The 72,089-nt window shown below is 37.5% G+C and overlaps 1 long non-coding RNA gene across 1 annotated transcript; it reads left to right on the top strand.

Moving 5' to 3' along the window:
* The first annotated feature begins 39,473 nt into the window (after nt 1-39,473).
* LOC140679936 (uncharacterized) lies at nt 39,474-41,119 on the top strand. Its single transcript, XR_012051210.1, has 2 exons — nt 39,474-39,603; nt 40,911-41,119. It is a non-coding gene; the product is annotated as an uncharacterized lncRNA (long non-coding RNA).
* Nucleotides 41,120-72,089: the final 30,970 nt, after the last annotated feature.

Raw genomic sequence — 72,089 nt, 5'->3', positions numbered from 1 at the left:
TTGTATCCATGTGAGTTTTACTAGAATCAGTTGTTTTTGTAAGGTTTGCAAATACAAAATATGGGTTTTACTCACAGTATACTGTCACACTCAATCTGGCAGTTATATAAACATAACTCCTAAACCACACATGCCAAATGGCTAATAATGCCTGGAGAAATGTCTCTTTGTGAGTTTTGCAGGAAAACAAATATTTTGTAAGGTTTGTAAAGACACAAGTTAGTTTTTATTACTCAATATTACTGTAATACTAAATATGAAAGATATATAAACACAACTCCAAAATCAAACATGCATCATGTCTAAAAATGCCTGCAATATTGCATCCATGTGAGTTTTACTAGAATCAGTTGTTTTTGTAAGGTTTTTGCAAATACAAAAATTAGGTTTTACTCACTATGACAGTTATTTAAACATAACTCCTAAACAACAAATGCAAAATGACTAATAATGCTTGGAGAAATGTATCTTTGTTAGATTAACTAAAACAATGATCTTTTGTATGGTTTGCAAAGACACAAGTTTGTTTTTTGTACTCAATATGATAGTATAACTGTTATACTAAATATGAAAGTTGTATAAACGTAACCCCAAAACCAAACATGTAATCCGTCTAAAAATGCCTGTAATATTGAATCTTTGTGAGTTTTACCAGAATCAGGTATTTTGGTAAGGTTTACAATTACAAAAATTAGGTCATGATGACAGTATTACTGCCACATTCAATATGACAGTTATTTAAACATAACTCCTAAACCACACATGCAAAATGGCTAATAATGCCTGTAGATATGTATCTTTGTGAGTTTTACTAGAAAAAATATATTTTGTAAGTTAGTTTTTTTTACTTAATATGACAGTATAACTGTCATACTAAATCCATCCATTTTCTTCCGCTTATCCGAGGTCCGGTTGCAGGGGCAGCAGCCTAAGCAGAGAAGCCCGGACTTCCCTATCCCCAACCACTTCGTCCGGCTCTTCTCGGGGGATCCCGAGGCGTTCGACAGCCCAGCCGGGAGACATAGTCTTCCCAATGTGTCCTGGGTCTTCCCCGCGGCCTCCTGCCCGTCGGACTTGCCCTAATGAAAAAAGGAATACAAATGTATTCAAACACAACTCTAAACCAAACATGTAAAATGTCTAAAAATGCCTGTAATATTGAATCTTTGTGAGTTTTACCAGAATCAGGTATTGTGGTAAGGTTAACATTTACAAAAATTAGGTTTTACTCATAATAACAGTATAACTGCCACATTCAATTTGACATTTATTTAAACATAACTCCTAAACCACATGTGCACAATGGCTAATAATGCCTGGAGAAATGTCTCTTTGTGAGTTTTACTGGAAAAAAAATATTTTTTAAGGTTTGTACAGATACAAGTTAGTTTTTTTTATTCAATATGACAGTATTACTGTCATACAAAATATGAAAGTTATATAAACATTACTCCAAAACCAAACATGCATTATGTCTAAAAATTCCTGTAATATTGTATCCATGTGAGTTTTAGTAGAATCATTTGTTTTCATAAGGTTTGCAATTACAAAATATGGGTTTTACTCACTATGACAGTATACTGTCACACTCAATCTGATGATTATTTAAACATAAGTCCTAAACCACACATGCAAAATGGCTAATAATGCCTTGAGTTATGTATCTTTGTGAGTTTTACTAGAAAAAAAATATTTTTCTAATGTTTGCAAAGACACAAGTTAGTTTTTTACTTAATATGACAGTATAACTGTCATACTAAATCCATCCATTTTCTTCCTGCTTATCCGAGGTCAGGTTGCGGGGGCAGCAGCCTAAGCAGAGAAGCCCAGACTTTCCTCTCCCCAGCCACTTTGTCCAGCTCTTCTCGGGGGATCCTGAGGCATTTACAGGCCAGCCAGGAGACATAAATAGATAGATAGATAGATAGTACTTTATTGATTCCTTCAGGAGAGTTCCCTCAGGAAAATTTAAATTCCAGCAGTAGTGTACAAAATTGTAAAAAGTGAAAAGTAAATAATGGGGGTACAAATTGAAACAAAATAGAAACATATTACAATAGAATAAAAATAAAAAGCAACAATGAGAATAAAAATATAACAGTAAAATAAGAATATAACAAGAGAAACTAGGCAGTAGTGACCATGTTTTGAAAAAATATTGCACTCTTATTGATTTGCATCCCCTGTCATCCTAGTAGCCCCCCTCCCCCCAGAGAGAGTTTGGCCTTACGCGCCAAACGGCAGCTCAGAGTACCCACCCTTTTTTGGATTCACTCGAGGGAGTACTGGAAAGTGCTCCACCGGGTGATTCCCTCATTCTACTGGGGGCCTTCAACGCTCATCTTGATGTAGTCTTGTGATTTTTTCCCCCACACATACATATATATATATATATATATATATATATATATATATATATATATATATATATATATATATATATATATATATATATATATATATATATATATATATATATATATATATATATATATATATATATATATATATATATATATATATATATATATATATATATATATATATATATAATATATATATATATATATATATATATATATATATATTTATATATACACACATATATAAAAAAAACTTGACTTTCAGTGAATTCTAGCTATATATATATATATATATATATATATATATATATATGTATGTGTGGGGGAAAAAATAACAAGACTACTTCAAGATGAGCGTTGAAGGCCCCCAGTAGAATGAGGGAATCACCCGGTGGAGCACTTTCCAGTACTCCCTCGAGTGAATCCAAAAAAGTGTGGGTACTCTGAGCTGCCGTTTGGCGCATAAGGCCAAACAACAGTCAGGACCCGTCCCCCCACCCGAAGGCGGAAGAAAGCTACCCACTGGTCCACTGGGTTGAACTCCAACGTGCAGGCTTTGAGCCGGGGGGGCAACAAGAATTGCCACCCGAGCCCGTCGCCCCTCAACGCAAGCATTATAACTCCAAAACAAAAAAATGCTAATAATGCTTGGAAAAGTGTATCTTTGTTAGTTTTACTAGAATAATAATCTTTTGTAAGGTTTGCAGACACAAGTTTTTTTTTTTTTTTACTCAATATGACAGTATAACTGTCATACTAAATATGAAAGTTGTATAAACATATCTCCAAAACAAAACATGCAATCCATCTAAAGATGCCTGTAATATTGAATCTATGAAAAATAGTTTTTTACTCAATATGACAGTATAACTGTCATACTAAATCCAACCATTTTCTTCCGCTTATCCGAGGTCGGGTTGCGGGGGCAGCAGCCTAAGCAGAGAAGCCCAGACTTCCCTCTCCCCAGCCACTTTGTCCAGCTCTTCTCGGGGGATCCCGAGGCGTTCCCAGGCCAGCCTGAGACATAGTCTTCCCAATGTGTCCTGGGTCTTCCCCGTGGCCTCCTGCCGATCGGACTTGCCCTAACGAAAAAAAGCAATAAAAATTATATTCAAACATGTGAAATGTCTAAAAATGCCTGTAATATTGAATCTATGTGAGTTTTACTAGAATCAGTTGTTTTTGTAAGGTTTGCAAATACAAAAATTTGGTTTTACACATAATAACAGTATAACTGCCACATTCAATATGACAGTTATTTAAACATATTTCCTAAACCACACATGAAAAATGTCTAATAATGCCTGGAAAAAATTATTTTTGTGAGTTTTACTGGAAAAACATAGTTTGTAATGTTTGTAAAGACACAAGTTAGTTTTACTCAAGATGACAGTATAACTGTCATAATACAAAATGAAAGTTATATAAACATAATTCCAAAACCAAACATGCATTATGTCTAAAAATACCTGTAAAATTGTATCCATGTGAGTTTTACTAGAATCATTTTTTGCGACTTGTCCGGGGAGTACCCCGCCTTCCGCCCGATTGTAGCTGAGATAGGCTCCAGCGCTCCCTGCCACCCCAAAAGGGAATAAGCGGTAGAAAATGGATGGATGGGCATTGTTTGTTGTCGTTACTAAATCCATCCATTTTCTTCCGCTTAACCGAGGTCGGGTTTTGGGGGCAGCAGCCTAAACAGAGAAGCCCAGACTTCCCTCTCCCCAGCCACTTCTTCCAGCTCTTCTCGGGGGATCCTGTGGCGTTCCCAGGCCAGCCGGGAGACATAATCTTCCCAATGTGTCCTGGGTCTTCCCCGTGGCCTCCTGCCGGTCGGACTTGCCCGAAACACCTCCCTCGGGAGGCGTCCGGGTGGCATCCTGAGCAGATGCCCGAACCACCTCATCTGGCTCCTCTCAATGTGGAGGAGCAGCGCTTTACTCTGAGTTCCTCCCGGATGACAGAGCTTCTTATCCTATCTCTAAGGGAGAGACCCGCCACCCGGCGGAGGAAACTCAATTTGGCCGCTTGTACCCGGGATCTTGTCTTTTCGGTCATAACCATGACCATGGGTGCAGGATGGGAATGTAGATCGACCGGTAAATTTAGAGCTTTTAGTTCTGGCTCAGCTCCTTCTTCACCACAATGGATCGATATAGCGTCCTCATTACTGAAGACGCCGCACCGATCCGCCTGTGGATCTCATGATCCACTCTTCCCTCACTCGTGAACAAGACTCCTAGGTACTTGAACTCCTCCACTTGGGGCCATCTAGTATGTGCCATCGCCTCCTCAACCTGGAAATGGCACCCCACCCTTTACCGGGCGAGAACCATGGACTCGGACTTGGAGGTGCTGATTCTCATCCCAGTCGCTTCATACTCGGCCATCCAATGAGAGCTGGAGATCCTGGCCAGTTGAAGCCATCAGGACCACATCAACTGCAAAAAGCAGAGACCTAATCCTGCAACCACCAAACCGGATCCCCTCAACGCCATGACTGCAATTCTGTCCATAAAAGTTAACAACAGAATCGGTGACAAAGGGCAGCCTTGGAGGACCAAGGCTGCCCTACACTGATCATACAGGGAGCGAGACGCCACAATCAGACAGTCCGATACCCCATACTCTTGTCTTTGAGCCGGGGGGACAACAAGAATTGCCACCCCAGCCTCTCATTGCTTGCAACGCCATAGTGGAAGAGAGTCCAGCCCCTCTCGAGAGAACAGGTTCCTGTGCGTCGAAGTGAGTCCAACTATATCTAGCCGTTACTTCTCCACCTCGCACACCAGCTCAGGCTCCTTCCCTCCCAACGAGGTGACATTTCACGTCAGAAGAGCTAGCTTATGTAGCCGATGATCGGACTGCCAAGTGCCCTGCCTTCGGCTGCCGCTCAGCTCACACTGCACCCGACCTCTATACCCAGCCCATGAGTGGTGAGCCCATTGGAGGAGGGAACCACGTTGCTTCATTGAGCTGAGCCAGCCAACAGGCGCTCGCCATCGTGCCCCACCTCTGGGCCTGGCTCCACAGGGGAGCCACGGTGACCCGCGTCCGGGCGAGGAAAAATCTAGGACCTCGATTTGTACTTTTCATAAAGGTCTTTGAGCTGCTCTTTGTCTGATCCCTCACCTAGGACCTATTTGTCTTGGGAGAGCCTACGAGGGGGCATAGAAGCCCACAGACAGCGTAGCTCCTAGGATCAGTGGGACACGCAAACTCATCTACCACGATAAGGTGGCGGCTCAGAAAGGAGGTTATATAAACATAACTCCAAAACCAAACATGCATTATGTCTAAAAATGCCTAAAATATTGTATCTGTGTGACTTTTACTAGAATGGGTTGTTTTTGTAAGGTTTGTAAATACAAACATTTGGTTTTACTCACTATGGTAAATGGGCTATACTTGTATAGCGCTTTTCTACCTTCAAGGTACACAAAGTGCTTTGACACTATTTTTACATTCATCCATTCACACACACATTCACACACTGATGGCGGAAGCTGGCATGCAAGGCCCTAACCACAACCCATCAGGAGCGTCCGTTGTGTCCCTCAAGGACACAACGGACGTTACGAGGTTGGTAGAAGGTGGGGATCGAACCAAGTTCTAGTTTTACTGGAAAAAAATATTTTGTAAGGTTTGCAAAGACACAAGTCTTTTTTTTTTTTTTTTACTTAATATGGCAGTATAACTGTCATATGAAAAGTTATAAACCTAACTCCAAAACCAAACCTGCATTATGTCTAAAAATGCCTGTAATATTGTATATTTGTGAATTTTACTAGAATCAGGAGGTTTATAAGGTTTAAAAATACAAAAATTAGGTTTTACTCATAATGACAGTATAACTGCCACACGCAATATGACAGTTATTTAAAAACTCCTATTCCACACAAGCAAAATGGCTATTGATGCCTGAAATAATGCATCCTTAGGAGTTTTCCTCGAAACATATGCTTTTTTAAATCTTGCAAAAACAAAAAGTAGTTTTTTACTCAATATGACAGTAATGTTCTTAAAATCCTGAGATAATACGAAAAAAGCAAAAACAAATGTATTCCATTATAATTCCTAAACCAAACATGCAAAATGTGTAAAAATGCCTGTAATATTGAATCAATGTATGTTTTACTAGAATCAGTTGTGTTTGAAAGGTTTGCAATTAGAAAAATTAGGTTTTTTTCAACATGACAAAGTACACTCAATATGACAGTAAATTAAACATAACTCCTAAACTACACATAAAAATGAGCTAATATTGCCTGAAATAATGCATTCTTGTAAGTTTTACTAGAAACATATGCTTTTTTAAGGCTTGCAAACACAAAAAGTAGTTTTTTACTCAATATGACAGTAATGTTCTTAAAATTCTGAGATAATGCGAAAAAAGCAATAAAAATGTATTCCAACACATTTCCTTAACCAACAATGCAAAATGTCTAAAAAAGCCTGTAATACTATATCCATGTGAGTTTTAATAGAATCAGTTGTTTTAGTAAGTTTTGCAAAAACAAAAATTAGGTTTTACTCTTTATGAAAGTAAACTGTCACAATCAATATGACAGTTTTTTAATCATAACTCCTAAACTACTAATGCAAAATGGCTAATAATGTTTGAAATAATGGATCCTTGGGAGTTTTCCTCGAAACATGTGCTTTTTTTCTGGCTTGCAAACACAAAAAGTATATTTTTACTCAATATGACAGTAATGTTCTTAAAATCCTGAGATAATGCGAAAAAAGCAATGAAAATATAATTAATCATATTTCTTAAATCAAACATGCAAAATGTGTAAAAATGCCTGTAATATTAAATCCATGTGAGATTTACTAGATTATGTTGTGTTTGAAATTTTTGCAAATACAGAATTTAGGTTTTTTTCACCATGACAATGTACACTCAATATGACAGTAAATTAAACATAACTCCTAAACTACACTTAACAATGAGCTAATATTGCCTGAAATAATGCATTCTTGTGAGTTTTACTCGAAACATATGCTTTTTTAAGGCTTGCAAACACAAAAAGTAGTTTTTACTCAATATGACAGTAATGTTCTTAAAATTCTGAGATAATGCGAAAAAAGCAATAAAAATGTATTCCAACATAATTCCTAAACCAACAATGCAAAATGTCTAAAAATGCCAGTAATATTAAATCCATGTGAGTTTTACTAGAATCAGTTGTTTTAGTAAGGTTTGCAAAAGCAAAAATTAGGTTTTACTCTTTATGAAAGTAAACTGTCACACTCAATATGACATTTATTTAATCATAACTCCTAAACTACACATGCAAAATGTCTAATGATGCCTCAAATAATGCATTCTACGGAGTTTTACTCGAAACATATGCTTTTTCAAATCTTGCATACGCAAAAAGTAGTTTTTTACTCAATATGACAGTAATATTCCTAAACTACTGAGATGATGCGAAAAAAGCAATAAAAATGTATTCAATCATAATTTCTAAACTAAACATGCAAAATGTGAAAAAATGCCTGTATTATTGAATCCATGTGAGTTTTACTAGAATCAGTTGTTTTAGTAAAGTTTGCAAAAACAAAAATTAGGTTTTTCTCTTTATGAAAGTAAACTGTCACACTCAATATGACAGTTTTTTAATCATAACTCCTAAACTACTCATGCAAAATGGCTAATAATGTTTGAAATAATGGATCCTTCGGTTTTCCTCGAAACATATGCTTTCTTAAGGCTTGCAAACACAAAAAGTATTTTTTTTACTCAATATGACAGTAATGTTCTTAAAATCCTGAGATAATGCGAAAAAAGCAATAAAAATGTATTCAATCATAATTTCTAAACTAAACATGCAAAATGTGTAAAAATGCCTGTATTATTGAATCCATGTGAGTTAAACTAGAATCAGTTGTTTTAGTAAGGTTTGCAAAAGCAAAAATTAGGTTTTACTCTTTATGAAAGTAAACTGTCACACTCAATATGACATTTATTTAATCATAACTCCTAAACTACACATGCAAAATGTCTAATGATGCCTCAAATAATGCATTCTACTGAGTTGTACTCGAAACATATGCTTTTTCAAATCTTGCAAACACAAAAAGTAGTTTTTTACTCAATATGACAGTAATATTCCTAAAATACTGAGATAATGCGAAAAAAGCAATGAAAATATATTCAATCATATTTCCTAAATCAAACATGCAAAATGTGTAAAAATGCCTGTAATATTGAATCCATGTGAGTTTTACTAGATTAGGTTGTGTTTGAAATTTTTGCAAATACAAAAATTAGGTTTTTTTCACCATGACAATGTACACTCAATATGACAGTAAATTAAACATAACTCCTAAACTACACTTAAAAATGAGCTAATATTGCCTGAACTAATGCATTCTTGTGAGTTTTACTCGAAACATATGCTTTTTTAAGGCTTCCAAATACAAAAAGTAGTTTTTATTCAATATGACAGTAATTTTCTTAAAATTCTGAGATAATGCGAAAAAAGCAATAAAAATGTATTCCAACATAATTCCTAAACCAACAATGAAAAATGTCTAAAAATGCCTGTAATATTAAATCCATGTGAATTTTACTAGAATCAGTTGTTTTAATAAGGTTTGCAAAAACAAAAATTAGGTTTTACTCTTTATGAAAGTAAACTGTCACAATCAATATGACAGTTTTGTAATCATAAATCCTAACTACACATGCAAAATGGCTAATGATGCCTCAAATAATGCATTCTACGGAGTTTTACTCTGAACATATGCTTTTTTAAATCTTGCAAACACAAAAAGTAGTTTTTTACTCAATATGACAGTTATATCCCTAAAATCCTGAGATAATGCGAAAAAAGCAAGAAAAATGTATTCAATCATAATTTCTAAACTAAACATGCAAAATTTGTAAAAATGCCTGTAATATTGAATCCATGTGAGTTTTCCTAGAATCGGTTGTGTTTGAAATTTTCGCAAATAAAAAAATTAGTTTTTTTTTACCATGACAAGTACACTCAATATGACAGTAAATAAACATAACTCCTAAACTACACATAAAAATGAGCTATTATTGCCTGAACTAATGCATTATTGTGAGTTTTACTCGAAACATATCCTTTTTTAAGGCTTGCAAACACAAAAATTAGTTTTTTACTCAATATGACAGTAATGTTCTTAAAATCCTGAGATAATGCGAAAAAAGCAATAAAAATGTATTCCAACATAATTCCTAAACCAAAAATGCAAAATGTCTAAAAATGCCTGTAATATTAAATCTATGTGAGTTTTACTAGAATCAGTTGTTTTTATAAGGTTTTCAAATACAAAAATTAAGTTTTACTCACTATGACAGTATACTGTCACACTCAATATGACAGTTATTTAAAAATAACTCCTAACTACACATGCAAAATGGCTAATGATGCCTCAAATAATGCATTCTACGGAGTTTTACTCGAAACATATGCTGTTTCAAATCTTGCAAACACAAAAAGTAGTTTTTACTCAATATGACAGTAATATTCCTAAAATCCTGAGATAATGCGAAAAAAGCAATGAAAATGTATTCAATCATATTTCCTAAATCAAACATGCAAAATGTGTAAAAATGCCTGTAATATTGAATCCATGTGAGTTTTACTAGAATCGGTTGTGTTTGAAATTTTTGCAAATAAAAAAATTAGTTTTTTTTCACCATGACAATGTACACTCAATATGACAGTAAATAAACATAACTCCTAAACTATACATAAAATGAGCTAATATTGCCTGAAATAATGCATTATTGTGAGTTTTACTCGAAACATATGCTTTTTTAAGGCTTGCAAACACAAAAAGTAGTTTTTTACTCAATATGACAGTAATATTCCTAAAATCCTGAGATAATGCGAAAAAAGCAATAAAAATGTATTCCATCATAATTTCTAAACCAAACAGGCAAAATGTCTAAAAATAACTGTAATATTGAATTCATGTGAGTTTTACTAGAATCAGTTGTTTTTGTAAGGTTTGCAAATACAAAAATTAGGTTTTACTCTATATGAGAGTATACTGTTACATTTAATATGACAGTTATTTAAACATAACTTCTAAACTACAAATGCTAAATGGCTAATGATGCCTGAAATAATGCATCCTTAGGAGTTTTACTCGAAAAATATGCTTTTTTTAATCCTTGCAAACACAGAAAGTAGTTTTTACTCAATGTGACAGTAATATTCTTAAAATCCTGAGATAATGCGAAAAAAGCAATAAAAAATGTGTTCCATCATAATTTCTAAACCAAACATGCAAAATGTGTAAAAATGCCTGTAATATTGAATCCATGTGAGTTTTACTAGAATCAGTTGTTTTTGTAAGGTTTTCAAATACAAAAAATAGGTTTTACTTACTATAACAGTTATTTAAACTCTATGTATCTTTGTGAGTTTTACTAGAAAAAATATCTTTTGAATGTTTACAAAAACAAAAGTTAGGTTTTTTTTACTCAATATGATAGTATAACTGTCATACTAAATCCGTCCATTTTCTTCCGCTTATCTGAGGTCGTGTTGCAGGGGCTGCAGCCTAAGCAGAGAAGCCCAGACTTCCCTATCCCCAGCTACTTCGTCCAGCTCTTCTCGGGGGATCCCGAGGCGTTCCCAGGCTAGCCAGCTGATATAATCTTCCCAATGTGTCCTGTGTCTTCCCCGTGGCCTCCTGCCGTTTGGACTTGCCTTAACGAAAAAAGCAATACTAATGCATTCAAACACAACTCCTAAACAAAACATGTAAAATGTCTAAAATGCCTTTAATATTGAATCTATGTGAGTTTTACAAGAATCAGTTGTTTTTGTAAGGTTTGCAAATACAAAAATTAGGTTTTGCACTTAACTTTATAACTCAATATGTGTGGCAGTTATACTACCACACTCAAAATGACTGTTATTTAAACATAACTCCTAAACTACACATGACCATTTTCTAATAATGCATGAAGAAATGTATCTTTGTGAGTTTTACTAGTAACATTTTCTTCTGTAAGGTTTGCAAAGACACGAGTTAGTTTTTTTTTACTCACTTTGACAGTATACTGTCACACTCAATTTCAGTTATTTAAACATAACTCCTAAACCACACATAAAATGGCTAATAATGCCTGTAGAAATGTATCTTTGTGAGTTTTACTGGGAAACAATATTTTGTAAGGTTTGTAAAGACACAAGTTAGTTTTTTTTTACTCAATATAACAGTATAACTGTCATACTATATATGAAAGTTATATCAACATAACTTCAAAACTACACATGAACATTTTCTAATAATGCATGAAGAAATGTATCTTTGTGAAATTTACTAAAATGTTCTTTTGTAAGGTTTGCAAAGACAAAAGTTAGTTTTTTTTACTCAATATGATAGTATCACACTGAAAAAAATATAAGATTTACTTAAAAAAATTATTGTAAGTATTTGCACGCAAATGATTTAAGTAAAATGTAATGCTGCAATATCAAGTAACACTCACTTGCCAGTATCAAGTAAATTTTACCTACCATATAACATAACATTTGTGAAGATATTAAGTAACAGTTACTTAATTACATCCAAGTTTTAAGTTATATTTATTTAAACAAATTAAGTAAAGTCTACTTGTTTTTCATCAGCAGGAACATCATTTTACTCAAAATTTTAAGTAAATTTTATATATCTGTAGTATTTGCTGTTATGAAGTAATTCAGTAGATTTTAATTATTTTCTTGTGCTTGACATTTTAATTTACTTGGTTGCATTACTTTACATTACTCACTAAAATTAGGTAATCATTGCCAGTTTTCTTTTGATAAATGTTACCAAATAAATTTAACCAATACTCTATGCATTTAATATATATGTATCACATATCACACAACTAAATTACAATGCAATTCAACAGTTTCTTTTTAGTTCAATCTTACAACCCTCTGAAACAGAGTTTCTACATTCATTGCAGAAATATAATACTCAACAACAACTTCTGGGAGAGGGTCAGGACAGAAACCGCCTCTTAAACTTTGAGCAGTGGTGTATGGATTATGTATACCCCTATTTAAATGTGGGGAAAAACAGAATGTACACTGAAAAAAATAACTCATAAGATTTACTTTAAAAAATTATTGTAAGTATTTGCACGCAAATGATTTAAGTAAAATGTAATGCTGCAATATCAAGTCACACTCACTTGCCAGTATCAAGTAAATTCTACTTACCATATAACATAACATTTGTGAAGATATTAAGTAACAGTTACTTAATTACATCCAAGTTTTAAGTTATATTTATTTAAACAAATTAAGTAAAGTCTACTTGTTTTTCATCAGCAGGAACATAATTTTACTCAAAATTTTAAGTAAATTTTATATATCTGTAGTATTTGCTGTTATGAAGTAATTCAGTAGATTTTAATTATTTTCTTGTGCTTGACATTTTAATTTACTTGGTTGCATTACTTTACATTACTCACTAAAATTAGGTAATCATTGCCAGTTTTCTTTTGATAAATGTTACCAAATAAATTTAACCAATACTCTATGCATTTAATATATATGTATCACATATCACACAACTAAATTACAATGCAATTAAACAGTTTCTTTTTAGTACAATCTTACAACCCTCTGAAACAGAGTTTCTACATTCATTGCAGAAATATAATACTCAACAACAACTTCTGGGAGAGGGTCAGGACAGAAACCGCCTCTTAAACTTTGAGCAGTGGTGTATGGATTATGTATACCCCTATTTAAATGGGGGGAAAAACAGAATGTACTGTACAAGTACTGCGTTAATAGTAAAAGTGCATTATATTGTACTGCATTAGAATTTGTACTAACAGTAAATTAAAGATGTATCTCCAGCAAAAGGTATTCAAAGTAAATAGTAGTAATAGTATATTTTTTAAAGAAAATATCCAAAGGTTGGTATGACTGGTAAACAACAAATACACAGTATTACACATTATACACCAAATCCAACATAGATCTGGTAACATAGTCACTTCTCAAATATGCAATTAAAATCTTACAAACTACACTGAAAAAGTGCAATTTCAACATTTAAACCAGTCCTCTGACTAGTGCACTTTTAAGTATGCAATTAAAACATTAATGAAATAAAATCAACAATACCAACTAAAAATAAACAGCTTAAGGTGTCTAACCATTCTTGTTGAAGAATACAATCTTTACTGTCATTAACAGATACCTTATTTGACAAAAAATGAAAAACATTTATGACAGGCAACCCACTAGTACACCAAGATGAACTGGAACTCAGTGCTAATTCTTGGCATTTCTTCACAAGAGTCCATGCATGATGCTACGTCCTCAACAAGGGTCCATAAATGATGTCATTTTCCTCCTCTAGGATGACAAAGTCATGACATGCATTTAGGAAAGCAACTTCAACTTCAAGGTGTTTACTTTTGGGGACAGTTTCAATCCATCCAGCTCCAGCATGAGTTTTTGGAAGACTTCAAAAGTGTAGCGCAAAGTGGGAGGGTATGCCAAGTTCAGGGCATAAATCAGTCCCATGAGCAGTGAGCAAGCTTTCGCAGTACTGTTGCACCCTGGCAAAATCTCATGGCCTTCCACAAGGATGGAGACATCAACTGGATCCTCATCAGCACCGTGGACGACGAGTATTTTGAGGATGTGGTTACTGACATCACTCAGGCTGTCCTCCTGCATACAAAATATAACAAAAAAGAAGAATGTTATTGAGAAACAAATAATAGAACTGCATGAATCATTCAAAGTGACTTCATTATCAGGGAAGAATGAACACAAGAATATATGTTCCTTTGTCTGCTTTCCTCTTAACTTTAACATTAAATTAACCTGTGTCATTAAAACATATTTTTAAATGATTAAAATAATGCTATACCAAGCAGTCTTCAAAAAGTTCCTCTTCCTTCTCGCCAAGGTACAGTATAAGGCTGCGGATAATGGTTTCACGCCTCATCTCAATGCTCTGTTTCTGTGAACAGATTAAGAACATGAACATAACCATTATATATACACAATCAACTGTCAAGTGAAAACACAAGTGCATATATTTGCTCGTGTTTTAAGTGCATGGACCCAGAGCGTGCAAGGGCATGGAATCTACCAAGTGTGAGGCTTGTCCTGTATGTGTATACTGTATGTGTCTGTGAGTGAGAAAAAAAAGTAGGTCCAGCTCCCTGTAAAACATACTGTATGAACAAGCAAAACAAGCACACCTGACTCAGTCTGTCCAGGAGCGGCCTCATCTTGATCCCCACGGCACCTCCCTTGCACAAAGTCCACTGGCTCCTCCAAAGGGCACCCTGAAAATGAAGAGACACAATTTGTGGTATTAAAACAATGGTCTAAAATATTCAGCCACAATTTTAATATTACATTATGATGGATGAATAAGGGAAAATAACAAAGCAATATAATGCATACATTATTTTCTACTTGCCTGAATTATGAGAATAATGTTCTGTTCTGATTTGCTTCCTGTTGATGGAAAACTATTTCAATAAGAAATAAACTACATCATAAACATTAATGAACATTTTGTTTTGTCTAGCTGAATAAAACAATTAACACATGACAGATTTATTTGCGAGTAGAAGTTGTAATGAACAATCCATTCTTTCATTGAATTACAAAAACATGTTGCTGTGGGCTTCACACCGATAGCTAGCTTCTTGTCAAAAAAAAAAAGGAAAGAAAACTGCCAGCGAAGTCTCTTTGTAATCGCAAGCTGATGCTCTCAAAGACCTCTGGCGCTTCTGTCGGTAAATGTGTGTTTTAAAAACCTATTCTTGGGCATTTCTCCCAAACATTCAGCAGTATCGCCCCCTCATTCCCAAAGCACATTAATTAACATTAATTCACTAACGTTAACTCCTAAACCACACATGCACAATGGCTAATAATACCTGGGGAAATGTCTCTTTGTGAGTTTTACTAGAAAAAATATATTGTGTAAGGTTTGTAAAGACACAAGTTAGTTTTTTTTACTCAATATAACAGTATCTTACTATATATAAATAAATAAATAAATGGGTTGTACTTGTATAGCGCTTTTCTACCTTCAAGGTACTCAAAGCGCTTTGACACTACTTCCACATTTACCCATTCACACACTGATGGAGGGAGCTGCCATGCAAGGCGCTAACCAGCACCCATCAGGAGCAAGGGTGAAGTGTCTTGCTCAGGACAAAACGGACATGACGAGGTTGGCACTAGGTGGGGATTGAAACAGGGACCCTCGGGTCGCGCACGGCCATTCTTCCACTGCGCCAAACATTACTCCAAAACCAAACATGTATTATGTCTAAAAATGCCTGTAATATTGTATCTGTGTGAGTTTTACTAGAATCAGTTGTTTTTGTAAGGTTTTCAAATACCAAAATTAGGTTTTATTTACTTTGACAGTTATTTAAACATAACTCCTAACCAACAAATGCAAAATGGCTAATAATGCTTGGAGAAATGTATCTTTGTTTGTTTTACTAGAATGATTATATTTTGTAAAGTTTGCAAAGACACAAGTTAGTTTGTTTTACTCACTATGACTTTACGGTCACACTCCATATGACAGTTATTTAAACATAACTTCTAAACCACACATGCAAAATGGCTAATAATGCCTGTTGAAATGTATCTTTGTGAGTTTTACTGGGAAAACAATATTTTGTAAGGTTTGTAAAGACACAAGTTAGTGTTTTTTTATTAAATATAACAGTATAGCTGTCATACATATGAAAGTTATAGAAACATAACTCCAAAACCAAACATGCATTATGTCTAAAAATGCCTGCAATATTGTATCTGTGCGAGTTTTACTAGAATCAGTTGTTTTTGAAAGGTTTGCAAATACAAAATTTAGGTTTTACTCACTATGACAGTTATTTGAACATAACTCCTAAACAACAAATGCAAAATAGCTAATAATGCTTGGAGAGATGTATCTTTGTTATAGCGAGCCTGCTGACCAACAGCATCTCTGTCTGGACTGGAGCCTGCAGTGCCTCAGACTGGAAGTATCTCCAGAGAGTGGTGAGGACGGCGGAAAAGATCATCAGGACTCCTCTTCCTCCTATCCAGGAGATCGCAAAAAGTGCTGCCTGACCAGGGCTCAGAAAATTTGCAAAGACTCCTCCCACCCCCACCAAGGACAGTTTTCACTGCTGGACTCTAGAAAGAGGTTCCGCAGCCTCCGAAGCAGAACCTCCAGCTTCTGTAACAGCTTCTTCCCTCAGGCCGTAAGACTCTTGAACGCATCATAATTAAATTATCTCCTCAACTCCCCTCAAAATGAATTAACTCGCCGGAATGAAAAAAACAATATAACATACACCCATAAACGTGGGCGCATGTGGAAAAAGTGCAATATATTTATCTGCACAGTAATCTATTTATCTATTTATATATATTTATTATATATATATATATATATATATATATATATATATATATATATATATATATATATATATATATATATATATATATATATATATATATATAGTATTTATATATTTATTTATCGAAATATGCACCTTGTTGCTTTTTTATCCTGCACTACGACATTTCGTTCTTATCTGTGCTGTAAAGTTCAAATTTGAATGACAATAAAAAGAAAGTCTAAGTCTAAGTCTAAGTCTTTACTAGAATAACGATCTTTTGTAAGGTTTGCAAAGACACAAGTTAGGTTTTTTTTTACTCAATGGTAATATACAGTATAACTGTCATACTAAATATGAAAGGTGTATAATGATAACTCCAAAACCAAACATGCAATCCGTCTAAAAATGCATGTAATATTGAATCTATGTGAGTTTTACCAGAATCAGGTATTTTGGTAAGGTTTACAATTACAAAAATTAGGTTTCACTCACAATGTGTCCTGGGTCTTCCCCGCGGCCGCCTGCCCGTCGGACTTGCCCTAATGAAAAAAGCAATACAAATGTATTCAAACACAACTCTAAACCAAACATGTAAAATGTCTAAAAATGCCTGTAATATTGAATCTATGTGAGTTTTAACAGAATCAGGTATTGTGGTATGGTTAACATTTACAAAAATTAGGTTTTACTCATAATAACAGTATAACTGCCACATTCAATTGGACATTTATTTAAACATAACTCCTGAACCACATGTGCACAATGGCTAATAATGCCTGGAGAAATGTCTCTTTGTGAGTTTTACTGGGGAAAAAAATATTTTTTAAGGTTTGTACAGATACAAGTTAGTTTTTTTTATTCAATATGACAGTATTATTGTCATACTAAATATGAAAGTTATATAAACATTACTCCAAAACCAAACATGCATTATGTCTAAAAATGCCTGTAATATTGTATCCATGTGAGTATTAGTAGAATCATTTGTTTTCATAAGGTTTGCAATTACAAAATATGGGTTTTACTCACTATGACAGTATACTGTCACACTCAATCTGACGGTTATTTAAACATAAGTCCTAAACCACACATGCAAAATGGCTAATAATGCCTTGAGTTATGTATCTTTGTGAGTTTTACTAGAAAAAATATATTTTGTAATGTTTGCAAAGACACAAGTTAGTTTTTTACTTAATATGACAGTATAACTGTCGTACTAAATCCATCCATTTTCTTCCTGCTTATCCGAGGTCAGGTTGCGGGGGCAGCAGGCTAAGCAGAGAAGCCCAGACTTTCCTCTCCCCAGCCACTTCGTCCAGCTCTTCTCGGGGGATCCCGAGGCATTTTCAGGCCAGCCAGGAGACATAAATAGATAGATAGATACATAGTACTTTATTGATTCCTTTAGGAGAGTCCCCTCAGGAAAATTTAAATTCCAGCAGTAGTGTACAAAATTGTAAAAAGTGAAAAGTAAATAATGGGGGTATAAATTGAAACAAAATAGAAACATATTACAATAGAATAAAAATAAAAAGCAACAATGAGAATAAAAATATAACAGTAAAATAAGAATATAACAAGAGAAACTAGGCAGTAGTGACCATGTTTTGAAAAAATATTGCACTCTTATTGATTTGCATCCCCTGTCATCCTAGTAGCCCCCCTCCCCCCAGAGAAGAGTTGTACAGTCTAATGGCGTGTGGGACGAAGGACAGCCGCCTCAGGAAGTACAGCTCTGTCCTTTCCTGTACAAGTGGTCTGTGTTAACAGTCTATTCCAGCTTATTGTCCACCCACACCCCAAGGTACTTGAATGATAGTCTTCCCAATGTGTCCTGGGTCTTCCCCGTGGCCTCCTGCCGGTCGGCCTCCTGCTGGTCGGCCTTGCCCTAACGAAAATAGCAACAAAAAATGTATTCAAACACAACTCCTAAACAAAACATGTAAAATGTCTAAAAATGCCTGTAAAATTGAATCTATGTTTTACTAGAATCAGTTGTTTTTATAAGGTTTGCAAATACAAAATTAGGTTTTACACATAATGACAGTATAACTGCCACACTCAATATGACAGTTATTTAAACATAACTCCTAAACCACAAATGAAAAATGTCTAATAATGCGTGAAGAAATGTATCTTTGTAATTTTTATTAGAAACATTTTCTTTTGTGAGGTTTGCAAAGACACAAGTTAGTTTTTTTTACTCAATATGACAGTGTAACTGCCACACTCACTATGACAGTTATTTAAACATAACTCCTAAACTCATACTTGCTAACATTGAGACCTCCGATTTCAAGAGGTAGGGGTGGGGAAGGCGTGGTCAGGGGTGGGGTGGGGGCGTGGTTGGGGGTGTGGTTAAGAGGGGAGGAGTATATTTAGAGCTAGAATTCACCAAGTCAAGTATTTCATATATATATATATATATATATATATATATATATATATATATATATACTGTATATATATATATATATATATATATAAAATATATATATATATATATATATATATATATATATATATATATATATACATATATATATATATATATCAATCAATCAATCAATCAATGTTTATTTATATAGCCCTAAATCACAAGTGTCTCAAAGGGCTGCACAAGCCACAACGACATCCTCGGTACAGCCCACATAAGGGCAAGGAAAAACTCACCCCAGTGGGACGTCGATGTGAATGACTATGAGAAACCTTGGAGAGGACCGCATATGTGGGTAACCACCCCCCCCCCCCTCTAGGGAGACCGAATGCAATGGATGTCGAGTGGGTCTAACATAATATTGTGAGAGTCCAGTCCATAGTGGATCCAGCACAACAGTAAGAGTCCAGTCCACAGTGGGGTCAGCAGGAAACCATCCCGAGCGGAGACGGGTCAGCAGCGCAGAGATGTTCCCAACCGATATACAGGCGAGCGGTCCACCCCGGGTCCCGACCCCGGACAGCCAGCACCCCATCCATGGCCACCGGATCTGTGTGTCTCCCCTTCCCCAAGGGATAGGGGGGAGCAGAGGAGAAAAGAAAAGAAACGGCAGATCAACTGGTCTAAAAAAAGGGGGGCTATTCAAAGGCTAGAGTATACAAATGAGTTTTGAGATGGGACTTAAATGTTTCTACTGAGGTAGCATCTCTAACTGTTACCGGGAGGGCATTCCATAGTGCTGGAGCCCGAATAGAAAACGCTCTACAGCCCGCAGACTTTTTTTGGGCTCTGGGAATCACTAATAAGCCGGAGTTCTTTGAACGCAGATTTCTTGCCGGGACATATGGTACAATACAATTGGCAAGATAGGCTGGAGCTAGACCGTGTAGTATTTTATACGTAAGTAGTAAAACCTTAAAGTCGCATCTTAAGTGCACAGGAAGCCAGTGCAGGTGAGCCAGTATAGGCGTAATATGATCAAACTTTCTTGTTCTTGTCAAAAGTCTAGCAGCCGCATTTTGTACCAACTGTAATCTTTTAATGCTAGACATAGGGAGACCCGAAAATAATACGTTGCAGTAGTCGAGACGAGACGTAACGAACGCATGAATAATGATCTCAGCATCGCTAGTGGACAAAATGGAACGAATTTTAGCGATATTACGGAGATGAAAGAAGGCCGTTTTAGTAACACTCTTAATGTGTGACTCAAAGGAGAGAGTTGGGTCGAAGATAATACCCAGATTCTTTACTGAGTCGCTTTGTGTAATTGTTTGGTTGTCAAATGTTAAGGTGGTATTATCAAATAAATGTCGGTGTTTAGCAGGACCGATAATCAGCATTTCCGTTTTCTTAGTGTTGAGTTGCAAGAAGTTAGCGGACATCCATTGTTTAATTTCATAAAGACACGCCTCCAGCTGACTACAATCCGGCGTGTTGGTCAGCTTTAGGGGCATGTAGAGTTGGGTGTCATCAGCATAGCAATGAAAGCTAACACCGTATTTGCGTATGATGTCGCCTAGCGGCAACATGTAAATACTAAAGAGTGCAGGGCCAAGAACCGAACCTTGGGGGACTCCGCACGTTACCTTAACATAGTCCGAGGTCACATTGTTATGGGAGACGCACTGCATCCTGTCAGTAAGATAAGAGTTAAACCACGACAAGGCTAAGTCTGACATACCAATACGTGTTTTGATACGCTCTAATAAAATGTTATGATCGACGGTATCGAAAGCAGCGCTAAGATCAAGAAGCAGCAACATAGATGACGCATCAGAATCCATCGTTAGCAGTAGATCATTAGTCATTTTTGCGAGGGCTGTCTCCGTAGAGTGATTTGCCCTGAAACCGGATTGAAAAGGTTCACAGAGATTGTTAGACATTAAGTGTTCATTTAGCTGCTGTGCGACAATTTTTTCGAGGATTTTCGAGATAAACGGAAGGTGGGACACCGGCCGGTAGTTTACCATGAGGTCAGGATCGAGGTTAGGTCTTTTGAGCAAAGGATGAATAACCGCTTTTTTGAATGCTAGTGGAACAGTGCCAGAGGAAAGTGATAAGTTTATAATATTTAGCACTGATGGACCTAATAATACAAAAAGCTCCTTAATAAGTTTCCCAGGAAATGGGTCAAGTAGACATGTTGTTTGTTTTGTCCCATTGACACATCTTAACAATTCCTCTAGTGTTATTTCATCAAAGAGAGAGAAACTATTTTGGAGGGCGGTATCCTTCGTAGATACAGTCGTATCTGTGTTAATAGAACCCAGTTGTAGCTGCGATGCATTGTCTTTAATCTCCTTTCTAATGAGTTCAATTTTCTTATTAAAGAAATTCATAAAATCATCTGCTGAGTGGGTGGAGCTACTGGGAGGAGTCCCTTGTTGGGTTAGCGATGCTACTGTACTAAACAAAAATTTCGGATCATTTTTGTTGAGGTGGATGAGATTTGAGTAATATTTAGCTTTAGCTAGGGTAAGCATGTGTTTATAAGTTATTAAACTATCACTCCATGCTTGATGGAAAACCTCAAGTTTAGTAGCGCGCCATTTGCGTTCCAGCTTTCTACATGATAATTTATGGGCTCTAGTTTCTTCTGTAAACCATGGGGTGCGCCTTTTAGGGGCTCTTTTCAGCTTTAGCGGTGCTATACTATCAATGGTGTCGCGCAGGGCGTCGTTAAAGTTGTTAGTGAGGTTATCAATAGAGCCGACATAATTTGGGAATGGTGCCATTACCGAAGGCAGTAGGCCAGCAAGAGTCATCGTTGTGGCAGCATTAATGTTGCGGCTGCTATAGTAGTTATTATTATTAGTTTGTTGACAATGAGTCAGAACTTCAAATTTTATAAGGTAATGATCGGACATTACTTTAGTATACGGGAGTATCGTAACTTTGGAGGTGGTGACACCCCTGACCAGCACTAGATCTATCGTATTTCCGTTGCGATGCGTAGGTTCATTTATTATTTGTGTAAGACCACAGCTATCAATTATAGTCTGGAGCGCCATGCACTGAGGGTCCGATGGGGTATTCATATGGATATTAAAGTCCCCCATTATGATTATATTGTCGGCGTGCGTCACTAAATCAGCAACGAACTCTGAAAATTCACTGATGAAGTCCGAATTGGGTCCTGGGGGGCGGTAGATAACAGCCAGGTGGAGAGGCAGCGGTGTGACAAACCTCATAGTAAGCATCTCAAACGAGTTATATTTATTATTTAGGTTCGGGGTAAGATTAAAGTTTTTATTGTGTATGAGTGCAACTGCCCCACCCCTTTTAATGGGACGGGCAATATGCGCTCCCGCATAGCCAGGAGGAGACGCCTCACCCAGCGCAAAGAAATCGTCTGGTTTGAGCCAGGTCTCGGCGAGACCAATAACGTCAAGATTATTGTCTCTAATGACCTCATTAACTAATAACATTTTGGAAGATAATGATCTTATGTTTAAGAAGCCCATATTATAGGTAGTGGGCTGTTTTGAGGAGTTTTTGTTGAAATTATCCGTAGTAGCAATATTAATAATGTTGTGTTTATTATGTGTAGTGCACTTTAAATAATTTCGACCATATCTAGGAATTGATATGACGGGAATTTTCCGATTGTTTGCTTGATGTTGTGATAAACCGAACGCATCATAACTTGCCACCTCTGTAGAGTGCATGTCTACTTCTGACACAGAAAAAACATTTTTTGAGTTGTGTATTGTTCTAAAATAGTTGCTATGTGTGCAGGTATTATCCAGCCTGGCGCTGGCTAGTTCTATTTTAACAAACTTCTCACCCGGACTCGCGCTTCTTTGAGGATTAGCCTTTCGCTTTGTTGTTAGCCCCGCTCGGCATCCCCGCTCCTGCTTCCGCTCACACCGCTTACGTGTCTTCCGTTGAAGGTTCCCGCTGGCACTTATGTGTGTATATATATATATACACACATATATAAGAAAAACTTGACTTTCAGTGAATTCTAGCTATATATATATATATATATATATATATATATATATATATATATATATATATATATATATATATATATATATATATATATATATATGTATGTGTGGGGAAAAAAATCACAAGACTACATCTCTACAGGCCTGTTTCAAGAGGGGTTCCCTCAATCATCAGGAGATATAAGTCATTTTTCCATCCATCCATCCATCTTCTTCCGCTTATCCGAGGTCGGGTCGCGGGGGCAGCAGCCTAAGCAGGGAAGCCCAGACTTCCCTCTCCCCAGCCACTTCGTCCAGCTCCTCCCGGGGGATCCCGAGGCGTTCCCAGGCCAGCCGGGAGACATAGTCTTCCCAACGTGTCCTGGGTCTTCCCCGTGGCCTCCTACCGGTCGGACGTGCCCTAAACACCTCCCGAGGGAGGCGATCGGGTGGCATCCTGACCAGATGCCCGAACCACCTCATCTGGCTCCTCTCGATGTGGAGGAGCAGCGGCTTTACTTTGAGCTCCCCCCGGATGACAGAGCTTCTCACCCTATCTCTCAGGGAGAGCCCTGCCACCCGGCGGAGGAAACTAATTTCGGCCGCTTGTACCCGCTTGTACCCGTGTCCTTTCGGTCATAACCCAAAGCTCATGACCATAGGTGAGGATGGGAACGTAGATCGACCGGTAAATTGACAGCTTTGCCTTCCGGCTCAACTCCTTCTTCACCACAACGGATCGATACAGCGTCCGCATTACTGAAGACGCCGCACCGATCCGCCTGTCGATCTCACGATCCACTCTTCCCTCACTCGTGAACAAGACTATATATATATATATATATATATATATATATATATATATATAAATAAAATAAATACTTAAATTTCAGTTTTCATTTATTTACACATATACACACACATAACACTCATCTACTCATTGTTGAGTTAAGGGTTGAATTGTCCATCCTTGTTCTATTCTCTGTCACTATTTTTATAACCATGCTGAACACCCTCTCTGATGATGCATTGCTGTGTGGCACGCACAAAAGTGCTTCCATCAAATGCACGAGAGTCTGGAATTTTCCATCCCTCCCGAGCATGGCCAAAAACCGGTCAATCTTTGCTTCCTGAGGAAGATCTTCACTGCCAAGCACTTGGTATTCCACTACTTCTTCCCGGAGGCTATCCAGGTCCAATCGCAGCTGCGGCTTGGAACTTATAAGCGTGTTTCTTCATCTTACTCGTCGTCGGCGTCGCCATGGCTGTATCTTCCGCGTTCTTCTGCTTTGTCTCCTTGTTGTGTGCGCAGTTGTGCACTGCACTCTCTAAAAGCCCTGGATGTTATTGTCACATATGCATGTACAGTAGATGGCAGTATTGCCCTGTTTAAAGAGTGTCACAACATTGCTGTTTACGGCAGACAAACTGCTTTACGGTAGACGAAAACGTGACTGCTGTTGTTTTGTGTTGTTACCGCGCTGGGAGGACGTTAATGAAACTCCCTAACAATAAACCCACATAAGAAACCAAGAACTCGCCCTCGATCATTCTACAGTTATAACGTGATTGGGCAGGCATGCTGTTTATATCGTGGGAAAGCAGACGTGAATACAGGCTGTCCTCACTCAGATCAGCCTGAATTTCGGGAGATTTTCGGGAGAAAATTTGTCCCAGGAGGTTTTCGGGAGAGGCGCTGAATTTCGGGAGTCTCCTGGAAAATCCAGGAGTATTGGCAAGTATGCCTAAACTAAACATAAAAAATGGCTAATAATGCCTGAAATAAGGCATTCTTGTGAGTTTTACTCGAAACATATGCTTTTCTAAGGCTTGCAAACACAAAAAGTATTTGGTTTCCTCTATATGACAGTAAAGTTCTTAAAATCCTGAGGTAATGCAAAATAATCCAAAACAATGTATTCCATCATAATTCCTACACCAAATAAGCAAAATGTCTAAAAATGCCTGTAATATTGAATCTGTGTGAGTTTTACTAAAATCAGTTGTTTTGGTAAGGTTTACAAATACAAAAATGAGGTTTTACTCTTTATGACAGTTATTTAAACAGAACTCCTCCACTTGGGGCGAGATCTCCTCCCCAACCCGGAGATGGCACTCCACCCTTTTCCGGGCGAGAACCATGGACTCGGATTTGGAGGTGCTGATTCACATCCCAGTCACTTCACACTCGTCTGCGAACCGATCCAGTGAGGGCTGAAGATCTTGGCCAGATGAAGCCATCAGGACCACATCATCTGCAAATAGCAGAGACCTAATCCTGCAGACACCAAACCGGATCACCTCAATGCCCTGACTGCGCCTAGAAATTCTGTCCATAAAGGTTATGAACAGAATCGGTGACAAAGGGCAGCCTTGGCGGAGTCCAACCCTCACTGGAAACGGGTCCGACTTACTGCCGGCAATGCGGACCAAGCTCTGACTCTTGCAAAGGGAGCGAACCGCCACAATAAGACAGTCCGTTACCCCATACTCTCTAAGCACTCCCCACAGGACTTCCAGGGGTAAATGGTCGAATGCCTTCTCCAAGTCCATAAAGCACATGTAGACTGGTTGGGCAAACTCCCATGCACCCTCAAGGACCCTGCCGAGAGTATAAAGCTGGTCCGCAGTTCCACGACCAGGACATAAACCACACTGTTCCTCCTGAATCCGAGGTTCGACTATCCGGCGTAGCCTCTTCTCCAGTACACATGAATAGACCTTACCGGGAAGACTGAGGAGTGTGATCTCACGATAGTTGAAACACACCCTCTGGTTCCCCTTCTTAAAGAGAGGAACCACCACCCCGGTCTCCCAATCCAGAAGTACCGCCCCCGATGTCCACACGATGTTGCAGAGTCTTGTCAACCAAGACAGCCCCACAGCATCCAGAGCCTTAAGGAACTCCGGACGGATCTCATCCACCCCCAGGGCGTTGCCATTGAGGAGCTTTTTAACTACCTTGGCATCCTCAGCCCCAGAAATAGGAGAGCCCACCACAGATTCCCCAGGCACTGCTTCTTCATAGGAAGACATGTTGGTGGGATTAAGGAGGTCTTCGAAGTATTCCCTCCACCGATCAATAACAGCTGCAGTAGAGGTCAGCAGCGCACCATCCTCACCATACACGGTGTTACAGTGCACTGCTGCCCCTCCTTGAGCCGGCGGATGGTGGTCCAGAATCGCTTCGAAGCCGTCTGGAAGTCGTTTTCCATGGCTTCTCCAAACTCCTCCCATGTCCGAGTTTTTGCCTCTGCGACCGCTGAAGCCGCACTTCGCTTGGCCTGTCGGCTGCCTCTGGAGTCCCATGAGCCAAAAGGACCCGATAGGCTCTTTCTTCAGCTTGACGGCATCCCTCACTGCTGGTGTCCACCAGCGGGTTCTAGGATTACCGCCACGACAGGCACCAAACTCCTTGCGGCCACAGCTCCAATCAGCCGGCTCGACAAGAGAGGCACGGAACATGGTCCACTCAGACTCAATGTCCAGCGCCTCCCTCGTGACATGTTCAAAGTTCTTCCGGAGGCGTTCCCAGCAAACCCTCACAATGCGTTTGGGCCTGCCAGGTCTGTCAGGCATCCTCCCCCACCATCGCAGCCAACTCACCACCAGGTGGTGATCGGTAGAAAGCTCCGCCCCTCTCTTCACCCGAGTGTCCAAAACATGAGACCGCAAATCCGATGACACAACTACAAAATCGATCATGGAACTGCGGCCTAGGGTGTCCTGGTGCCAAGTGCACATATGGACACCCTTATGTTTGAACTTGGTGTTTGTTATTGACAATCTGTGACGAGCACAAAAGTCCAATAACAAAATACCACTCGGGTTCAGATCCGGGCGGCCATTCTTCCCAATCACGCCTCTCCAGGTTTCACTGTTGTTGCCAAGATGAGCGTTGAAGGCCCCCAGTAGAACGAGGGAATCACCCGGTGGAGCACTTTCCAGTACTCCCTCGAGTGAATCCAAAAAGGGTGGGTACTCTGAGCTGCCGTTTGGCGCGTAAGGCCAAACAACAGTCAGGACCCGTCCCCCCACCCGAAGGCGGAGGAAAGCTACCCACTGGTCCACTGGGTTGAACTCCAACGTGCAGGCTTTGAGCCGGGGGGCAACAAGAATTGCCACCCGAGCCCGTCGCCTCTCAACGCAAGCATTATAACTCCAAAACAACAAATGCTAATAATGCTTGGAAAAATGTATCTTTGTTAGTTTTACTAGAATAATAATCTTTTGTAAGGTTTGCAGACACAAGTTTTTTTTTTTTTACTCAATATGACAGTATAACTGTCATACTAAATATGAAAGTTGTATAAACATATCTCCAAAACCAAACATGCAATCCATCTAAAGATGCCTGTAATATTGAATCAATGAAAAATAGTTTTTTTACTCAATATGACAGTATAACTGTCATACTAAATCCATCCATTTTCTTCCGCTTTTCCGAGGTCGGGTTGCGGGGGCGGCAGCCTAAGCAGAGAAGCCCCAGCCACTTTGTCCAGCTCTTCTCGGGGGATCTCGAGGCGTTCCCAGGCCAGCCTGAGACATAGTCTTCCCAATGTGTCCTGGGTCTTCCCCGTGGCCTCCTGCCGATCGGACTTGCCCTAACGAAAAAAGCAATAAAAATGTATTCAAACATGTGAAATGTCTAAAAATGCCTGTAATATTGAATCTATGTGAGTTTTACTAGAATCAGTTGTTTTTGTAAGGTTTGCAAATACAAACATTTGGTTTTACACATAATAACAGTATAACTGCCACATTCAATATGACATTTATTCAAACATATTTCCTAAACTACACATGAAAAATGTCTAATAATGCCTGGAAAACATTATTTTTGTGAGTTTTACTGGAAAAACATAGTTTGTAATGTTTGTAAAGACACAAGTTAGTTTTACTCAAGATGACAGTATAACTGTCATAATACATATGAAAGTTATATAAACATAATTCCAAAACCAAACATGCATTATGTCTAAAAATACCTGTAAAATTGTATCCATGTGAGTTTTACTAGAATCATTTTTTGTTGTTGTTACTAAATCCCTCCATTTTCTTCCGCTTAACCGAGGTCGGGTTGCGGGGGCAGCAGCCTAAACAGAGAAGCCCAGACTTCCCTCTCCCCAGCCACTTCTTCCAGCTCTTCTCGGGGGATCCTGAGGCGTTCCCAGGCCAGCCGGGAGACATAATCTTCCCAATGTGTCCTGGGTCTTCCCCGTGGCCTCCTGCCGGTCGGACTTGCCCTAAACACCTCCCTCGGGAGGCGTTCGGGTGGCATCCTGAGCAGATGCCCGAACCACCTCATCTGGCTCCTCTCAATGTGGAGGAGCAGCGCTTTACTCTGAGTTCCTCCCGGATGACAGAGCTTCTTATCCTATCTCTAAGGGAGAGACCCGCCACCCGGCGGAGGAAACTCAATTTGGCCGCTTGTCCGGGATCTTGTCTTTTCGGTCATAACCATGACCATGGGTGCAGGATGGGAATGTAGATCGACCGGTAAATTTAGAGCTTTTAATTCTGGCTCAGCTCCTTCTTCACCACAATGGATCGATATAGCGTCCTCATTACTGAAGACGCCGCACCGATCCGCCTGTGGATCTCATGATCCACTTTTCCCTCACTCGTGAACAAGACTCCTAGGTACTTGAACTCCTCCACTTGGGGCCATCTAGTATGTGCCATCGCCTCCTCAACCTGGAAATGGCACCCCACCCTTTACCGGGCGAGAACCATGGACTCATCCCAGTCGCTTCATACTCGGCCATCCAATGAGAGCTGGAGATCCTGGCCAGTTGAAGCCATCAGGACCATATCAACTGCAAAAAGCAGAGACCTAATCCTGCAACCACCAAACCGGATCCCCTCAACGCCATGACTGCAATTCTGTCCATAAAAGTTAACAACAGAATCGGTGACACTGATCATACAGGGAGCGACCCGCCACAATCAGACAGTCCGATACCCCATACTCTTGTCTTTGAGCCGGGGGGACAACAAGAATTGCCACCCCAGCCTCTCATTGCTTGCAACGCCATAGTGGAAGAGAGTCCAGCCCCTCTCGAGAGAACAGGTTCCTGTGCGTCGAAGTGAGTCCAACTATATCTAGCCGGAACTTCTCCACCTCGCACACCAGCTCAGGCTCCTTCCCTCCCAGCGAGGTGACATTTCATGTCAGAAGAGCTAGCTTATGTAGCCGATGATCGGACTGCCAAGTGCCCTGCCTTCGGCTGCCGCTCAGCTCACACTGCACCCGACCTCTATACCCAGCCCATGAGTGGTGAGCCCATTGGAGGAGGGAACCACGTTGCTTCATTGAGCTGAGCCAGCCAACAGGCGCTCGCCATCGTGCCCCACCTCTGGGCCTGGCTCCACAGGGGAGCCACGGTGACCCGCGTCCGGGCGAGGAAAAATCTAGGACCTCGATTTGTACTTTTCATAAAGGTCTTTGAGCTGCTCTTTGTCTGATACCTCACCTAGGACCTATTTGTCTTGGGAGAGCCTACGAGGGGGCATAGAAGCCCACAGACAGCGTAGCTCCTAGGATCAGTGGGACACGCAAACTCCTCTACCACGATAAGGTGGCGGCTCAGAAAGGAGGTTATATAAACATAACTCCAAAACCAAACATGCATTATGTCTAAAAATGCCTAAAATATTGTATCTGTGTGACTTTTACTAGAATGGGTTGTTTTTGTAAGGTTTGTAAATACAAACATTTGGTTTTACTCACTATGGTAAATGGGCTATACTTGTATAGCGCTTTTCTACCTTCAAGGTACACAAAGCGCTTTGACACTATTTTTACATTCATCCATTCACACACACATTCACACACTGATGGCGGAAGCTGGCATGCAAGGCCCTAACCACAACCCATCAGGAGCGTCCGTTGTGTCCCTCAAGGACACAACGGACGTGACGAGGTTGGTAGAAGGTGGGGATCGAACCAAGTTCTAGTTTTACTGGAAAAAAATATTTTGTAAGGTTTGCAAAGACACGTCTTTTTTTTTTTTTTTTTTACTTAATATGACAGTATAACTGTCATATGAAAAGTTATAAACCTAACTCCAAAACCAAACCTGCATTATGTCTAAAAATGCCTGTAATATTGTATCTTTGTGAATTTTACTAGAATCAGGAGGTTTATAAGGTTTAAAAATACAAAAATTAGGTTTTACTCATAATGACAGTATAACTGCCACATGCAATATGACAGTTATTTAAAAACTCCTAATCCACACAAGCAAAATGGCTATTGATGCCTGAAATAATGCATCCTTGGGAGTTTTACTCAAAACATATGCTTTTTTAAATCTTGCAAACACAAAAAGTAGTTTTTTTTACTCAATATGACAGTAATGTTCTTAAAATCCTGAGATAGTACGAAAAAAGCAAAAACAAATGTATTCCATTATAATTCCTAAACCAAACATGCAAAATGTGTAAAAATGCCTGTAATATTGAATCAATGTATGTTTAACTAGAATCAGTTGTGTTTGAAAGGTTTGCAATTAGAAAAATTAGGTTTTTTTCAACATGACAATGTACACTCAATATGACAGTAAATTAAACATGACTCCTAAACTACTATAAATACTATATCCATGTGAGTTTTAATAGAATCAGTTGTTTTAGTAAGGTTTGCAAAAACAAAAATTAGGTTTACTTTATGAAAGTAAACTGTCACAATCAATATGACAGTTTTTTAATCATATCTCCTAAACTACTAATGCAAAAGGGCTAATAATGTTTGAAATAATGGATCCTTGGGAGTTTTCCTCAAAACATGTGCTTTTTTTTTGGCTTGCAAACACAAAAAGTATATTTTTACTCAATATGACAGTAATGTTCTTAAAATCCTGAGATAATGCGAAAAAAGCAATGAAAATATATTCAATCATATTTCTTAAATCAAACGTGCAAAATGTGTAAAAATGCCTGTAATATTGAATCAATGTGAGTTTTACTAGATTAGGTTGTGTTTGAAACTTTTGCAAATACAAAAATTAGGTTTTTTTCACCATGACAACGTACACTCAATATGACAGTAAATTAAACATAACTCCTAAACTACACTTAAAAATGAGCTAATATTGCCTGAAATAATGCATTCTTGTGAGTTTTACTCGAAACATATGCTTTTTTAAGGCTTGCAAACACAAAAAGTAGTTTTTACTCAATATGACAGTAATGTTCTTAAAATTCTGAGATAATGCGAATAAAGCAATAAAAATGTATTCCAACATAATTCCTAAACCAACAATGTAAAATGTCTAAAAATGCCAGAAATATTAAATCCATGTGAGTTTTACTAGAATCCGTTGTTTTAGTAAGGTTTGCAAAAGCAAAAAATAGGTTTTACTCTTTATGAAAGTAAACTGTCACACTCAATATGACAATGTTTTAATCATAACTCCTAAACCACTCATGCAAAATGGCTAATAATGTTTGAAATAATGGATCCTTGGGAGTTTTCCTTGAAACATATGCTTTCTTAAGGCTTGCAAACACAAAAAGTATTTTTTTACTCAATATGACAGTAATGTTCTTAAAATCCTGAGATAATGCGAAAAAAGCAATAAAAATGTATTCAATCATAATTTCTAAACTAAACATGCAAAATGTGTAAAAATGCCTGTATTATTGAATCCAGGTTAGTTTTACTAGAATCAGTTGTTTTAGTAAAATTGCAAAAACAAAAATTAGGTTTTACTCTTTATGAAAGTAAACTGTCACACTCAATATGACAGTTTTTTAATCATAACTCCTAAAATACTCATGCAAAATGGCTAATAATGTTTGAAATATTGGATCCTTGGGAGTTTTCCTCGAAACATATGCTTTCTTAAGGCTTGCAAACACAAAACGTATTTTTTTACTCAATATGACAGTAATGTTATTAAAATCCTGAGATAATGCGAAAAAAGCAATAAAAATGTATTCAATCATAATTTCTAAACTAAACACGTAAAATTTGTAAAAATGCCTGTATTATTGAATCCATGTGGGTGTAACTAGAATCAGTTGTTTTAGTAAGGTTTGCAAAAACAAAAATTAGGTTTTACTCTTTATGAAAGTAAACTGTCACACTCAATATGACATTTGTTTATTCATAACTCCTAAACTACACATGCAAAATGTCTAATGATGCCTCAAATAATGCATTCTACGGAGTTTTACTCGAAACATATGCTTTTTCAAATCTTGCAAACACAAAAAGTAGTTTTTTACTCAATATGACAGTAATATTCCTAAAATACTGAGATAATGCGATAAAAGCAATGAAAATATATTCAATCATATTTCTTAAATCAAACATGCAAAATGTGTAAAAATGCCTGTAATATTGAATCCATGTGAGTTTTACTAGATTAGGTTGTGTTTGAAATTTTTGCAAATACAAAAATTAGGTTTTTTTCACCATGACAATGTACACTCAATATGACAGTAAATTAAACATAACTCCTAAACTACACTTAAAAATGAGCTAATATTGCCTGAAATAATGCATTCTTGTGAGTTTTACTCGAAACATAAGCTTTTTTTAAGGCTTGCAAACACAAAAAGTAGTTTTTTACTCAATATGACAGTAATGTTCTTAAAATCCTGAGATAATGCGAAAAAAGCAATAAAAATGTATTCAATCATAATTTCTAAACTAAACATGCAAAATGTGTAAAAATGCCTGTATTATTGAATCCATGTGAGTTTTACTAGAATCAGTTGTATTAGTAAAGTTTGCAAAAACAAAAATTAGGTTTTACTCTTTATGAAAGTAAACTGTCACACTTTTGTCACACTCAATATGACAGTTTTTTATTCATAACTCCTAAACCACTTCTGCAAGATGGCTAATAATGTTTGAAATAATAGAACCTTGGGAGTTTTCCTTGAAACATATGCTTTCTTAAGGCTTGCAAACACAAAAAGTATTTTTTTACTCAATATGACAGTAATGTTCTTAAAATCCTGAGATAATGCGAAAAAAGCAATAAAAAATGTATTCAATCATAATTCCTAAACTAAACAAGCAAAATGTGTAAAAATGCCTGGATTATTGAATCCATGTCAGTTTTACTAGAATTAGTTGTTTTAGTAAAGTTTGCAAAAACAAAAATTAGGTTTTACTCTTTATGAAAGTAAACTGTCACACTCAATATGACAGTTTTTTAATCATAACTCCTAAACTACTCATGCAAAATGGCTAATAATGTTTGAAATAATGGATCCTTCGGAGTTTTCCTCGAAACATATGCTTTCTTAAGGCTTGCAAACACAAAAAGTATTTTTTTTACTCAATATGACAGTAATGTTCTTAAAATCCTGAGATAATGCGAAAAAAGCAATAAAAATGTATTCAATCATAGTTTCTAAACTAAAAATGCAAAATGTGTAAAAATGCCTGTATTATTGAATCCATGTGAGTTAAACTAGAATCAGTTGTTTTAGTAAGGTTTTCAAAAACAAAAATTAGGTTTTACTCTTTATGAATGTAAACTGTCACCTCAATATGACATTTATTTAATCATAACTCCTAAACTACACATGCAAAATGTCTAATGATGCCTCAAATAATGCATTCTACGGAGTTTTACTCGAAACATATGCTTTTTCAAATCTTGCAAACACAAAAAGTAGTTTTTACTCAAAATGACAGAAATATTCCTAAAATACTGAGATAATGCGAAAAAAGCAATGAAAATATATTCAATCATGTTTCCTAAATCAAACATGCAAAATGTGTAAAAATGCCTGTATTATTGAATCCATGTGAGTTTTACTAGATTAGGTTGTGTTTGAAATTTTTGCAAATACAAAAATTAGGTTTTTTCACCATGACAATGTACACTCATATGACAGTAAATTAAACATAACTCCTAAACTACATTTAAAAATGAGCTATTTTGCCTGAAATAATGCATTCTTGTGAGTTTTACTCGAAACATATGCTTTTTTAAGGCTTGCAAACACAAAAAGTAGTTTTTCTTCAATATGACAGTAATGTTCTTAAAATTCTGAGATAATGCGAAAAAAGCAATAAAAATGTATTCCAACATAATTCCTAAACCAACAATGCAAAATGTCTAAAAATGCCTGTAATATTAAATCCATGTGAGTTTTACTAGAATCAGTTGTTTTAGTAAAGTTTGCAAAAACAAAAATTAGGTTTTACTCTTTATGAAATTAAACTGTCACAATCAATATGACAGTTTTGTAATCATAAATCCTAACTACACATGCAAAATGGCTAATGATGCCTCAAATAATGCATTCTACGGAGTTTTACTCTGAACATATGCTTTTTTAAATCTTGCAAACACAAAAAGTAGTTTTTTACTCAATATGACAGTTTTATCCCTAAAATCCTGAGAAAATGCGAAAAAAGCAATAAAAATGTATTCAATCATAATTTCTAAACTAAACATGCAAAAATTGTAAAAATGCCTGTAATATTGAATCCATGTGAGTTTTCCTAGAATCGGTTGTGTTTGAATTTTTTGCAAATAAAAAAATTAGGTTTGTTTCACCATGACAAGTACACTCAATATGACAGTAAATAAACATAACTCCTAAACTACACATAAAAATGAGCTAATATTGCCTGAACTAATGCATTATTGTGAGTTTTACTCGAAACATATGCTTTTTTAAGGCTTGCAAACACAAAAAGTAGTTTTTTACTCAATATGACAGTAATGTTCTTAAAATCCTGAGATAATGCGAAAAAAGCAATAAAAATGTATTCCAACATAATTCCTAAACCAACAATGCAAAATGTCTAAAAATGCCTGTAATATTAAATCCATGTGAGTTTTACTAGAATCAGTTGTTTTTATAAGCTTTGCAAATACAAAAATTAAGTTTTACTCACTATGACAGTATACTGTCACACTCAATATAACAGTTATTTAAAAATAACTCCTAACTACACATGCAAAATGGCTAATGTTGCCTCAAATAATGCATTCTACGGAGTTTTACTCGAAACATATGCTTTTTTAAATCTTGCAAACACAAAAAGTAGTTTTTTACTCAATATGACAGTAATATTCCTAAAATCCTGAGATAATGCGAAAAAAGCAATGAAAATATATTCAATAATATTTCCTAAATCAAACATGCAAAATGTGCGAAAATGCCTGTAATATTGAATCCATGTGAGTTTTACTAGAATCGGTTGTGTTTGAAATGTTTGCAAATAAAAAAATTAGGTTTTTTTTTCACCATGACAATGTACACTCAATATGACAGTAAATAAACATAACTCCTAACATAACTCCTAAACTACACATAAAAATGAGCTAATATTGTCTGAAATAATGCATTATTGTGAGTTTTACTCGAAACATATGCCTTTTTAAGGCTTACAAACACAAAAAGTAATTTTTTACTCAATATGACAGTAATATTCCTAAGATCCTGAGATAATGCGAAAAAAGCAATACAAATGTATTCCATCATAATTTCTAAACCAAACAGGCAAAATGTCTAAAAATAACTGTAATATTGAATGCATGTGAGTTTTACTAGAATCAGTTGTTTTTGTAAGGTTTGCAAATACAAAAATTAGGTTTTACTCAATATGAGAGTATACTGTTACATTTAATATGACAGTTATTTAAACAAAACTCCTAAACTACAAATGCTAAATGGCTAATGATGCCTGAAATAATGCATCCTTAGGAGTTTTACTCGAAAAATATGTTTCTTTTAATCCTTGCAAACACAAAAAGTAGTTTTTACTCAATGTGACAGTAATATTCTTAAAATCCTGAGATAATGCGAAAAAAGCGATAACAATGTGTTTCATCATAATTTCTAAACCAAACATGCAAAATGTGTAAAAATGCCTGTAATATTGAATCCATGTGAGTTTTACTAGAAACAGTTGTTTTTGTAAGGTTTTCAAACACAAAAAATAGGTTTTACTTACTATGACAGTTATTTAAACTCCATGTATCTTTGTGAGTTTTACTAGAAAAAATATATTTTGAATGTTTACAAAAACAAAAGTTAGTTTTTTTTTACTCAATATGATAGTATAACTGTCATACTAAATCCATCCATTTTCTTCCGCTTATCCGAGGTCGTGTTGCGGGGGCTGCAGCCCAAGCAGAGAAGCACAGACTTCCCTATCCCCAGCTACTTCGTCCAGCTCTTCTCGGGGGATCCCGAGGCGTTCCCAGGCCAGCCAGCTGATATAATCTTCCCAATGTGTCCTGTGTCTTCCCCGTGGCCTCCTGCCGTTTGGACTTGCCTTAACGAAAAAAGCAATACTAATGTATTCAAACACAAATCCTAAACAAAACATGTAAAATGTCTAAAATGCCTTTAATATTGAATCTGTGTGAGTTTTACAAGAATCAGTTGTTTTTGTAAGGTTTGCAAATACAAAAATTAGGTTTTATACTTAACTTTATAACTCAATATGTGTGGCAGTTATACTACCACACTCAAAATGACAGTTATTTAAACATAACTCCTAAACTACACATGACCATTTTCTAATAATGCATGAAGAAATGTATCTTTGTGAGTTTTACTAGTAACATTTTCTTTTGTAAGGTTTGCAAAGACACGAGTTAGTTTTTTTTTACTCACTTTGACAGTATGCTGTCACACTCAATTTCAGTTATTCAAACATAACTCCTAAACCACACATACAAAATGGCTAATAATGTCTGTAGAAATGTATCTTTGTGAGTTTTACTGTGAAACAATATTTTGTAAGGTTTGTAAAGACACAAGTTAGTTTTTTTTTACTCAATATAACAGTATAACTGTCATACTATATATGAAAGTTATATAAACATAAATTCAAAACTACACATGAACATTTTCTAATAATGCATGAAGAAATGTATCTTTGTGAGTTTTACTAGTAACATTTTCTTTTGTAAGGTTTGCAAAGACACAAGTTAGTTTTTTTTACTCAATATAACAGTATAACTGTCATACTATAAACGCAAGTTATATAAACATAACTCCAAAACCAAACATGCATTATGTCTAAAAATTCAGCACTGCAACTACATATGCACCGAATTTAAACTAAATGTCCCTGCTGCTGAGATCCGAGTTGCAGGGCTGGCCACCACGCCAACATCATCCAGGGCTCCAGAAACATTTGTAGGTCAATGCCCCACAATACAAGTAGATGCTGGAGGCACTATTCTGCCAGGACTTTTAGACACCGGGTCCCAAGTGACGCTAATGTCCGAAAGCCTATTTAATGCTCACTTTACCGAAGCGAAGCTCGAAAGGACCCCTACCCTTTTTCGTCTAAGAGCAGCAATGGCCTGGAAATCCCCTATATCGGCTATGCGGTTCTTGATTTTGAGGTAGAGGGTGTTAAAGTTCCCGAAAGAGGAGTAGTAATTGTTGCGGATCAAAACTGTACACACCCCTTCATAATAGGTATGAATCTAATCGTGGGTTGTTGGGATGCCGTTTTTAAATGTCCTAAAACCTCTACTCTTCGGCATCTTCAAAAGCAAAAGGTGTGGAGGGAAGCTTTTGCTACATGTTCCCGTATAGAAGCTGTTGCTGCTGAAGATGGCTTGCTAGGCCACGTGAGAATGGCCTCGAAGACTAGTATTACATATCCCCCAAAGGAGATGTTGGTGCGGGGCTAACTACTGTGCCCTGCCACGCCAACTGCCGGTGCAGTTGGCGTGGCAAAATCACTGGTCGTGGTGAACAGAGGTAGGCTGCCCCTCCGTGCTTATAACCCCCATTCCTACAGTATTTCCTTAAAACAATTTGAGAAGCTAGGGCAGCTGTTCCGTGTTGATGATAGTGATGTGCATGCAGCTGAGGATCTGTGTTTATCTCTAGTAGAGGAGGGTGTGGTAGAAGTGTCACTCATTGATGCCACAGCCCAAACCAATCCAGAACTGTCCCCAGATGTTAGGGATTTGAGTGATAAGCCGGATCTGTCTGAGCAGCAACAAGTGCAGCTACGCGCCCTGCTGGCGAAGTGGGAGAAGGTGTTTGCACAACATGAGGACTTTGGAAGGACCAGTGTTGTGCAACACAGGATACTGACTGGAGATTCCGCCCCTACCAGGGAGAGATACCGACCCATCCCGCCTCTGTTGCATAAGGAAGTGAAGACACTGCATGCTTTCAGGTATGCTTGAACAGAGAGTGATAAAGGAAAGCTGCAGTCCCTGGGCAGCGCCTATAGTGTTAGTCCGCAAAAAGGATGGGAGTTGGCGCTTTTGTGTAGACTACCGGAGGTTAAACTCAGTTACACGTAAAGACGCCTTTCCGTTCCCCTGAATCGAAGAGACCCTAACTGGTCTGAGCAAATCTGAATGGTTTTCGACCTTAGACCTCGCTAGTGGGTATTGGCAAGTGGAGGTGCACCCGGACGATCGTGAAAAGACTGCATTTACAACTCCCCTCGGACTGTTCGAGTTTGAACGCATGCCATTTGGTCTATGCAATGCACCTGCCACTTTCCAACATCATTGTTTGAATGGTCAAATAGCGGAATCATTGTTGGTTTATCTTGATGACATAATAATTTTTTCTGTTGATTTCACTGCCCATCTACAGCACCTGGACCAGGTGTTTGAACGGTTGCAGCGACATGGACTTAAACTCAAGCCCCCTAAGTGCAAGCTCTTTCAGCGTGAGGTGAAATTCTTGGGACACGTGGTGGATCGGGATGGAGTGAGACCGGACCCAGGTAAAATTAAGGCAGTACAGGACTGGGCCGCTCCGACCACTGTCAAGGAAGTGAGAGCGTTTCTTGGATTGGCAGGCTATTACCAACGTTTTGTGGCTGGGTTTGCTAAAATAGCCCGTCCCCTATAAATGTCGGTGGGACGGCCTCACTGGCCGTCCCACCGACAAGAAGGCACAGGCCCACAAAATAGTGTGGACACCAGAGTGTCAGACGTCCTTTGAAGAGCTAAAAAAGGCTTTGACCGACAGTTGCCTGCCCGCTATGCAGACGAGAGTTCCCCCCGTTGCAGGGACTGACAACGATAATGTATGGGGGGGATGTGATGGGACACAAGTAGGGGATTTTATTTTTTTTGTTTCATTGTCATGCATGTCTGAGTGTTTTTATTGTTTTAGATTTTAATTGCATGTTTTTACATTTTACAATTTGATTGCATGTTTTTACACTTTGAGGACTTTGACTGTATTTTTAATTGCATAAGTTTATTCCTTGTGGACTTTGCTGGCATTTTAAGACGTTGCCCCTTTTAGCTTGTTGCCCCTGACAACCAAAGTGCCCAATCGAACGGCACCTGAAATCAGACGCACCTGTGGAGCATTAGGGCTGCACACATTTAAAAAGGAGCGACCAGGAGGATCGTCAGGCTTGACAAGGAGGACCGGGTGAACGCGCGCAGGTTGAGAAGGAATCCCCAAGACTACCCAGCAGACCCGCAGGCTACCGAAAAGAACCCCCAGAATCCCACAATACGCAGGGGCAGAGGAAACTCTGACTCCAAAGTAAGTGTCGTGCCTTGTGGATTTGCAGGGGTATTTAACTGCCTTGGGCTGTGGGCTTGTGGCTCGTGTGTTGTGCGCTGGCTGTGTGGTTCTGTGAGCAGGAGCAATCGAACACGATTCATAAACCAAAGATGTATTATGTCTAAAAATGCCTGTAATATTTTATCCATGTGAGTTTTACGACAATCAGTTGTTTTTGTAAGGTTTGCAAATACAACAATTAGGTTTTACACATAATGACAATATAACTGCCACACCCAATCAGTAGTTTTTTACTCAATATGACTAATATTTTTACAATCCTGAGATAATGCAAAAAAAGCAATAAAAATGTATTGCAACATAATTCCTAAACCAACAATGCAAAATGTCTAAAAATACCTGTAATATTAAAACTATGTGACAATTACTGTAATCAGTTGTTTTTGAAAGATTTGCAAAAACAAAAATTAGGTTTTACGCATTGACATATAACTGCCACCTAAATATGACAGTTGTTTAAAACATATCTCCTAAACCACACATGCAAAGTGGCTAATAATGCCTGGAGGAATGTATCTTTGTGAGTTTTACTAGAATAATGAACTTTTGTAAGAATTGCAAAGACACAAGCTAGTTTTTTTTACTCAATATGACAGTTTTACTGTCATACTAAATATGAAAGTTATATAAACATAACTCTAAAACCAAACATGCATTATGTCTAAAAATGCCTGTAATATTGTATCCATGTGAGTATTACTAGAATCAGTTGTTTTTGTAAGGTTTGCAAATACAAAAATTAGGTTTTACTCACTATGCCAGTTATTTAAACATAACTCCTAAACAACAAATGCAAAATGGCTAATGCCTGGAGATGTATCTTTTACTAAAATGTTCTTTTGTAAGGTTTGCAAAGACACAAGTTAGTTTTTTTTACTCCATATGTAGTATCACTGTATCACAACTGAGAAAGTTGTATAAACATAATTTCAAAACTACACATGCAATCCGTCTAAAAATGCCTGTAATATTGAATCTATGTGAGTTTTACCAGAATCAGGTATTTTGGTAAGGTTTACAATTACAAAAATTAGGTTTTACTCATAATGACAGTATAACTGCCACTTTCAATATGGCAGTTATTTAAACATAACCCCTAAACCACATGCAAAATGGCTTATAATGCCTGGAGATGTATCTTTGTGAGTTTTACTAGAAAACATATAATTTGTAAGGTTTTTTAAAGACACAAGTTGGTTTTTATTACTCAATATAATAGTATAACTGTCATACTAAATGTATCCATTTTCTTCCGCTTATCCGAGGTCGGGTTGTGGGGGCAGCAGCCTAAGCAGAGAAGCCCAGACTTCCGTCTCCCCAGCCACTTCGTCCAGCTCTTCTCGGGGGATCCCAAAGTGTTCCCAGGCCAGCCGGCTGACATAGTCTTCCCAATGTGTCCTGGGGCTTCCCCGTGGCCTCCTGCCGGTCGGACTTGCCCTAACGAAAAAAGCAATTAAAATGTATTCAAACACAACTCCTAAACCAAACATGTGAAATGTCTAAAATGCCTGCAATATTGAATCTATGTGAGTTTTACTAGAATCAGTTGTTTTTGTAAGGTTTGCAAATACAAAAATTAGGTTTAACACTTAATGACGTATAACTGCCACACTCAATTTGACAGTTATTAAAACATAACTCCTAAACTACACATGAACATGTTTTAATAATGCATGAAGAAATGTATCTTACTCAATATGACAGTATTACTGTAATACTAAATATGAAAGTTATATAAACACAACTCCAAAACCAAACATGCATTATGTCTAAAAATGCCTGTGATATTGTATCTGAGTTTTACTAGAATCAATTGTTTTTGTAAGGTTTGCAAATACAAAATTTAGGTTTTACTCACTATGACAGTTATTTAAACATAAATCCTAAACAACAAATGCAAATAGCTAATAATGCTTGGAGAACTGTATCTTTGTTATAGAGAGCCTGCATGCTGACCAACAGCATCTCTGTCTGGACTGGAGCCTGCAGTGCCTCAGACTGGAAGTCTCTCCAGAGAGTGGTGAGGACGGCGGAAAAGATCTTCAGGAATCCTCTTCCTCTTATCCAGGAGATCGCAAAAAGCGCTGCCTGACCAGGGCTCAGAAAATTTGCAAAGACTCCTCCCACCCCCACCAAGGACTGTTTTCACTGCTGGACTCTAGAAAGAGGTTCCGCAGCCTCCGAAGCAGAATCTCCAGCTTCTTCCCTCATGCCGTAAGACTCTTGAACGCATTATAATTAAATTATCCCCTCAACTCCCCTCAAAATGGATTAACTCGCTGGAATAAACAAAAAACAATATAACATACACCCATAAACGTGGGCGCATGTGGAAAAGGTGCAATATATTTATCTACACAGTAATCTTTTTATTTATTTATATATATTTAAGTATATTTATTTATTTTATATGTATATTTATATATTTATTTATTTATATATGCACCTTATTGCTTTTTTATCCTGCACTACCATGAGCTTATGTAACAAAATTGTGTTATCTATGCTGTAAAGTTCAAATTTGAATGACAATAAAAAGAAAGTCTAAGTCTTTACCAGAATAATGATCTTTTGTAAGGTTTGCAAAGACGCAAGTTAGTTGTTTTTGTTACTCAATATGACAGTATAACTGTCATACTAAATATGAAAGTTGTAAAAACATAACTCCAAAACCAAACAAGCAATCCGTCTAAAAATGCATGTAATATTCAATCTATGTGAGTTTTACCAGAATCAGGTATTTTGGTAAGGTTTACAATTACAAAAATTAGGTTTTACTCATGACAGTATACCTGCCACATTCAATTTGACATTTATTTAAACATAACTCCTAAACCACACATGCACAATGGCTAATAATACCTGGGGAAATGTCTCTGAGTTTTACTAGAAAAAATATATTGTGTAAGGTTTGTAAAGACACAAGTTAGTTTTTTTTACTCAATATAACAGTATAGCTGTCATACTATATATATATATAAATAAATGGATTGTACTTGTATAGCGCTTTTCTACCTTCAAGGTACTCAAAGCGCCTTGACACTACTTCCACATTTACCCCTTCACACACTGATGGAGGGAGCTGCCATGCAAGGCGCTAACCAGCACCCATCAGGAGCAAGGGTGAAGTGTCTTTCTCAGGACACAACGGACATGACGAGGTTGGTACTAGGTGGGGATTGAACCAGGGACCCTCGGGTCGCGCACGGCCATTCTTCCACTGCGCCAAACATAACTCTAAAACCAAACATGCATTATGTCTAAAAATGCCTGTAATATTGTATCCATGTGAGTATTACTAGAATCAGTTGTTTTTGTAAGGTTTGCAAATACAAAAATTAGGTTTTACTCACTATGCCAGTTATTTAAACATAACTCCTAAACAACAAATGCAAAATAGCTAATAATGCTTGGAGAGATGTATCGTTGTTATAGCAAGCCTGCTGACCAACAGCATCTCTGTCTGGACTGGAGCCTGCAGTGCCTCAGACTGGAAGTATCTCCAGAGAGTGGTGAGGACGGGGGAAAAGATCATCAGGACTCCTCTTCCTCCTATCCAGGAGATCGCAAAAAGTGCTGCCTGACCAGGGCTCAGAAAATTTGCAAAGACTCCTCCCACCCCCACCAAGGACAGTTTTCACTGCTGGACTCTAGAAAGAGGTTCCGCAGCCTCCGAAGCAGAACCTCCAGCTTCTGTAGCAGCTTCTTCCCTCAGGCTGTAAGACTCTTGAACGCATCATAATTAAATTATCTCAACTCCCCTCAAAATGAATTAACTCGCTGGAATGAAATAAACAATATAACATACACCCATAAACGTGGGCGCATGTGGAAAAAGTGCAATATATTTATCTGCACAGTAATCTATTTATCTATTTATATATATTTATATTTATTTATTATATATATGTGTATATATATATATATATATATATATATATATATATAGTATTTATATATTTATATATATATTTATTTATCGAAATATGCACCTTATTGCTTTTTTATCCTGCACTACGACATTTCGTTCTTATCTGTGCTGTAAAGTTCAAATTTGAATGACAATAAAAAGAAAGTCTAAGTCTAAGTCTTTACTAGAATAATGATCTTTTGTAAGGTTTGCACACAAGTTAGGTTTTTTTTTACTCAATGGTAATATACAGTATAACTGTCATACTAAATATGAAAGTTGTATAAACGTAACCCCAAAACCAAACATGTAATCCGTCTAAAAATGCCTGTAATATTGAATCTTTGTGAGTTTTACCAGAATCAGGTATTTTGGTAAGGTATACAATTACAAAAATTAGGTCATGACAGTATTACTGCCACATTCAATATGACAGTTATTTAAACATAACTCCTAAACCACACATGCAAAATGGCTAATAATGCCTGTAGATATATATCTTTGTGAGTTTTACTAGAAAAAATATATTTTGTAAGTTAGTTTTTTTTTTACTTAATATGACAGTATAACTGTCATACTAAATCCATCCATTTTCTTCCGCTTACAATTACAAAAATTAGGTTTCACTCATAATGACAGTATAACTGCCACATTCAATTTGACATCTATTTAAACATAACTCCTAAACCACACATGCACAATGGCTATTAATGCCTGGGGAAATGTCTCTTTGTGAGTTTTACTGGAAAACAAATATTTCGTAATGTTTGTACTGACACAAGTTAGTTTTTTTTACTCAATATGACAGTGTTACTGTCATACTAAATATGAAAGTTATATAAACATAACTCCAAAACCAAACATGCATTATCTCTAAAAATGCCTGTCATTTTGTATCCATGTGAGTTTTACTAGAATCAGTTGTTTTTGTAAGGTTTGCAAATACAAAATATGGGTTTTACTCACAGTATACTGTCACACTCAATCTGGCAGTTATATAAACATAACTCCTAAACCACACATGCCAAATGGCTAATAATGCCTGGAGAAATGTCTCTTTGTGAGTTTTGCAGGAAAACAAATATTTTGTAAGGTTTGTAAAGACACAAGTTAGTTTTTATTACTCAATATTACTGTAATACTAAATATGAAAGATATATAAACACAACTCCAAAATCAAACATGCATCATGTCTAAAAATTCCTGCAATATTGCATTCATGTGAGTTTTACTAGAATCAGTTGTTTTTGTAAGGTTTTTGCAAATACAAAAATTAGGTTTTACTCACTATGACAGTTATTTAAACATAACTCCTAAACAACAACTGCAAAATGACTAATAATGCTTGGAGAAATGTATCTTTGTTAGATTAACTAAAACAATGATCTTTTGTATGGTTTGCAAAGACACAAGTTTGTTTTTTGTACTCAATATGATAGTATAACTGTTATACTAAATATGAAAGTTGTATAAACGTAACCCCAAAACCAAACATGTAATCCGTCTAAAAATGCCTGTAATATTGAATCTTTGTGAGTTTTACCAGAATCAGGTATTTTGGTAAGGTTTACAATTACAAAAATTAGGTCATGATGACAGTATTACTGCCACATTCAATATGACAGTTATTTAAACATAACTCCTAAACCACACATGCAAAATGGCTAATAATGCCTGTAGATATGTATCTTTGTGAGTTTTACTAGAAAAAATATATTTTGTAAGTTAGGTTTTTTTACTTAATATGACAGTATAACTGTCATACTAAATCCATCCATTTTCTTCCGCTTATCCGAGGTCCGGTTGCAGGGGCAGCAGCCTAAGCAGAGAAGCCCGGACTTCCCTATCCCCAACCACTTCATCCGGCTCTTCTCGGGGGATCCCGAGGCGTTCGACAGCCCAGCCGGGAGACATAGTCTTCCCAATGTGTCCTGGGTCTTCCCCGCGGCCTCCTGCCCGTCGGACTTGCCCTAATGAAAAAAGCAATATAAATGTATTCAAACACAACTCTAAACCAAACATGTAAAATGTCTAAAAATGCCTGTAATATTGAATCTATGTGAGTTTTACCAGAATCAGGTATTGTGGTAAGGTTAACATTTACAAAAATTAGGTTTTACTCATAATAACAGTATAACTGCCACATTCAATTTGACATTTATTTAAACATAACTCCTAAACCACATGTGCACAATGGCTAATAATGCCTGGAGAAATGTCTCTTTGTGAGTTTTACTGGAAAAAAAATATTTTTTAAGGTTTGTACAGATACAAGTTAGTTTTTTTTATTCAATATGACAGTATTACTGTCATACAAAATATGAAAGTTATATAAACATTACTCCAAAACCAAACATGCATTATGTCTAAAAATTCCTGTAATATTGTATCCATGTGAGTTTTAGTAGAATCATTTGTTTTCATAAGGTTTGCAATTACAAAATATGGGTTTTACTCACTATGACAGTATACTGTCACACTCAATCTGATGATTATTTAAACATAAGTCCTAGACCACACATGCAAAATGGCTAATAATGCCTTGAGTTATGTATCTTTGTGAGTTTTACTAGAAAAATATATTTTTCTAATGTTTGCAAAGACACAAGTTAGTTTTTTACTTAATATGACAGTATAACTGTCATACTAAATCCATCCATTTTCTTCCTGCTTATCCGAGGTCAGGTTGCGGGGGCAGCAGCCTAAGCAGAGAAGCCCAGACTTTCCTCTCCCCAGCCACTTTGTCCAGCTCTTCTCGGGGGATCCTGAGGCATTTACAGGCCAGCCAGGAGACATAAATAGATAGATAGATAGATAGATAGATAGATAGATAGTACTTTATTGATTCCTTCAGGAGAGTTCCCTCAGGAAAATTTAAATTCCAGCAGTAGTGTACAAAATTGTAAAAAGTGAAAAGTAAATAATGGGGGTATAAATTGAAACAAAATAGAAACATATTACAATAGAATAAAAATAAAAAGCAACAATGAGAATAAAAATATAACAGTAAAATAAGAATATAACAAGAGAAACTAGGCAGTAGTGACCATGTTTTGAAAAAATATTGCACTCTTATTGATTTGCATCCCCTGTCATCCTAGTAGCCCCCCTCCCCCCAGAGAGAGTTTGGCCTTACGCGCCAAACGGCAGCTCAGAGTACCCACCCTTTTTTGGATTCACTCGAGGGAGTACTGGAAAGTGCTCCACCGGGTGATTCCCTCATTCTACTGGGGGCCTTCAACGCTCATCTTGATGTAGTCTTGTGATTTTTTCCCCCACACATACATATATATATATATATATATATATATATATATATATATATATATATATATATATATATATATATATATATATATATATATATATATATATATATATATAAATATAATATATATATATATATATATATATATATATATATATATATATATATATATATATATATATATATATATATATATATAATATATATATATATATATATATATATATATATATATATATATATTTATATATACACACATATATAAAAAAAACTTGACTTTCAGTGAATTCTAGCTATATATATATATATATATATATATATATATATATATATATATATATATATATATATACATATATATATATATATATATATATATATATATATATATATATATATATATATATGTATGTGTGGGGGAAAAAATCACAAGACTACTTCAAGATGAGCGTTGAAGGCCCCCAGTAGAATGAGGGAATCACCCGGTGGAGCACTTTCCAGTACTCCCTCGAGTGAATCCAAAAAAGTGTGGGTACTCTGAGCTGCCGTTTGGCGCATAAGGCCAAACAACAGTCAGGACCCGTCCCCCCACCCGAAGGCGGAAGAAAGCTACCCACTGGTCCACTGGGTTGAACTCCAACGTGCAGGCTTTGAGCCGGGGGGCAACAAGAATTGCCACCCGAGCCCGTCGCCTCTCAACGCAAGCATTATAACTCCAAAACAAAAAAATGCTAATAATGCTTGGAAAAGTGTATCTTTGTTAGTTTTACTAGAATAATAATCTTTTGTAAGGTTTGCAGACACAAGTTTTTTTTTTTTTTTACTCAATATGACAGTATAACTGTCATACTAAATATGAAAGTTGTATAAACATATCTCCAAAACAAAACATGCAATCCATCTAAAGATGCCTGTAATATTGAATCTATGAAAAATAGTTTTTTACTCAATATGACAGTATAACTGTCATACTAAATCCAACCATTTTCTTCCGCTTATCCGAGGTCGGGTTGCGGGGGCAGCAGCCTAAGCAGAGAAGCCCAGACTTCCCTCTCCCCAGCCACTTTGTCCAGCTCTTCTCGGGGGATCCCGAGGCGTTCCCAGGCCAGCCTGAGACATAGTCTTCCCAATGTGTCCTGGGTCTTCCCCGTGGCCTCCTGCCGATCGGACTTGCCCTAACGAAAAAAAGCAATAAAAATTATATTCAAACATGTGAAATGTCTAAAAATGCCTGTAATATTGAATCTATGTGAGTTTTACTAGAATCAGTTGTTTTTGTAAGGTTTGCAAATACAAAAATTTGGTTTTACACATAATAACAGTATAACTGCCACATTCAATATGACAGTTATTTAAACATATTTCCTAAACCACACATGAAAAATGTCTAATAATGCCTGGAAAAAATTATTTTTGTGAGTTTTACTGGAAAAACATAGTTTGTAATGTTTGTAAAGACACAAGTTAGTTTTACTCAAGATGACAGTATAACTGTCATAATACAAAATGAAAGTTATATAAACATAATTCCAAAACCAAACATGCATTATGTCTAAAAATACCTGTAAAATTGTATCCATGTGAGTTTTACTAGAATCATTTTTTGCGACTTGTCCGGGGAGTACCCCGCCTTCCGCCCGATTGTAGCTGAGATAGGCTCCAGCGCTCCCTGCCACCCCAAAAGGGAATAAGCGGTAGAAAATTGATGGATGGGCATTGTTTGTTGTCGTTACTAAATCCATCCATTTTCTTCCGCTTAACCGAGGTCGGGTTTTGGGGGCAGCAGCCTAAACAGAGAAGCCCAGACTTCCCTCTCCCCAGCCACTTCTTCCAGCTCTTCTCGGGGGATCCTGTGGCGTTCCCAGGCCAGCCGGGAGACATAATCTTCCCAATGTGTCCTGGGTCTTCCCCGTGGCCTCCTGCCGGTCGGACTTGCCCGAAACACCTCCCTCGGGAGGCGTCCGGGTGGCATCCTGAGCAGATGCCCGAACCACCTCATCTGGCTCCTCTCAATGTGGAGGAGCAGCGCTTTACTCTGAGTTCCTCCCGGATGACAGAGCTTCTTATCCTATCTCTAAGGGAGAGACCCGCCACCCGGCGGAGGAAACTCAATTTGGCCGCTTGTACCCGGGATCTTGTCTTTTCGGTCATAACCATGACCATGGGTGCAGGATGGGAATGTAGATCGACCGGTAAATTTAGAGCTTTTAGTTCTGGCTCAGCTCCTTCTTCACCACAATGGATCGATATAGCGTCCTCATTACTGAAGACGCCGCACCGATCCGCCTGTGGATCTCATGATCCACTCTTCCCTCACTCGTGAACAAGACTCCTAGGTACTTGAACTCCTCCACTTGGGGCCATCTAGTATGTGCCATCGCCTCCTCAACCTGGAAATGGCACCCCACCCTTTACCGGGCGAGAACCATGGACTCGGACTTGGAGGTGCTGATTCTCATCCCAGTCGCTTCATACTCGGCCATCCAATGAGAGCTGGAGATCCTGGCCAGTTGAAGCCATCAGGACCACATCAACTGCAAAAAGCAGAGACCTAATCCTGCAACCACCAAACCGGATCCCCTCAACGCCATGACTGCAATTCTGTCCATAAAAGTTAACAACAGAATCGGTGACAAAGGGCAGCCTTGGAGGACCAAGGCTGCCCTACACTGATCATACAGGGAGCGACCCGCCACAATCAGACAGTCCGATACCCCATACTCTTGTCTTTGAGCCGGGGGGACAACAAGAATTGCCACCCCAGCCTCTCATTGCTTGCAACGCCATAGTGGAAGAGAGTCCAGCCCCTCTCGAGAGAACAGGTTCCTGTGCGTCGAAGTGAGTCCAACTATATCTAGCCGGAACTTCTCCACCTCGCACACCAGCTCAGGCTCCTTCCCTCCCAGCGAGGTGACATTTCACGTCAGAAGAGCTAGCTTATGTAGCCGATGATCGGACCGCCAAGTGCCCTGCCTTCGGCTGCCGCTCAGCTCACACTGCACCCGACCTCTATAACCCAGCCCATGAGTGGTGAGCCCATTGGAGGAGGGAATCACGTTGCTTCATTGAGCTGAGCCAGTCAACAGGCGCTCGCCATCGTGCCCCACCTCTGGGCCTGGCTCCACAGGGGAGCCACGGTGACCCGGGTCCGGGCGAGGAAAAATCTAGGACCTCGATTTGTACTTTTCATAAAGGTCTTTGAGCTGCTCTTTGTCTGATCCCTCACCTAGGACCTATTTGTCTTGGGAGAGCCTACGAGGGGGCATAGAAGCCCACAGACAGCGTAGCTCCTAGGATCAGTGGGACACGCAAACTCCTCTACCACGATAAGGTGGCGGCTCAGAAAGGAGGTTATATAAACATAACTCCAAAACCAAACATGCATTATGTCTAAAAATGCCTAAAATATTGTATCTGTGTGACTTTTACTAGAATGGGTTGTTTTTGTAAGGTTTGTAAATACAAACATTTGGTTTTACTCACTATGGTAAATGGGCTATACTTGTATAGCGCTTTTCTACCTTCAAGGTACACAAAGTGCTTTGACACTATTTTTACATTCATCCATTCACACACACATTCACACACTGATGGCGGAAGCTGGCATGCAAGGCCCTAACCACAACCCATCAGGAGCGTCCGTTGTGTCCCTCAAGGACACAACGGACGTGACGAGGTTGGTAGAAGGTGGGGATCGAACCAAGTTCTAGTTTTACTGGAAAAAAATATTTTGTAAGGTTTGCAAAGACACAAGTCTTTTTTTTTTTTTTTACTTAATATGACAGTATAACTGTCATATGAAAAGTTATAAACCTAACTCCAAAACCAAACCTGCATTATGTCTAAAAATGCCTGTAATATTGTATATTTGTGAATTTTACTAGAATCAGGAGGTTTATAAGGTTTAAAAATACAAAAATTAGGTTTTACTCATAATGACAGTATAACTGCCACACGCAATATGACAGTTATTTAAAAACTCCTATTCCACACAAGCAAAATGGCTATTGATGCCTGAAATAATGCATCGGGGAGTTTTCCTCGAAACATATGCTTTTTTAAATCTTGCAAACACAAAAAGTAGTTTTTTACTCAATATGACAGTAATGTTCTTAAAATCCTGAGATAATACGAAAAAAGCAAAAACAAATGTATTCCATTATAATTCCTAAACCAAACATGCAAAATGTGTAAAAATGCCTGTAATATTGAATCAATGTATGTTTTACTAGAATCAGTTGTGTTTGAAAGGTTTGCAATTAGAAAAATTAGGTTTTTTTCAACATGACAAGGTACACTCAATATGACAGTAAATTAAACATAACTCCTAAACTACACATAAAAATGAGCTAATATTGCCTGAAATAATGCATTCTTGTAAGTTTTACTAGAAACATATGCTTTTTTAAGGCTTGCAAACACAAAAAGTAGTTTTTTTACTCAATATGACAGTAATGTTCTTAAAATTCTGAGATAATGCGAAAAAAGCAATAAAAATGTATTCCAACACATTTCCTTAACCAACAATGCAAAATGTCTAAAAAAAAGCCTGTAATACTATATCCATGTGAGTTTTAATAGAATCAGTTGTTTTAGTAAGGTTTGCAAAAACAAAAATTAGGTTTTACTCTTTATGAAAGTAAACTGTCACAATCAATATGACAGTTTTTTAATCATAACTCCTAAACTACTAATGCAAAATGGCTAATAATGTTTGAAATAATGGATCCTTGGGAGTTTTCCTCGAAACATGTACTTTTTTTCTGGCTTGCAAACACAAAAAGTATATTTTTACTCAATATGACAGTAATGTTCTTAAAATCCTGAGATAATGCGAAAAAAGCAATGAAAATATAATTAATCATATTTCTTAAATCAAACATGCAAAATGTGTAAAAATGCCTGTAATATTAAATCCATGTGAGATTTACTAGATGATGTTGTGTTTGAAATTTTTGCAAATACAGAATTTAGGTTTTTTTCACCATGACAATGTACACTCAATATGACAGTAAATTAAACATAACTCCTAAACTACACTTAACAATGAGCTAATATTGCCTGAAATAATGCATTCTTGTGAGTTTTACTCGAAACATATGCTTTTTTAAGGCTTGCAAACACAAAAAGTAGTTTTTACTCAATATGACAGTAATGTTCTTAAAATTCTGAGATAATGCGAAAAAAGCAATAAAAATGTATTCCAACATAATTCCTAAACCAACAATGCAAAATGTCTAAAAATGCCAGTAATATTAAATCCATGTGAGTTTTACTAGAATCAGTTGTTTTAGTAAGGTTTGCAAAAGCAAAAATTAGGTTTTACTCTTTATGAAAGTAAACTGTCACACTCAATATGACATTTATTTAATCATAACTCCTAAACTACACATGCAAAATGTCTAATGATGCCTCAAATAATGCATTCTACGGAGTTTTACTCGAAACATATGCTTTTTCAAATCTTGCATACGCAAAAAGTAGTTTTTTACTCAATATGACAGTAATATTCCTAAAATACTGAGATGATGCGAAAAAAGCAATAAAAATGTATTCAATCATAATTTCTAAACTAAACATGCAAAATGTGAAAAAATGCCTGTATTATTGAATCCATGTGAGTTTTACTAGAATCAGTTGTTTTAGTAAAGTTTGCAAAAACAAAAATTAGGTTTTTCTCTTTATGAAAGTAAACTGTCACACTCAATATGACAGTTTTTTAATCATAACTCCTAAACTACTCATGCAAAATGGCTAATAATGTTTGAAATAATGGATCCTTCGGTTTTCCTCGAAACATATGCTTTCTTAAGGCTTGCAAACACAAAAAGTATTTTTTTTACTCAATATGACAGTAATGTTCTTAAAATCCTGAGATAATGCGAAAAAAGCAATAAAAATGTATTCAATCATAATTTCTAAACTAAACATGCAAAATGTGTAAAAATGCCTGTATTATTGAATCCATGTGAGTTAAACTAGAATCAGTTGTTTTAGTAAGGTTTGCAAAAGCAAAAATTAGGTTTTTACTCTTTATGAAAGTAAACTGTCACACTCAATATGACATTTATTTAATCATAACTCCTAAACTACACATGCAAAATGTCTAATGATGCCTCAAATAATGCATTCTACTGAGTTGTACTCGAAACATATGCTTTTGCAAATCTTGCAAACACAAAAAGTAGTTTTTTACTCAATATGACAGTAATATTCCTAAAATACTGAGATAATGCGAAAAAAGCAATGAAAATATATTCAATCATATTTCCTAAATCAAACATGCAAATTGTGTAAAAATGCCTGTAATATTGAATCCATGTGACTTTTACTAGATTAGGTTGTGTTTGAAATTTTTGCAAATACAAAAATTAGGTTTTTTTCACCATGACAATGTACACTCAATATGACAGTAAATTAAACATAACTCCTAAACTACACTTAAAAATGAGCTAATATTGCCTGAACTAATGCATTCTTGTGAGTTTTACTCGAAACATATGCTTTTTTAAGGCTTGCAAATACAAAAAGTAGTTTTTATTCAATATGACAGTAATTTTCTTAAAATTCTGAGATAATGCGAAAAAAGCAATAAAAATGTATTCCAACATAATTCCTAAACCAACAATGAAAAATGTCTAAAAATGCCTGTAATATTAAATCCATGTGAGTTTTACTAGAATCAGTTGTTTTAATAAGGTTTGCAAAAACAAAAATTAGGTTTTACTCTTTATGAAAGTAAACTGTCACAATCAATATGACAGTTTTGTAATCATAAATCCTAACTACACATGCAAAATGGCTAATGATGCCTCAAATAATGCATTCTACGGAGTTTTACTCTGAACATATGCTTTTTTAAATCTTGCAAACACAAAAAGTAGTTTTTTACTCAATATGACAGTTATATCCCTAAAATCCTGAGATAATGCGAAAAAAGCAAGAAAAATGTATTCAATCATAATTTCTAAACTAAACATGCAAAATTTGTAAAAATGCCTGTAATATTGAATCCATGTGAGTTTTCCTAGAATCGGTTGTGTTTGAAATTTTCGCAAATAAAAAAATTAGTTTTTTTTTAACATGACAAGTACACTCAATATGACAGTAAATAAACATAACTCCTAAACTACACATAAAAATGAGCTATTATTGCCTGAACTAATGCATTATTGTGAGTTTTACTCGAAACATATCCTTTTTTAAGGCTTGCAAACACAAAAAGTAGTTTTTTACTCAATATGACAGTAATGTTCTTAAAATCCTGAGATAATGCGAAAAAAGCAATAAAAATGTATTCCAACATAATTCCTAAACCAAAAATGCAAAATGTCTAAAAATGCCTGTAATATTAAATCTATGTGAGTTTTACCTGAATCAGTTGTTTTTATAAGGTTTTCAAATACAAAAATTAAGTTTTACTCACTATGACAGTATACTGTCACACTCAATATGACAGTTATTTAAAAATAACTCCTAACTACACATGCAAAATGGCTAATGATGCCTCAAATAATGCATTCTACGGAGTTTTACTCGAAACATATGCTGTTTCAAATCTTGCAAACACAAAAAGTAGTTTTTTACTCAATATGACAGTAATATTCCTAAAATCCTGAGATAATGCGAAAAAAGCAATGAAAATATATTCAATCATATTTCCTAAATCAAACATGCAAAATGTGTAAAAATGCCTGTAATATTGAATCCATGTGAGTTTTACTAGAATCGGTTGTTTGAAATTTTTGCAAATAAAAAAATTAGTTTTTTTTCACCATGACAATGTACACTCAATATGACAGTAAATAAACATAACTCCTAAACTATACATAAAATGAGCTAATATTGCCTGAAATAATGCATTATTGTGAGTTTTACTCGAAACATATGCTTTTTTAAGGCTTGCAAACACAAAAAGTAGTTTTTTACTCAATATGACAGTAATATTCCTAAAATCCTGAGATAATGCGAAAAAAGCAATAAAAATGTATTCCATCATAATTTCTAAACCAAACAGGCAAAATGTCTAAAAATAACTGTAATATTGAATTCATGTGAGTTTTACTAGAATCATTTGTTTTTGTAAGGTTTGCAAATACAAAAATTAGGTTTTACTCTATATGAGAGTATACTGTTACATTTAATATGACAGTTATTTAAACATAACTTCTAAACTACAAATGCTAAATGGCTAATGATGCCTGAAATAATGCATCCTTAGGAGTTTTACTCGAAAAAAATGCTTTTTTTAATCCTTGCAAACACAGAAAGTAGTTTTTACTCAATGTGACAGTAATATTCTTAAAATCCTGAGATAATGCGAAAAAAGCAATAAAAATGTGTTCCATCATAATTTCTAAACCAAACATGCAAAATGTGTAAAAATGCCTGTAATATTGAATCCATGTGAGTTTTACTAGAATCAGTTGTTTTTGTAAGGTTTTCAAATACAAAAAAAAGGTTTTACTTACTATAACAGTTATTTAAACTCTATGTATCTTTGTGAGTTTTACTAGAAAAAATATATTTTGAATGTTTACAAAAACAAAAGTTAGGTTTTTTTTACTCAATATGATAGTATAACTGTCATACTAAATCCGTCCATTTTCTTCCGCTTATCTGAGGTCGTGTTGCAGGGGCTGCAGCCTAAGCAGAGAAGCCCAGACTTCCCTATCCCCAGCTACTTCGTCCAGCTCTTCTCGGGGGATCCCGAGGCGTTCCCAGGCCAGCCAGCTGATATAATCTTCCCAATGTGTCCTTTGTCTTCCCCGTGGCCTCCTGCCGTTTGGACTTGCCTTAACGAAAAAAGCAATACTAATGCATTCAAACACAACTCCTAAACAAAACATGTAAAATGTCTAAAATGCCTTTAATATTGAATCCATGTGAGTTTTACAAGAATCAGTTGTTTTTGTAAGGTTTGCAAATACAAAAATTAGGTTTTACACTTAACTTTATAACTCAATATGTGTGGCAGTTATACTACCACACTCAAAATGACTGTTATTTAAACATAACTCCTAAACTACACATGACCATTTTCTAATAATGCATGAAGAAATGTATCTTTGTGAGTTTTACTAGTAACATTTTCTTCTGTAAGGTTTGCAAAGACACGAGTTAGTTTTTTTTTACTCACTTTGACAGTATACTGTCACACTCAATTTCAGTTATTTAAACATAACTCCTAAACCACACATAAAATGGCTAATAATGCCTGTAGAAATGTATCTTTGTGAGTTTTACTGGGAAACAATATTTTGTAAGGTTTGTAAAGACACAAGTTAGTTTTTTTTTACTCAATATAACAGTATAGTTGTCATACTATATATGAAAGTTATATCAACATAACTTCAAAACTACACATGAACATTTTCTAATAATGCATGAAGAAATGTATCTTTGTGAAATTTACTAAAATGTTCTTTTGTAAGATTTGCAAAGACACAAGTTAGTTTTTTTTACTCAATATGATAGTATCACACTGAAAAAAATATAAGATTTACTTAAAAAAATTATTGTAAGTATTTGCACGCAAATGATTTAAGTAAAATGTAATGCTGCAATATCAAGTAACACTCACTTGCCAGTATCAAGTAAATTTTACCTACCATATAACATAACATTTGTGAAGATATTAAGTAACAGTTACTTAATTACATCCAAGTTTTAAGTTATATTTATTTAAACAAATTAAGTAAAGTCTACTTGTTTTTCATCAGCAGGAACATCATTTTACTCAAAATTTTAAGTAAATTTTATATATCTGTAGTATTTGCTGTTATGAAGTAATTCAGTAAATTTTAATTATTTTCTTGTGCTTGACATTTTAATTTACTTGGTTGCATTACTTTACATTACTCACTAAAATTAGGTAATCATTGCCAGTTTTCTTTTGATAAATGTTACCAAATAAATTTAACCAATACTCTATGCATTTAATATATATGTATCACATATCACACAACTAAATTACAATGCAATTCAACAGTTTCTTTTTAGTTCAATCTTACAACCCTCTGAAACAGAGTTTCTACATTCATTGCAGAAATATAATACTCAACAACAACTTCTGGGAGAGGGTCAGGACAGAAACAGCCTCTTAAACTTTGAGCAGTGGTGTATGGATTATGTATACCCCTATTTAAATGTGGGGAAAAACAGAATGTACACTGAAAAAAATAACTCATAAGATTTACTTTAAAAAATTATTGTAAGTATTTGCACGCAAATGATTTAAGTAAAATTTAATGCTGCAATATCAAGTCACACTCACTTGCCAGTATCAAGTAAATTCTACTTACCATATAACATAACATTTGTGAAGATATTAAGTAACAGTTACTTAATTACATCCAAGTTTTAAGTTATATTTATTTAAACAAATTAAGTAAAGTCTACTTGTTTTTCATCAGCAGGAACATAATTTTACTCAAAATTTTAAGTAAATTTTATATATCTGTAGTATTTGCTGTTATGAAGTAATTCAGTAGATTTTAATTATTTTCTTGTGCTTGACATTTTAATTTACTTGGTTGCATTACTTTACATTACTCACTAAAATTAGGTAATCATTGCCAGTTTTCTTTTGATAAATGTTACCAAATAAATTTAACCAATACTCTATGCATTTAATATATATGTATCACATATCACACAACTAAATTACAATGCAATTAAACAGTTTCTTTTTAGTTCAATCTTACAACCCTCTGAAACAGAGTTTCTACATTCATTGCAGAAATATAATACTCAACAACAACTTCTGGGAGAGGGTCAGGACAGAAACCGCCTCTTAAACTTTGAGCAGTGGTGTATGGATTATGTATACCCCTATTTAAATGGGGGGAAAAACAGAATGTACTGTACAAGTACTGCGTTAATAGTAAAAGTGCATTATATTGTACTGCATTAGAATTTGTACTAACAGTAAATTAAAGATGTATCTCCAGCAAAAGGTATTCAAAGTAAATAGTAGTAATAGTATATTTTTTAAAGAAAATATCCAAAGGTTGGTATGACTGGTAAACAACAAATACACAGTATTACACATTATACACCAAATCCAACATAGAACTGTAACATAGTCACTTCTCAAATATGCAATTAAAATCTTACAAACTACACTGAAAAAGTGCAATTTCAACATTTAAACCAGTCCTCTGACTAGTGCACTTTTAAGTATGCAATTAAAACATTAATGAAATAAAATCAACAATACCAACTAAAAATAAACAGCTTAAGGTGTCTAACCATTCTTGTTGAAGAATAAAATCTTTACTGTCATTAACAGATACCTTATTTGACAAAAAATGAAAAACATTTATGACAGGCAACCCACTAGTACACCAAGATGAACTGGAACTCAGTGCTAATTCTTGGCATTTCTTCACAAGAGTCCATGCATGATGCTACGTCCTCAACAAGGGTCCATAAATGATGTCATTTTCCTCCTCTAGGATGACAAAGTCATGACATGCATTTAGGAAAGCAACTTCAACTTCAAGGTGTTTACTTTTGGGGACAGTTTCAATCCATCCAGCTCCAGCATGAGTTTTTGGAAGACTTCAAAAGTGTAGCGCAAAGTGGGAGGGTATGCCAAGTTCAGGGCATAAATCAGTCCCATGAGCAGTGAGCAAGCTTTCGCAGTACTGTTGCACCCTGGCAAAATCTCATGGCCTTCCACAAGGATGGAGACATCAACTGGATCCTCATCAGCACCGTGGACGACGAGTATTTTGAGGATGTGGTTACTGACATCACTCAGGCTGTCCTCCTGCATACAAAATATAACAAAAAAGAAGAATGTTTTTGAGAAACAAATAATAGAACTGCATGAATCATTCAAAGTGATTTCATTATCAGGGAAGAATGAACACAAGAATATATGTTCCTTTGTCTGCTTTCCTCTTAACTTTAACATTAAATTAACCTGTGTCATTAAAACATATTTTTAAATGATTAAAATAATGCTATACCAAGCAGTCTTCAAAAAGTTCCTCTTCCTTCTCGCCAAGGTACAGTATAAGGCTGCGGATAATGGTTTCACGCCTCATCTCAATGCTCTGTTTCTGTGAACAGATTAAGAACATGAACATAACCATTATATATACACAATCAACTGTCAAGTGAAAACACAAGTGCATATATTTGCTCGTGTTTTAAGTGCATGGACCCAGAGCGTGCAAGGGCATGGAATCTACCAAGTGTGAGGCTTGTCCTGTATGTGTATACTGTATGTGTCTGTGAGTGAGAAAAAAAAGTAGGTCCAGCTCCCTGTAAAACATACTGTATGAACAAGCAAAACAAGCACACCTGACTCAGTCTGTCCAGGAGCGGCCTCATCTTGATCCCCACGGCACCTCCCTTGCACAAAGTCCACTGGCTCCTCCAAAGGGCACCCTGAAAATGAAGAGACACAATTTGTGGTATTAAAACAATGGTCTAAAATATTCAGCCACAATTTTAATATTACATTATGATGGATGAATAAGGGAAAATAACAAAGCAATATAATGCATACATTATTTTCTACTTGCCTGAATTATGAGAATAATGTTCTGTTCTGATTTGCTTCCTGTTGATGGAAAACTATTTCAATAAGAAATAAACTACATCATAAACATTAATGAACATTTTGTTTTGTCTAGCTAAATAAAACAATTAACACATGACAGATTTATTTGCGAGTAGAAGTTGTAATGAACAATCCATTCTTTCATTGAATTACAAAAACATGTTGCTGTGGGCTTCACACCGATAGCTAGCTTCTTGTCAAAAAAAAAAAGGAAAGAAAACTGCCAGCGAAGTCTCTTTGTAATCGCAAGCTGATGCTCTCAAAGACCTCTGGCGCTTCTGTCGGTAAATGTGCGTTTTAAAAACCTATTCTTGGGCATTTCTCCCAAACATTCAGCAGTATCGCCCCCTCATTCCCAAAGCACATTAATTAACATTAATTCACTAACGTTAACTCCTAAACCACACATGCACAATGGCTAATAATACCTGGGAAAATGTCTCTTTGTGAGTTTTACTAGAAAAAATATATTGTGTAAGGTTTGTAAAGACACAAGTTAGTTTTTTTTACTCAATATAACAGTATCTTACTATATATAAATAAATGGGTTGTACTTGTATAGCGCTTTTCTACCTTCAAGGTACTCAAAGCGCTTTGACACTACTTCCACATTTACCCATTCACACACACATTCACACACTGATGGAGGGAGCTGCCATGCAAGGCGCTAACCAGCACCCATCAGGAGCAAGGGTGAAGTGTCTTGCTCAGGACAAAACGGACATGACGAGTTACTCCAAAACCAAACATGTATTATGTCTAAAAATGCCTGTAATATTGTATCTGTGTGAGTTTTACTAGAATCAGTTGTTTTTGTAAGGTTTTCAAATACCAAAATTAGGTTTTATTTACTTTGACAGTTATTTAAACATAACTCCTAACCAACAAATGCAAAATGGCTAATAATGCTTGGAGAAATGTATCTTTGTTTGTTTTACTAGAATGATTATATTTTGTAAAGTTTGCAAAGACACAAGTTAGTTTGTTTTACTCACTATGACTTTACGGTCACACTCCATATGACAGTTATTTAAACATAACTTCTAAACCACACATGCACAATGGCTAATAATGCCTGTTGAAATGTATCTTTGTGAGTTTTACTGGGAAAACAATATTTTGTAAGGTTTGTAAAGACACAAGTTAGTGTTTTTTTTATTAAATATAACAGTATAGCTGTCATACATATGAAAGTTATAGAAACATAACTCCAAAACCAAACATGCATTATGTCTAAAAATGCCTGCAATATTGTATCTGTGCGAGTTTTACTAGAATCAGTTGTTTTTGAAAGGTTTGCAAATACAAAATTTAGGTTTTACTCACTATGACAGTTATTTGAACATAACTCCTAAACAACAAATGCAAAATAGCTAATAATGCTTGGAGAGATGTATCTTTGTTATAGCGAGCCTGCTGACCAACAGCATCTCTGTCTGGACTGGAGCCTGCAGTGCCTCAGACTGGAAGTATCACCAGAGAGTGGTGAGGACGGCGGAAAAGATCATCAGGACTCCTCTTCCTCCTATCCAGGAGATTGCAAAAAGTGCTGCCTGACCAGGGCTCAGAAAATTTGCAAAGACTCCTCCCACCCCCACCAAGGACAGTTTTCACTGCTGGACTCTAGAAAGAGGTTCCGCAGCCTCCGAAGCAGAACCTCCAGCTTCTGTAACAGCTTCTTCCCTCAGGCCGTAAGACTCTTGAACGCATCATAATTAAATTATCTCCTCAACTCCCCTCAAAATGAATTAACTCGCCGGAATGAAAAAAACAATATAACATACACCCATAAACGTGGGCGCATGTGGAAAAAGTGCAATATATTTATCTGCACAGTAATCTATTTATCTATTTATATATATTTATTATATATATATATATATATATATATATATATATATATATATATATATATATATATATATATATATATATATATATATATATATATATATATAAATAGTATTTATATATTTATTTATCGAAATATGCACCTTGTTGCTTTTTTATCCTGCACTACGACATTTCGTTCTTATCTGTGCTGTAAAGTTCAAATTTGAATGACAATAAAAAGAAAGTCTAAGTCTAAGTCTAAGTCTTTACTAGAATAACGATCTTTTGTAAGGTTTGCAAAGACACAAGTTAGGTTTTTTTTTACTCAATGGTAATATACAGTATAACTGTCATACTAAATATGAAAGGTGTATAATGATAACTCCAAAACCAAACATGCAATCCGTCTAAAAATGCATGTAATATTGAATCTATGTGAGTTTTACCAGAATCAGGTATTTTGGTAAGGTTTACAATTACAAAAATTAGGTTTCACTCACAATGTGTCCTGGGTCTTCCCCGCGGCCGCCTGCCCGTCGGACTTGCCCTAATGAAAAAAGCAATACAAATGTATTCAAACACAACTCTAAACCAAACATGTAAAATGTCTAAAAATGCCTGTAATATTGAATCTATGTGAGTTTTAACAGAATCAGGTATTGTGGTATGGTTAACATTTACAAAAATTAGGTTTTACTCATAATAACAGTATAACTGCCACATTCAATTGGACATTTATTTAAACATAACTCCTAAACCACATGTGCACAATGGCTAATAATGCCTGGAGAAATGTCTCTTTGTGAGTTTTACTGGGGAAAAAAATATTTTTTAAGGTTTGTACAGATACAAGTTAGTTTTTTTTATTCAATATGACAGTATTATTGTCATACTAAATATGAAAGTTATATAAACATTACTCCAAAACCAAACATGCATTATGTCTAAAAATGCCTGTAATATTGTATCCATGTGAGTATTAGTAGAATCATTTGTTTTCATAAGGTTTGCAATTACAAAATATGGGTTTTACTCACTATGACAGTATACTGTCACACTCAATCTGACGGTTATTTAAACATAAGTCCTAAACCACACATGCAAAATGGCTAATAATGCCTTGAGTTATGTATCTTTGTGAGTTTTACTAGAAAAAATATATTTTGTAATGTTTGCAAAGACACAAGTTAGTTTTTTACTTAATATGACAGTATAACTGTCGTACTAAATCCATCCATTTTCTTCCTGCTTATCCGAGGTCAGGTTGCGGGGGCAGCAGGCTAAGCAGAGAAGCCCAGACTTTCCTCTCCCCAGCCACTTCGTCCAGCTCTTCTCGGGGGATCCCGAGGCATTTTCAGGCCAGCCAGGAGACATAAATAGATAGATAGATACATAGTACTTTATTGATTCCTTTAGGAGAGTCCCCTCAGGAAAATTTAAATTCCAGCAGTAGTGTACAAAATTGTAAAAAGTGAAAAGTAAATAATGGGGGTATAAATTGAAACAAAATAGAAACATATTACAATAGAATAAAAATAAAAAGCAACAATGAGAATAAAAATATAACAGTAAAATAAGAATATAACAAGAGAAACTAGGCAGTAGTGACCATGTTTTGAAAAAATATTGCACTCTTATTGATTTGCATCCCCTGTCATCCTAGTAGCCCCCCTCCCCCCAGAGAAGAGTTGTACAGTCTAATGGCGTGTGGGACGAAGGACAGCCGCCTCAGGAAGTACAGCTCTGTCCTTTCCTGTACAAGTGGTCTGTGTTAACAGTCTAGTCCAGCTTATTGTCCACCCACACCCCAAGGTACTTGAATGATAGTCTTCCCAATGTGTCCTGGGTCTTCCCCGTGGCCTCCTGCCGGTCGGCCTCCTGCTGGTCGGCCTTGCCCTAACGAAAATAGCAACAAAAAATGTATTCAAACACAACTCCTAAACAAAACATGTAAAATGTCTAAAAATGCCTGTAAAATTGAATCTATGTTTTACTAGAATCAGTTGTTTTTATAAGGTTTGCAAATACAAAATTAGGTTTTACACATAATGACAGTATAACTGCCACACTCAATATGACAGTTATTTAAACATAACTCCTAAACCACAAATGAAAAATGTCTAATAATGCGTGAAGAAATGTATCTTTGTAATTTTTATTAGAAACATTTTCTTTTGTGAGGTTTGCAAAGACACAAGTTAGTTTTTTTTACTCAATATGACAGTGTAACTGCCACACTCACTATGACAGTTATTTAAACATAACTCCTAAACTCATACTTGCTAACATTGAGACCTCCGATTTCAAGAGGTAGGGGTGGGGAAGGCGTGGTCAGGGGTGGGGTGGGGGCGTGGTTGGGGGTGTGGTTAAGAGGGGAGGAGTATATTTAGAGCTAGAATTCACCAAGTCAAGTATTTCATATATATATATATATATATATATATGTATATATATATATATATATATATATATATACTGTATATATATATATATATATATATATATAAAATATATATATATATATATATATATATATATATATATACATATATATATATATATATCAATCAATCAATCAATCAATGTTTATTTATATAGCCCTAAATCACAAGTGTCTCAAAGGGCTGCACAAGCCACAACGACATCCTCGGTACAGCCCACATAAGGGCAAGGAAAAACTCACCCCAGTGGGACGTCGATGTGAATGACTATGAGAAACCTTGGAGAGGACCGCATATGTGGGTAACCCCCCCCCCTCTAGGGAGACCGAATGCAATGGATGTCGAGTGGGTCTAACATAATATTGTGAGAGTCCAGTCCATAGTGGATCCAGCACAACAGTAAGAGTCCAGTCCACAGTGGGGTCAGCAGGAAACCATCCCGAGCGGAGACGGGTCAGCAGCGCAGAGATGTTCCCAACCGATATACAGGCGAGCGGTCCACCCCGGGTCCCGACCCCGGACAGCCAGCACCCCATCCATGGCCACCGGATCTGTGTGTCTCCCCTTCCACAAGGGATAGGGGGGAGCAGAGGAGAAAAGAAAAGAAACGGCAGATCAACTGGTCTAAAAAAAGGGGGGCTATTCAAAGGCTAGAGTATACAAATGAGTTTTGAGATGGGACTTAAATGTTTCTACTGAGGTAGCATCTCTAACTGTTACCGGGAGGGCATTCCATAGTGCTGGAGCCCGAATAGAAAACGCTCTACAGCCCGCAGACTTTTTTTGGGCTCTGGGAATCACTAATAAGCCGGAGTTCTTTGAACGCAGATTTCTTGCCGGGACATATGGTACAATACAATCGGCAAGATAGGCTGGAGCTAGACCGTGTAGTATTTTATACGTAAGTAGTAAAACCTTAAAGTCGCATCTTAAGTGCACAGGAAGCCAGTGCAGGTGAGCCAGTATAGGCGTAATATGATCAAACTTTCTTGTTCTTGTCAAAAGTCTAGCAGCCGCATTTTGTACCAACTGTAATCTTTTAATGCTAGACATAGGGAGACCCGAAAATAATACGTTGCAGTAGTCGAGACGAGACGTAACGAACGCATGAATAATGATCTCAGCGTCGCTAGTGGACAAAATGGAACGAATTTTAGCGATATTACGGAGATGAAAGAAGGCCGTTTTAGTAACACTCTTAATGTGTGACTCAAAGGAGAGAGTTGGGTCGAAGATAATACCCAGATTCTTTACTGAGTCGCTTTGTGTAATTGTTTGGTTGTCAAATGTTAAGGTGGTATTATCAAATAAATGTCGGTGTTTAGCAGGACCGATAATCAGCATTTCCGTTTTCTTAGTGTTGAGTTGCAAGAAGTTAGCGGACATCCATTGTTTAATTTCATTAAGACACGCCTCCAGCTGACTACAATCCGGCGTGTTGGTCAGCTTTAGGGGCATGTAGAGTTGGGTGTCATCAGCATAGCAATGAAAGCTAACACCGTATTTGCGTATGATGTCGCCTAGCGGCAACATGTAAATACTAAAGAGTGCAGGGCCAAGAACCGAACCTTGGGGGACTCCGCACGTTACCTTAACATAGTCCGAGGTCACATTGTTATGGGAGACGCACTGCATCCTGTCAGTAAGATAAGAGTTAAACCACGACAAGGCTAAGTCTGACATACCAATACGTGTTTTGATACGCTCTAATAAAATGTTATGATCGACGGTATCGAAAGCAGCGCTAAGATCAAGAAGCAGCAACATAGATGACGCATCAGAATCCATCGTTAGCAGTAGATCATTAGTCATTTTTGCGAGGGCTGTCTCCGTAGAGTGATTTGCCCTGAAACCGGATTGAAAAGGTTCACAGAGATTGTTAGACATTAAGTGTTCATTTAGCTGCTGTGCGACAATTTTTTCGAGGACACCGGCCGGTAGTTTACCATGAGGTCAGGATCGAGGTTAGGTCTTTTGAGCAAAGGATGAATAACCGCTTTTTTGAATGCTAGTGGAACAGTGCCAGAGGAAAGTGATAAGTTTATAATATTTAGCACTGATGGACCTAATAATACAAAAAGCTCCTTAATAAGTTTCCCAGGAAATGGGTCAAGTAGACATGTTGTTTGTTTTGTCCCATTGACACATCTTAACAATTCCTCTAGTGTTATTTCATCAAAGAGAGAGAAACTATTTTGGAGGGCGGTATCCTTCGTAGATACAGTCGTATCTGTGTTAATAGAACCCAGTTGTAGCTGCGATGCATTGTCTTTAATCTCCTTTCTAATGAGTTCAATTTTCTTATTAAAGAAATTCATAAAATCATCTGCTGAGTGGGTGGAGCTACTGGGAGGAGTCCCTTGTTGGGTTAGCGATGCTACTGTACTAAACAAAAATTTCGGATCATTTTTGTTGAGGTGGATGAGATTTGAGTAATATTTAGCTTTAGCTAGGGTAAGCATGTGTTTATAAGTTATTAAACTATCACTCCATGCTTGATGGAAAACCTCAAGTTTAGTAGCGCGCCATTTGCGTTCCAGCTTTCTACATGATAATTTATGGGCTCTAGTTTCTTCTGTAAACCATGGGGTGCGCCTTTTAGGGGCTCTTTTCAGCTTTAGCGGTGCTATACTATCAATGGTGTCGCGCAGGGCGTCGTTAAAGTTGTTAGTGAGGTTATCAATAGAGCCGACATAATTTGGGAATGGTGCCATTACCGAAGGCAGTAGGCCAGCAAGAGTCATCGTTGTGGCAGCATTAATGTTGCGGCTGCTATAGTAGTTATTATTATTAGTTTGTTGACAATGAGTCAGAACTTCAAATTTTATAAGGTAATGATCGGACATTACTTTAGTATACGGGAGTATCGTAACTTTGGAGGTGGTGACACCCCTGACCAGCACTAGATCTATCGTATTTCCGTTGCGATGCGTAGGTTCATTTATTATTTGTGTAAGACCACAGCTATCAATTATAGTCTGAGGGTCCGATGGGGTATTCATATGGATATTAAAGTCCCCCATTATGATTATATTGTCGGCGTGCGTCACTAAATCAGCAACGAACTCTGAAAATTCACTGATGAAGTCCGAATTGGGTCCTGGGGGGCGGTAGATAACAGCCAGGTGGAGAGGCAGCGGTGTGACAAACCTCATAGTAAGCATCTCAAACGAGTTATATTTATTATTTAGGTTCGGGGTAAGATTAAAGTTTTTATTGTGTATGAGTGCAACTCCCCCACCCCTTTTAATGGGACGGGCAATATGCGCTCCCGCATAGCCAGGAGGAGACACCTCACCCAGCGCAAAGAAACCGTCTGGTTTGAGCCAGGTCTCGGCGAGACCAATAACGTCAAGATTATTGTCTCTAATGACCTCATTAACTAATAACGTTTTGGAAGATAATGATCTTATGTTTAAGAAGCCCACATTATAGGTAGTGGGCTGTTTTGAGGAGTTTTTGTTGAAATTATCCGTAGTAGCAATATTAATAATGTTGTGTTTATTATGTGTAGTGCACTTTAAATAATTTCGACCATATCTAGGAATTGATATGACGGGAATTTTCCGATTGTTTGCTTGATGTTGTGATAAACCGAACGCATCATAACTTGCCACCTCTGTAGAGTGCATGTCTACTTCTGACACAGAAAAAACATTTTTTGAGTTGTGTATTGTTCTAAAATAGTTGCTATGTGTGCAGGTATTATCCAGCCTGGCGCTGGCTAGTTCTATTTTAACAAACGCGCTTCTTTGAGGATTAGCCTTTCGCTTTGTTGTTAGCCCCGCTCGGCATCCCCGCTTCTGCTTCCGCTCACACCGCTTACGTGTCTTCCGTTGAAGGTTCCCGCTGGCACTTATGTGTGTATATATATATATACACACATATATAAGAAAAACTTGACTTTCAGTGAATTCTAGCTATATATATATATATATATATATATATATATATATATATATATATATATATATATATATATATATATATATATATATATATATATATATATATATATATATATGTATGTGTGGGGAAAAAAATCACAAGACTACATCTCTACAGGCCTGTTTCAAGAGGGGTTCCCTCAATCATCAGGAGATATAAGTCATTTTTCCATCCATCCATCCATCTTCTTCCGCTTATCCGAGGTCGGGTCGCGGGGGCAGCAGCCTAAGCAGGGAAGCCCAGACTTCCCTCTCCCCAGCCACTTCGTCCAGCTCCTCCCGGGGGATCCCGAGGCGTTCCCAGGCCAGCCGGGAGACATAGTCTTCCCAACGTGTCCTGGGTCTTCCCCGTGGCCTCCTACCGGTCGGACGTGCCCTAAACACCTCCCGAGGGAGGCGATCGGGTGGCATCCTGACCAGATGCCCGAACCACCTCATCTGGCTCCTCTCGATGTGGAGGAGCAGCGGCTTTACTTTGAGCTCCCCCCGGATGACAGAGCTTCTCACCCTATCTCTCAGGGAGAGCCCTGCCACCCGGCGGAGGAAACTAATTTCGGCCGCTTGTACCCGTGATCTTGTCCTTTCGGTCATAACCCAAAGCTCATGACCATAGGTGAGGATGGGAACGTAGATCGACCGGTAAATTGACAGCTTTGCCTTCCGGCTCAACTCCTTCTTCACCACAACGGATCGATACAGCGTCCGCATTACTGAAGACGCCGCACCGATCCGCCTGTCGATCTCACGATCCACTCTTCCCTCACTCGTGAACAAGACTATATATATATATATATATATATATATATATATAAATAAAATAAATACTTAAATTTCAGTTTTCATTTATTTACACATATACACACACATAACACTCATCTACTCATTGTTGAGTTAAGGGTTGAATTGTCCATCCTTGTTCTATTCTCTGTCACTATTTTTATAACCATGCTGAACACCCTCTCTGATGATGCATTGCTGTGTGGCACGCACAAAAGTGCTTTCATCAAATGCACGAGAATTTTCCATCCCTCCCGAGCATGGCCAAAAACCGGTCAATCTTTGCTTCCTGAGGAAGATCTTCACTGCCAAGCACTTGGTATTCCACTACTTCTTCCCGGAGGCTATCCAGGTCCAATCGCAGCTGCGGCTTGGAACTTATAAGCGTGTTTCTTCATCTTACTCGTCGTCGGCGTCGCCATGGCTGTATCTTCCGCGTTCTTCTGCTTTGTCTCCTTGTTGTGTGCCCAGTTGTGCACTGCACTCTCTAAAAACCCTGGATGTTATTGTCACATATGCATGTACAGTAGATGGCAGTGTTGCCCTGTTTAAAGAGTGTCACAACATTGCTGTTTACGGCAGACAAACTGCTTTACGGTAGACGAAAACGTGACTGCTGTTGTTTTGTGTTGTTACCGCGCTGGGAGGACGTTAATGAAACTACCTAACAATAAACCCACATAAGAAACCAAGAACTCGCCCTCGATCATTCTACAGTTATAACGTGAGTGGGCAGGCATGCTGTTTATATTGTGGGAAAGCAGACGTGAATACAGGCTGTCCTCACTCAGATCAGCCTGAATTTCGGGAGATTTTCGGGAGAAAATTTGTCCCGGGAGGTTTTCGGGAGAGGCGCTGAATTTCGGGAGTCTCCTGGAAAATCCAGGAGTATTGGCAAGTATGCCTAAACTACACATAAAAAATGGCTAATAATGCCTGAAATAAGGCATTCTTGTGAGTTTTACACGAAACATATGCTTTTTTAAGGCTTGCAAACACAAAAAGTATTTGGTTTCCTCTATATGACAGTAAAGTTCTTAAAATCCTGAGATAATGCGAAATAAGCAAAAACAATGTATTCCACCATAATTCCTACACCAAATAAGCAAAATGTCTAAAAATGCCTGTAATATTGAATCTGTGTGAGTTTTACTAAAATCAGTTGTTTTGGTAAGGTTTACAAATACAAAAATGAGGTTTTACTCTTTATGACAGTTATTTAAACATAACTCCTCCATCCAGCCATCCATTTTCTTCCGCTTATCCGAGGTCGGGTCGCGGGGGCTGCAGCCTAAGCAGGGAAGCCCAGACTTTCCTCTCCCCAGCCACTTCGTCCAGCTCCTCCCGGGGGATCCTGGGGCGTTCCCAGGCCAGCCGGGAGAGATAAGCTTCCCGTTTCCTGGGTCTTCCTGGGCCTCCTACCGGTCGGACGTGCCCGAAACACCTCCCTAGGGAGGCGTTCGGGTGGCATCCTGACCAGATGCCCGAACCACCTCATCTGGCTCCTCTCGAAATGGAGGAGCAATGGCTTTACTTTGAGCTCCTCCCGGATGACAGAGCTTCTCACCCTATCTCTAAGGGAGAGCCCCGCCACCCGGCGGAGGAAACTCATTTTGGCCGCTTGTACCCGTGATTTTGTCCTTTCGGCCATGACACAAAGCTCATGACCATAGGTGAGGATGGGAACGTAGATCGACCGGTAAATCGAGAGCTTTGCCTTCCGGCTCAGCTCCTTCTTCACCACAACGGATCAATACAGCGTCCGCATTACTGAAGACGCCGCACCGTTCCGCCTGTCGATCTCACGATCCACTCTTCCCTCACTCGTGAACAAGACTCTGAGGTCCTTGAACTCCTCCACTTGGGGCAAGATCTCCTCCCCAACCCGGAGATGGCACTCCACCCTTTTCCGGGCGAGAACCATGGACTCGGACTTGGAGGTGCTGATTCACATCCCAGTCACTTCACACTCGTCTGCGAACCGATCCAGTGAGGGCTGAAGATCTTGGCCAGATGAAGCCATCAGGACCACATCATCTGCAAATAGCAGAGACCTAATCCTGCAGACAGCAAACCGGATCCCCTCAACGCCCTGACTGCGCCTAGAAATTCTGTCCATAAAGGTTATGAACAGAATTGGTGACAAAGGGCAGCCTTGGCGGAGTCCAACCCTCACTGGAAACGGGTCCGACTTACTGCCGGCAATGCGGACCAAGCTCTGACTCTTGCAAAGGGAGCGAACCGCCACAATAAGACAGTCTGTTACCCCATACTCTCTAAGCACTCCCCACAGGACTTCCAGGGGTAAATGGTCGAATGCCTTCTCCAAGTCCATAAAGCACATGTAGACTGGTTGGGCAAACTCCCATGCACCCTCAAGGACCCTGCCGAGAGTATAAAGCTGGTCCGCAGTTCCACGACCAGGACGTAAACCACACTGTTCCTCCTGAATCCGAGGTTCGACTATCCGGCGTAGCCTCTTCTCCAGTACACATGAATAGACCTTACCGGGAAGACTGAGGAGTGTGATCTCACGATAGTTGAAACACACCCTCTGGTTCCCCTTCTTAAAGAGAGGAACCACCACCCTGGTCTCCCAATCCAGAAGTACCGCCCCCGATGTCCACGTGATGTTGCAGAGTCTTGTCAACCAAGACAGCCCCACAGAATCCAGAGCCTTAAGGAACTCTGGACGGATCTCATCCACCCCCAGGGCGTTGTCATTGAGGAGCTTTTTAACTACCTTGGCATCCTCAGCCCCAGAAATAGGAGAGCCCACCACAGATTCCCCAGGCACTGCTTCCTCATAGGAAGACATGTTGGTGGGATTAAGGAGGTCTTCGAAGTATTCCCTCCACCGATCAATAACAGCTGCAGTAGAGGTCAGCAGCGCACCAACCTCACCATACACGGTGTTACAGTGCACTGCTCCCCCCCCTTGAGCCGGCGGATGGTGGTCCAGAATCGCTTCGAAGCCGTCTGGAAGTCGTTTTCCATGGCTTCTCCAAACTCCTCCCATGTCCGAGTTTTTGCCTCTGCGACCGCTGAAGCCGCACTTCGCTTGGCCTGTCGGCTGCCTCTGGAGTCCCATGAGCCAAAAGGACCCGATAGACTCTTTCTTCAGCTTGACGGCATCCCTCACTGCTGGTGTCCACCAGCGGGTTCTAGGATTACCGCCAAGACAGGCACCAAACTCCTTGCGGCCACAGCTCCAATCAGCCGGCTCGACAAGAGAGGCACGGAACATGGTCCACTCAGACTCAATGTCCAGCGCCTCCCTCAAGGCATGTTCAAAGTTCTTCCGGAGGCGTTCCCAGCAAACCCTCACAATGCGTTTGGGCCTGCCAGGTCTGTCAGGCATCCTCCCCCACCATCGCAGCCAACTCACCACCAGGTGGTGATCGGTAGAAAGCTCCGCCCCTCTCTTCACCCGAGTGTCCAAAACATGAGACCGCAAATCCGATGACACAACTACAAAATCGATCATGGAACTGAGGCCTAGGGTGTCCTGGTGCCAAGTGCACATATGGACACCCTTATGTTTGAACTTGGTGTTTGTTATTGACAATCTGTGACGAGCACAAAAGTCCAATAACAAAACACCACTCGGGTTCAGATCCGGGCGGCCATTCTTCCCAATCACGCCTCTCCAGGTTTCACTGTTGTTGCCAAGATGAGCGTTGAAGGCCCC

This window comes from Nerophis lumbriciformis, linkage group LG27 (genome assembly GCF_033978685.3).
Source record: "Nerophis lumbriciformis linkage group LG27, RoL_Nlum_v2.1, whole genome shotgun sequence".
NCBI lineage: Eukaryota > Metazoa > Chordata > Actinopteri > Syngnathiformes > Syngnathidae > Nerophis > Nerophis lumbriciformis.
The sequence above is the reverse complement of the archived record's forward strand: the minus strand, read 5'-3'. Positions and strand labels throughout refer to the sequence as shown.